This window comes from Oncorhynchus nerka, linkage group LG21 (assembly GCF_034236695.1).
Source record: "Oncorhynchus nerka isolate Pitt River linkage group LG21, Oner_Uvic_2.0, whole genome shotgun sequence".
NCBI classification, from domain to species: Eukaryota; Metazoa; Chordata; class Actinopteri; order Salmoniformes; family Salmonidae; genus Oncorhynchus; species Oncorhynchus nerka.
Window position 1 is genome coordinate 35358773 of NC_088416.1, and position 71232 is coordinate 35430004.

Below are 71232 nucleotides of genomic sequence, written 5' to 3' on the forward strand. Positions count from 1 at the left end.
AAATTGGTTACGACATGATTCCATATGTGTTATTTCATAGTTTTGATGTCTTCACTAAACAGTCGGGGCTCCACTGATTTTTTTGGATAAACCTGGGTCAATGGAAACTGGCCTAAGGTGTCTTGTGTTAGACAGTCAAAAGTGATATAGAGAACAGTCAGACAATAAACCTGTCAATCAATGCTGGTCGGTGTGTCAATCAATTAGGTAATGGGCTGGCTCCCGCCCTACCGTGTTAACCAATTAACAGTTTCCAGCCGGGTCGTCCTCTTCATTACTGCATCCAACCCCCATTCACCTCTATGCTGTCTTCCTTTCCTTCTCACCCTCTACCCCTTCCTTCTTTCCTCAGAGCTCCTGGATCCCCTCTAGGTGTCATCTGACAGCCTTTTCCTGGGGAGGGGGACTGAAGTGGAGAGGGAGGAGGGAATAAAAAGGAAAAGCAGACAGACTAACAGACAAGGAGGGAGGGAGACACAGTCAGAGGAAGAGATAGACACACTATCGCAGCTATGCCCGAAGCCAAGAAGCCAGGTAAGCAGGTCATACACATCATAAGCTTCAGTACTGCTGTATAGCTAGTGTCCTCTTTGGACTGGATACGTTGTTGTTTTTCACTTTATACCCCCATAGCGTTCACAGTAGTAATATATGAAGTTTATTGTCATATCTGTTGGGAAATGTTACGATAAGCAAGACAAAGTGATGAAATCATCTGAATTCACATAGGTTGCATTCATTATGAAGGTAGAGTGAGGTAAAGAGAAAAGTGGATGGCAGGAAAGATAGTGAGAATCTGCATGTTTTTGTGATGGTGGAGAGTCCAGACAGTGGCAAGGTAGAGGCCTATCTCGTCTCAATAGTTAGTTTGGAGCTTGTATTATTATATGCATTATGATAAGGGTTAAGGTTAGGTCTATGGTTAGAGTGGATAGTTAGTTAAAATGTTGTTGATAGATAATTGATCTACTGAACATCTACAAACCATCTATTTGACACTATCAAAAATAGCACATATCTGTTAAAATGAGGTTATAGATTATAAAAGGTTCATGTTATTATTTGCACAGATCTGTGCTCTTTTACACCACAAAGTCTTCCCATGTCTGTAATAGACCCACACTGTTGATATGGGGGAAAAGTGGTTCAAGTGTGAGGACTTATACATTGTATTCAGACAGCATTAACACCAGCAATACGTAGGTCTTTTATGCATGGAATTAGTTGTTGTGAAGACCTAGACATTGCAGCTCCGGCATCTGTTGACAAAACATTGCCATAAGTGTCAGTGAAATGTATTGCCCGTATGTAGTAATGTTTGTCTATCTGAGGGGATCTAAAATATGTCATGGTCTCTTTTCAACAGTGACCTTAAGGCACTGTAAATCACATGGCAACATGACATTTGAGAGACTCAAACAGGGAGGGAGGGAGGGAGAAAAATCATTCTTAGAAAGAAAGGTGCTGTCTAGAACGTAAAAGGGTTCTTCGGCTTTCCCCATAGGAGAACCCTTTTGGGTTCCATGTATAACACTTTCTACAGGGGGTTCTACATGGAACCCGAAAGGGTTCTCCTATGGGGAAAGCTGAAAAACCCTTTTGAAACTATTTTTTCTAAGAGTGTAGTGTGGAAGAACAGAGTAGAGCAGTAGCATAGTAAAGCATACCGATAAGATGAGGGGAGAAAGATGAACGAGATGATGTGTTGGAGGAGGTTATGCCATGTCAGGTGTGACCTCTTTTCACATCACTTCTCTGCACCTCAGAGGCTCAATCTATCTGACCCTGATTGCCTGTCTACTTCACTTACACCTCTACTGAACTCTTTCATTGGGCTAACCGATTAATGTGGCCTGTTTGTATCCTTACCATAGACTATTAACTATATACAGTAAATGTATTCAAAGGGCATACAGTATCTTGTACTGTATTTACTATATGTTTCATAACTTTTTTTACTGTACTCTGTCATCTTACCTTACACACCCTTCGTTTCACCACTCTTATTCCTGTTTATACTGCCTGCCTGGCTGGCTCAGAGTAATTACACACCAATTCCTTTATGTCTCAGCCATGTGTTTCCAATCTAGCATCATGACATCATGCAGATCGTGTTCCTGTCACCACATTAATTCCATCCTTTAGACTGCTCTCCCTTACTTTTCCACTAACCCCAAATCCTTGCCCCCCCCTTTGAACTTCAACTCAGCCCCGGAGCCTTCCCCTCCCTCATGGTGACTGTCTGGTACTCAAGAAGCCACTGGGACATGGAGAAAGCACGCTTCCCAATAAACAGCATTAAGAATAGTTCTGCAGCCTGTGTGCTTAGCCTGAGGAAGGGGATTGAGCATACCAGAGAGGGAATACCTAAGCTTGGTCAACCTAGTGTTGTGGAAAATATGAATATTTTATCAGAGATATTAATGATTAGCCATGAATGTCTTGTGTTTTGGACATACAGTATATGATTGTGAGACACATCATGGTATCAATTACACTCAGGCAATATGAGGGGTGATAACAGGTGAAGAGTTGTTTGTTGGTGCTGCTTCCCTTCATCAGGGGAGTGAAAATAACACAATTAATTATTCGCTGTAATGCAGTGAAAGATCAGCATCTTTACACCCCCCTCCCTGGAGGTCTGGAGCAGTAGACCGGTGCAGGGAAATGTCCCTAATAGAGTGTTATGATATCCCACCAACGTGTTTTGCGGTGGGGCCATTTGATTAGTGAAAGTTTAGGGTTTCATGACCCCTTCAAGTGGAGGCTCTTCAGAGGAGGAAGGGGAGGACCATCCTACTCAGTGAATTTAAATAAATAAAAAATAGTGAAACATTTCAAAGTGATCTTTTTTTAGATAAAACTGTACTAAATATATTCACGTCACCAAATAACTGATTTAATCACTCTGTGAAGGTCTACAGTAGCCTTAACAGCACTCTGCACCATGGTGTAGCCAGAGGACAGCTATTTTCCGTCCTCCTCTGGATACATTGACTTCAATACAAAACTTAGGAGGCTCATGGATCTCACCCCCTTCCATAGACTTATACAGTAATTATGACAACTTCCGGAGGACGTTCTCCCACCTATCAGAGCTCTTGCAACATGAACTGATATGTTGTCCATCCAATTAATGGATCAGAGAATTAATCTAGAACTGAAAGTATAAGCTACAGCTAGCTAGCACTGCAATGCATAACATGTGGTGAGTAATTGACTCAAAGGGAAAGACAATAGTTGAACAGTTTTGAACAAATTAATTTCTTAAAACATTAAGGAACAGTGGAAACACATTGTCTGGAATAATGAATCACACTTCACCATCTGGCAGTCGAATGGACGAATCTGGATTTGGTGGATGCCAGGAGAACGCTACCTGCCCGTATGCATAGTGCCAACTATAAAGTTTGTTGGAGGAGAAATAATGGTCTGGAGCTGTTTTCCATTGTTCGGGCTAGGTCTCTTAGTGAAGGGAAATCTTAATGCTACAGCATACAATGACATTCTAGATGATTATGTGCTTCCAACTGTGTGGCAATAGTTTGGGGAGGGCCTTTTCCTGTTTCAGCATGACCTAATCGCCCAACATCAGTGCCCAACCTCACTAATGTTCTTGTGGCTGAATGGAAGCAAGTCCCTGCAACAATGTTCCAACATCTAGGGGAAAGCCTTTCCAGAAGAGTGGAGGCTGTTATAGCAGCAAAGGGGGGACCAACTCCATATTAATGCCGATGATTTTGGAATGAGATGTTCGATGAGCAGGTGTCCACATACTTTTGGTAATGTTGTGTATGTTGACGTTACCTAATATGGTGACAACGATGCAGGCTGTGTGTAGCACTTATGGTATGAAGGTTTGGCTTGGAGAGGTTTTTTCGCCTGATCCAGACAGCTGTTGTGTTGTGCACTGAAGTCCTCAAGTGAAGGGAAAATGTGAGCGGAGGAGAGCGCGTAGATGTGATGATGCTGTTTGTATGGCTGCTATGAAAGTGAACTGTGTGATCAGGGGTGTATTCATTCCACCAATTATGTTGCAAAATGTTTCTTAAACAGAAGCAAACATTATTATTTTTTTAGTACGTGTGCGTATGTATGTATATATGTATATATGTGTGTGTGTGGGTATGTATGTATATATATATGCAAAATAAATAAATAAAATAAAAACACTTATTATTTTTCTTAATCTTTCATTTTAATTGTATTTTTTTTCAAATGTATTATTATTGTATTTTTTGACTTTATTATTATTATTTTTTTAGCCTGTCACATCTGTGAATGTGGAATGTGTTTTGTTGGTTGATTGAAAAACAAGAAAACTTCATAAAACTTTAAATTGAAAAAAAAACAAAAAACAGAAGCAAACGGAACTAAACGGGATGGACATACCTGTATTTGTCCAATAAAACATACTGTTTTTAAACTGTTTGGACTAATGATTACACTCTAGATCAGCTAGGTGCAGGCAAGAGTGTGCAATGGGGTATTGAATGTGTCCCTGTCTGTCACGTTGATTACACCAATTTGTCTCTTGACCTGTTAAACTTTGTAGGCTAGGATGTAGCAACCTCATGATAGGTATAGGACAAATTCAAGTATCATGCTGTAGTCTAAACCTATCGCTGTTACACGGAGCTTGGTGAAAGGAATATGAATGACAGTCAGTCAATATACTGTAATAGAATTAAGGCCCTTAAAAAAATGAACCGTCCTCCCTAATCTTAAATGGCACTGACTGCCACTGACCCCCTCTACCCACACCCCTTTCCACCCTTTCTTCTGGACTGGGCCCTGCTGCCTGGACAGAGTGGCAGGGAAAGACTGAAAATCTCCTGAGCCTCCTCTTCCACACCCTGCCCTCATGAAACCGAGGCAGTTGGTATAGCATTACCTCATACCAGGGCCGTCACCATACCCCCCCAGGTATGCAGCTCTGGCTTGATGGATTACAGACAGATGCAGAGTCAACAGAGAGCCAGAGGAGTTCACAATCAGAGTGTGAACCGTTAAGCCCCAATATGTCATTAACTAAGACTTTATAAACACTGTGGCCGATAGGAACACTGGCAGTAGTATTTGGTAATGTCCTCTAATGTAAAATGTTGTTTCTGCGCTTTGAGCCAGACCTATTTTAAGCACCCTCTGGTAAGGCACGGAGAGAGATGCGGAGGGAATGGTAATGAATGGAGATGAATGGAAAATATAGAAGACATTTTGGGATGATATTTATGGGGTCTCGTTTATTCCATTCTGCAGATTCTACTTCCCTAAAGAGGTGTCATTTTCCTATGTGCCAAAGTGGTTTTTGTTGAAAGCTTTCTATTTACAAGATGTTCTAAAATACTCGGTCATATTTACGACAATACCAAATAGTATTTGGTATTGTCCTCTCTCTCCGTTTACTTCTCTACCACTCCTATTACCATGTCTCATCCTCTCTCCTCCACTGTTCCACTATAGACCTTCACCCCAGACTCGTGCCAGCGGATGGGGGAGGGGTAGCGGAGAGAGACATCACTTGAGGAATGCATACAGGCTATAATTCTTATCATCATTACTGTCTGATAAAATACAGTGTGATATACTACCCTCCTAGGTTCTCTCCCCTCCCTTCCTATGTTCCCTTACAGGCTTACCTCAGTACTGTAGTACACTAGTAAATGTCCTCCCACCTCTTCCTGTTGCCATGTTGGAAAACATGGTGAAACAGGTTAAACAGGTGAAGTTCTAGTTGCCAGCCCAGTGACTTCTATAGCCCACACATGCTGTGTTAAAAGACAGCTGAAGCGATTCCACAGCACAACTACTGCACAGTGGAAACAAATACACCTGGCTGGGACCCACCACAACCTCCAAGTTACAACCACAAATAAATACTACATTAGAGTGGTATTAATGCTATTCATAGCAAGACCTGATGCCAGCGTATATGTTACGGTATTCATTCAACTTACATTACTCTCCCTCCATGCCACCTTCCCTACCCCCCTACTACTACTCCTTAGAATATGCTCCCCCCTTCTGCCTTTGTCCAGAAAACACTATGACATATACCTCTATAACTCATATCATCGGAACTGTCAAATATAACCGCCAAATGATGGAGCGATATAGAGAGCAGAGGCTTAAGTGTACTCCCATGCTGCCAAAAGCATCACTCTCTTCATCCTCATCATAAAACCATGAAACTCCATCAGTCACACTCTGCCCCCAGCATAGATGCCCGCCAAATGCCAATAATACCATTGATACTCCACCACACGCTCAGCGGTATAAATAGACCCTTTGAATATAAATCTCCCCTTGGAGTCCTAATGTGAATATGCCCGCTTGGTGCTACAGTTATATATATATATTTATGAAATGTGAAAATGCCTGCATTATACACCGGTTGACGTTGATTTTCATTAATCTTGCCCCGTATGCAGAACTGAGCTTTTTCCAGTAGATGGGCCAGCTGCAAAGTCAAAATCGTCTGTACCGTAAAAAAATTATGAAAATAAAAAATGAGCTTTTTGGTCTTCATTTAAGGTTAGGGTTAGGCATTAGGGTTAGCAGTGTGGTTAGGGTCAGGTTTTGATGACTTGTGGCTGTGCCAGCTAGTGACCACACTTCAGAACTGCATCCAGGGTAAGATTCATGACAATAAATTCCAGCCTGCGTTTTATACCATGGTGACTTTTATAGATAAACAAGCACATGCTGATGTCTAGATCAGTATGTTTATTTGTATCACATACTGTATGTACTGTAGGTTATGCACTTAGAAATATAATTACTCATTGAATTACAATACTAGATACAACTACGAACACTGAACATTTGGACTTTATTAGCCCACACAGGAGGTTAGGTTTAGGTTTAGGTCCTCATATTGAAGTTTATAGAGACCCCAGCTGATGTATAGAACAATCTTAAAATGATCTACTTTGGTTTAGAAACAAGCATCATGAAACCTCTTAACACAATAAATTAATTTGATTTGGTGAAAATCGCCTGTTTGGACCTAACTTGCTCACTTCTTTTTCCATGTGGTTTCTTTCATGAAATGATGGAAGAAACCCCTTTGGCTCAACTTAACCCACTCTCCCATACTGATATTCTGGATTTTTGGGGGTGTGCAGCATCACATGTGAGTAATGAGACGTGTACAGTGCATTCGGAAAGTATTCAGACCCTTTGACTTTTTCCACATTTTGTTACGTTACAGCTTTATTCTAAAATTGATTAAATTCATTGTTTTCCTAATCAATCGACACACAATAGCCCATAATGACAAAGCAAAAACTGTTTTTTAGAAATGTTGGCAAATGTATTACAAATAAAAAACAGATACCTTATTTACGTAAGTGTTCAGACCCTTTTCTATGAGACTCGAAACTGAGCTCAGGTGCATCCTGTTTCTATTGATCATCCTTGAGATGTTTCTTCAACTTGATTGGAGTCCACCTGTGGTCAATTCAATTGATTGGACATGATTTTGAAAAGCCTGTCTATATAAGGTCCCACAATTGACAGTGCATGTCAGAGCAAAAACCAAGCTATGAGATCGAATGAATTGTCCGTAGAGCTCCGAGACAGGATTGTGTCGAGGCAAAGATCTGGGAAAGGGTACCAAAACATTTTTGCAGCATTGAAGGTCCCCAAGAACACAGTGGCCTCCATCATTCTTAAATGGAAGTAATTTGGAACCACCAAGACTCTTCCTAGAGCTGACCGCCCGGCCAAACTGAGCAATCAAGGGGGAAGGACCTTTGTCAGGGAGGTGACCAAGAAGCCCATGGTCACTCTGACAGAGCTCCAGAGTTCCTCTGCGGAGATAGGAGAACCTTCCAGAAGGACACTAATCAGGCCTTTATGGTAGAGTGGCCAGGCGGAAGCCACTCCTCAGTAAAAGGCACGACAGCCTGCTTGGAGTTTGCCAAAAGGCACCTAAAGGACAGTCAATCCATGAGATACAAGATTGTCTGGTCTGATAAAACCAAGACTGAACTCTTTGGCCTGAATGCCAAGCTTCAGGTCTGGAGGAAACCTGGCACCTTCACTACAGTGAAGCATGGCGGTGGCAGCATCATGCTGTGGAGATGTTTTTCAGCAGCAGGGACTAGGAGACTAGTCTGGATCGAGGGAAAGATGAATGGAGCAAAGTACAGAGAGATCCTTGATTAAAACCTGCTCCAGAGCACACAGGACCTCAGACTGGGGCGAAGGTTTACCTTCCAACAGGACAACGACCCTAACCACACAGCCAAGACAACGCAGGAGTGGCTTTGGGACAAGTCTCTGAATGTCCTTGAGTGGCCCAGCCAGAGCCCGGACTTGAACCTGATCGAACATCTCCGGAGAGACCTGACAATAGCTCTATAGCGATGCTCCCCATCCAACCTGACAGAGCTTGAGAGCATCTGCAGAAAATAATGGGAGAAACTCCCAAGCTTGTAGCGTCATACCCAAGAAGACTTGAGGCTGTAATCGCTGCCAAAGGTGCTTCAACAAAATACTGAGTAAAGGGTCTGAATACTTGATATACCTGATTTTGCTTTGTCATTATGGGTTATTGTGTGTACATTGATTGGAGAAAATAACAATTGAAAACGTTTTAGAATAAGGCTGTAACCTAAACATCTTTGGAAAAGGGGTCTGAATACTTTCTGAATGCACTGTATGTCACACGTCTATATGTTGTAGATATCTCTGTGGTGTTGTGAGGGTCACCAAGCGCCATTAACACAACATGTTGCCTTTAACTCACGGTTGTAGACGTGTTAAAGTGTCATGCCTGCTCCCTATCCCCCTCCCTGGTGCTCGAAGGCACCAGGCTCCCCAGCATCACGCACACCTGCCTTCCCCTGTCATGCGCATCAGCAATTATTGGACTCACCTGGACTCAATCACCTGTGTCATTACCTCCCTTATATATGTCTGTCCCAAGCTCTGTTCCCTGGTTCAGGATTAATGTTTGTATGTCATTGTGTATCACAGATTCAACTCTTTAAGACAACTCTTGCTAATGTATATACATTGTGACCTGGGTCAGTGATGAAATTAGCGAACACTTCAAAGATGAAGCATTTGAAAGTTATGTATAAAATGAGGCCACATGTGGCAGTAGACTGTCTATGGCATCTGAGGGAGGAGAAGCACACAGAGAGAAGGAAGAGGGGGAAATGTCAAGAGAGATTAAGAACATTCCACAGAGGTTACCCTTCAAAAAGAGAGAGAGAGCGAGAGAGAGGGGGAAGTAGAGGGGGAGAGAGCTGAGAGAGTATATATATACACGAATGTTGAAAGATTCTGTATATTTTGAGAAAGAATATGATATCCTTAATCCATATCACCCTGTGAGTGAAGACGTGCACTTTCATTTACTGTATAGCATAGTTCAAAAGCCAAATTCCCCCCCCCCTTATTGAATGGTAAAGAACTTGCATTGTGATTTGTACCTGATTTTAACCTGTAAACCTCAATTGATGATGATAATATGATGGATTTTTCCCAAAAAGATGAAGCACCACTTTTCAGAGCAGTGAGGCTGAGGCATGAATACATACCGAACAAAAATATTAACGCAACAGGCAACAATTTCAAAGATGTTACAGAGATAAAGTTCATATAAGGTAATCAGTCAGTTGAAATAAATTAATTATGCCATAACCTATGGATTTCACATGACTGGGAAAACAGATATGCATCTGTTGGTCACAGATACCTTAAAAAAAGGTAGGGGCGTGGATCAGAAAACCAGAATCTGGTGTGACCACCATTTGCCTCATGCAGCGTGACACATCTCCTTCGCATAGAGTTAATCAGGCTGTTGATTGTGGCCTGTGGAATGTTGTCCCAATCCTCTCCAATGGCTGTGTGTAGTTGCTGGATATTGGCAGGAACTGGAACACGCTGTCGTACACGTCGTCCAGAGCATCCCAAACGTGCTCAATGGGTGACATGTCTGGTGAGTATGCAGGCCATGGAAGGACTGGGACATTTTCAGCTTTCAGGAAGTCTGTACAGATCCTTGCGACATAATGACACGACAATGGGCCTCAGGATCTCGTCATGGTATCTATGTGCATTCAAATTGCCGTCGATAAAACGCTATTGTTTTCATTGTCCATAGCTTATGCCTGCCCATACCATAACCCCACCACCACCACCATGGGGCACTTTGTTCACAATATTGACATCAGCAAACTGCTCGCCCACACGACGCCATACACGTCTGCGGTTGTGAGGCTAGTTGGACGTACTGCCAAATTCTCTACAATGACGTTGGATGAGGCTTATGGTAGAGAAATTAAAATTCAATTCTCTAGCAACGGCTCTGGTGGACATTCCTGCAGTCAGCATGCCAATTGCATGCTCCCTCAAAGCGAGATCTGTGGCATTGTGTTGTGTGACAACACTGCACATTTTAGAGGGGCTTTTTATTGTCCCCAGCACAAGGTGCCCCTGTGTAATGATCATGCCATTTAATCAGCTTCTTGATATGCCACACCTGTCAGGGAGATGGACCATCTTGGCTGATTTGTGCTCAAAATTGGAGATATATAATATTTTTGTGCATATGGAACACATTTCTGGGATCTTTTAACTTGTGAAACATGGGACCAACACTTTATATGTTGCATTTATATTTTTGTTCAGTATATATTTAAAGGAAGGCTTAACAGTGATGGGGCAGCTTGGGTAGAGAAATTGAGGAAATCAAACACGGGTTCATCAACTATCTCACAGGATATTTGTTAAATATACACCATGCTATCCATCTCTCCCATGACCAAATCTGATGGAGCTGACCCTCAAGCCCTCAACTGAACACTTCTCACCATATCTGACCCATGACGGCCTTTCTCATTTACCTCTCCCTCTAGCTCCTTCTCACTTTCTCTCATTTCTCACTCTCTTATTTTCTCTCGCTCATCTTTTCTCTCTGTCTGTCTATCACTCTGTCTGTCTCTCTCTCTCTCTCTCTCTCTCTCTGACTTAACGCTGTACTTAGAACTTTTGGTATGAGTATGACAGATAGACAGACAGACAGACAGACACTGAGCTGGCCTGTGATAGAGAGAGTGCTGACAGGTCGTAACCAGAGAGAAGCCTTGGCCAAACTGGGCTGAAGGAGAGAAGGGGTTGTGTATTGGTCTAACCAAAGACAATCACTTGTCAAATTCCGGCCTGTTTTTATAGTATCCTAAGGCATCTTATTTAGCAACGGAATCTAGGGATGGCCTCAACTATCAATTTCTGCTATCATACATTTTCATGGGAATCTGAACAGGGGATTTGACTGGTAACCACCGTCCTGGAACATACTGTAGTATAGGGACAGGATTTGTCATTTTGATTGCTGACTTCTACACTGTTGTCACAGAGGAGACCATGCAGTGATAGTCACTACATGTTCCATATTTCTCCTGTGCTTCACAACAGCCACTCATCCTGTGTCCTTTAACAATGTCATGATGGGTGGTTAAACAAATGCTTTGTGCCAGCTTAGTACACAAGGCTTTGTCATCGGGGCTTACCGTCTCATGCCATGTGCTCAATGGTGCATAACACCCATCCCAGTCAACAATAGTGGACTGAGCAGCAAATGGAGCATCAGAACTTCACTGACCCACTTACCCTCCATCTATGGACTGGGCCTGCTAAAAAAGGCTCAGAACCTGGGCTAAAGAAGGCTTTTAATGCCCTGTGTGTCAAAGACCCCCCGAGACCTAAGACAGTGGGTGTTGCCAGGGATAAAACTAGATGTGCTGAGAACGCTAACTTATTGCTGCCTGAAAAACAAACCTTTTCAAAAATAGACGTGTCAGCTGCTCAGTATGCCAACACTGAGAACACAGCCAGGGTCATTCAGCACAACCAGAGTGTCAAGGCCAAGGCTGACATCTCAGAATCGCAGTTCGGTATACTCATGGGACAATAGTTCTGAAAAGTCAGTTGTGATTGATCAGATGGAGATGGTTCGGGAGACTTGGTTCATGTTCTACATTCTGTGGTTGGGTAGTAATGGATTTAGCTCACTACAAATCCCAAGGCACTGAGACTATTTATGTTACCACTTTAACAGGTGCTCTGAATAAGGACACTGTCTGTACAAATTATAGCTTTGGATGGCAGATCCATGTGTCCGGCCAGAGTTTGAGCCAGAGATCATTACCATTACTGTGTGGTTCAGTTCGTTTTTCAGTAACTAAGTCTTAATCTCTACATTCATTAGGCACCCTTGTGGAGGTATTGTTTATCTCAGATATCAGTACTTTGATGGTCTTAAACCCAAGAGCATCTTAGTCTTGAGGCTGCGTTCTTTGATATTTTTCAGAAACGGACTATCCTACCGATACTTGACTTTGGCGATGTCATTTACAAAATAGCCTCCAACACTCTAATCAGCAAATTGGATGCAGTCTATCACAGTGCCATCCGTTTTGTCACCAAAGCCCCATATACTACCCACCACTGCGACCTGTATGCTCTTGTTGGCTGGCCCTCGCTTCATATTTATCGCCAAACCCATTGGCTCCAGGTCATCTATAAGTCTTTACTAGGTAAAGCCCCGCCTTATCTCAGCTCACTGGTCACCATAGCAGCACCCACCCATAGCACGCGCTCCAGCAGGTATATTTCACTGGTCACCCCCCAAAGCCAATTCCTCCTTTGGCCGCCTTTCCTTCCATTTCTCTGCTGCCAATGACTGGAACGAACTGCAAAAATCACTGAAGCTGGAGACTCATATCTCCCTCACTAACTTTAAGCACCAGCTGTCAGAGCAGCTCACAGATCACTGCACCTGTACATAGCCCATCTGTAAATAGCCCATCCAACTACCGCATCACCATACTGTTATTTATTTTATTTATTTTGCTCCTTTGCACCCCAGTATATCTACTTGCACACTCATCTTCTGCTCATCGATCACTCCAGTGTTTAATTGCAATATTGTAATTATTTCGCCACTATGGCCTATTTATTGCCTTGCCTCCCTTATCCTACCTCATTTGCACACACTGTATATAGACTTTTTCTATTGTATTATTGACTGTATGTTTGTTTATTCCATGTGTAACTCTGTGTTGTTGTTTGTGTCACACTGTTTTGCTTTATCTTGGCCAGGTCGCAGTTGTAAATGAGAACTTGTTCTCAACTAGCCTATCTGGTGAAATAAAAATAAAAATGATTTTCTCTTTAAAACTTCCCATCTCTATCAAGAACATACACACAGTAGCAACTGTTTCTATAACATGTTGATGTTTATTGGGATGAATCTTGTCCTGGAGGCATAATTGAGTGATATCCACTAGAAGGGGCCAGCTGCAAAGTCAAAATGAGCTATATATTGTAAAAATACATTTAAGGTTAGGGTTAGGCGTAAGGTTAGCAGTGTGGTTAATGTTAGGGTTAAGTATTTTATGATTTTGTGGCTGTGCCAGCTAGTGACTACACGGCAGAGCTGCCTCCAGGACATGAGTTATCCCAATGAATGCCAACCTTTTTCTATATACAGTGTACTTACATTGACTCCAATTCCAATACTCTTTCTTTGCCAGAGGCAGAGCCGGAAGGAATTGGTAAGAACTGCACAAAGCAAGGTTGAGTGAATGTGCAACTCCTCTGTGGTTACATTAGAATATGTATTTGTTTATCGTATGAACTTATGTGTTATGTGTCTACGTACCGGTATAATATTGTATGTACAATGTACATGGGAATGCATTAATGTATCAACATTCTGAATTTACACTACAGTGCTGTGTGCATGCGTGGATTATGCATATCTAGACTTCTACATAATACACATGCATTCAAATAAGTTGTGAATGTTTGTATGTATGCATGTTTGCACAGTGTGAAGTCAAATATTGGTAAATTGGCCTCCCAGGTGGCGCAGTGGTTAAGGGCGCTGTACTGCAGCGCCAGCTGTGCCACCAGAGACTCTGGGTTCGCGCCCAGGCTCTGTCGTAACCAGCCGCGACCGGGTTGCCAGTGTTTCCTCCAACACATTGGTGTGGCTGGCTTCTGGGTTGGATGCGCGCTGTGTTAAGAAGCAGTGCGGCTTGGTTGGGTTGTGTATCGGAGGATGCATGACTTTCGACCTTCCTCTCTCCCGAGCCCTTACTCGGAGTTGTAGCGATGAGACAAGATAGTAGCTACTAACAATTGGATACCACGAAAAAGGGGGTAAAATAAAAACTATATTCTAAGTTTAATGGTTCATGATGTTTTCGAGATGGTATGGTTGGAATCTAACCTTTGCTCTCTAGTTATTCATTATTGTATATGTTTGTCTTTAATTGTAGCAGCCAAGACAGATAAGGCTGCAGCAGCACCTGCTGGTGAGTCCACTCATAACAAATGGATGACAAATACGTATACATGAAATACTTCGATGAATGGTTAGGCCTGTACTACAATCAATGTCTGATTCAATTTTTCTTTTTTCTTTTTCTTTTATTTACAGATAAGGGTGGGTGAGAACAGGGCATGTGTGTGTGTGTGTGTGTGGTGTGTGTGTGTGTGTGTGTGTGTGTGTGTGTGTGTGTGTGTGTGTGTAACCTGTGTCCCTTTGTGTGTGTGTTTGTGTTAGTCAGTAGGGCATAACCATCCCCTCATCATTCCAATGTAATGTCGGTTAACAGTTTTCCCTTACTCAGCGAAGCCAGCGGAGGATCATGGTAAGGCCTCTAAGACCAATCACAGAAGTAGCTTTCTGTGGGGATGAGACAGAGAGTGGCCATGCATGATTCTCACCACGCACCATGACAGTGTTGATCAGATAGAACACCAATACACTTAACTTAGGCTTCACATGTTTATATTCACGCCTATCACAAAATCCTACTAGTTTATGCCTGACAAAGCAGACTATATTCATTTAAATGATATATTAGTCATGATTCTTCTGATTCTTACTGGGTTTTTTTATTACCTGAGATAACAGGTCACCAATCAGTTGGTAAGAACTACCTATGTTAATGCTCAGGTGATGTTTGTTATGTGGGTTATTTTGGCAAGCACTGGAGTGTGTGTTTCTGGGTGCGTGTGTATATCTGGGCGTGCGTGTGTGTATGGGGTGTGTGTGGTGTGGTCTGTGTGAGTGTGTGTTTCTGGGTGCGTGTATGTATCTGGGTGTGCGTGTGTGTGGTGTGGTCTGTGTGAGTGTGTGTTTCTGGGTGAGTGTATGTATCTGGGTGTGCGTGTGTGTGGTGTGGTCTGTGTGAGTGTGTGTTTCTGGGTGTGGGTGTATGTATGTGGGTGTGTGTGGTGTGGTCTGTGTGAGTGTGTGTTTCTGGGTGCGTGTATGTATCTGGGTGTGGGTGTATGTATGTGGGTGTGTGTGGTGTGGTCTGTGTGTGTGTGTCTATTATGTTTTATTTTGTGTGTGTGTGTGTGTACGCTGTAAAAAAAAGAATCTGTTGGATCAACGTACATTTGTAAAACAACCAGTTTGCTCAACAAACTCACAACAAAAAACAATTGTACGTTGAATCAACATCTTTTTGTTACAGTGTATACATACATGCATACGTGGAGGATTGTTCAGGAAACGTTTCGGATGTGTATTTCCTTGTACTCAGTGTGTGAGTTTGTGTGAGTGTCTGCTACTGCAGTATACCACCTTTATTACACACTTACTCCACACTGAAATCCTCTCGTTTTAGTGGCAGAGGCCCAGCCTGCTGAAGAGGGTTGGAGATATTCTGTTGTGTCATTTGTGGATGTATTGCATGTGGATGTGTGCAGGTATAGGTTTTTGTCTGTGTTGTATGTTTGTATCTGTTTTTGTGTGTGTGTGTGTGTGTGTGTGTGTGTGTGTGTGTGTGTGTGTCAGCGTGTGTATGTGCGTGTGACTGTCTGTACATAATGCTATCTCCAATATGGACTTAAGTCCAGTACCTCCTACTGAAATCCATCTGTGTGTATTAACAGAGGCCCAGCCTGCCATAGAGGGGAAAAGTTTTTGTGGCTGAATGAATTACATCAATTAGTGTATGCAGCACGAGCACATGGGTTGTTGTGTGTGTACACGGTAAGTTTGCATATATTGTGAGAGTGCTGTATGTGTACACCGTGCATCATGTCAGCTCTATTCAACAATGAAGTCCAGTCGTCCTCCCTGATAGCCTTGTTTATCTGACAGAAGGCAAACCTCCTGTAGAGGGTAAGAGCTGTTCTGGCTTAATATGGTCCTTCAATGTATAACACACACAGCATTAAGTTGAAGTCAGTGTGTTATCTACGGTTCATCAGAGAGATGGTGGAGGCATTTGCTTGTGGGTATATGAGTACTTTATGTGAGAGTGTATATGTACATGTAGGATCTTAATTTGAGCCAGATTGCTACAGCAGGAAAATAATCCTGCAGTAACTGGAAATGTGAATTATTATGTTGATTATAATTCATGGATATATTTTGTAGGGATACACTTTACGTTAAGGCAAATCAAGTCTGACGTTTTAAAGTGGAAATTACAAACTTTGGAAGCCTTTTTAAACCTTGAGTGCACAACAAGTTTGCATTTCCTACTGTGCAGGAAAATTCTGATCAACAAAAGAGGTCAAATTAGGAACTTACATCTGTATGCATACTGCATTGATGCTAGCTTTGGTACAGACAGTCTAGTTCATATCACTGAAATTCTGTCATTGTATTGACAGTGGTCGAACCTGTTACTGAGGGTAAGAGCTTTTCTGGCTAAATGTGTTAGTGTACACTATGTGTATGTGTATGGGTGAGTTCATATTACATCATGTAAGGCAGCTCTACTCAACATTTAAGTCCAGGTCCTTAAACCCTCTTATTTATAATGGGTAAGAGCTTTTCTGGCTGAATGTGATACTTACGTGAGTGTATGCAATGTATGAAGATAGCATTCTGTATGAACAGGTGTGTGTGTGTAAATCATGCCATATTTACTCAGTAATTACTCAAGTTCCTCTTCTAAAAGCCCTTAATTTTCTTGGCAGAAGACCGGTCTGCTATAGAGGGTAAGAGCTTTTCTGGCCTAACATGTCACTTGTACGGAATGTGTGTGTGTGTGTGTGTGTGTGTGTGTGTGTGTGTGTGTGTGTGTGTGTGTGTGTGTGTGTGTGTGTGTGTGTGTGTGTACGTGTGTGTGTGTGTGTGTATACGTGCGTGTGTGTGTGTGTATACGTGCGTGTGTGTGTGCATATACATGTGTGTGTATGTGTGTGTGTGTGTGTGTGTGTGTGTGTGTGTATACGTGCGTACGTGTGTGTGTGTGTATACGTGTGTGTGTATACGTGTGTGTGTGTGAATGCTTACAAGGTGCAATACTACTTATTCAGTTCATCACCCAAAACCAGCCTGCTGCAGATGGTAAGTGCTTCTCTAGCTGAATGTGTTACTTGTATGTGTGCGCATACTGTTATGTGGAAGTGTACCTGTATGTGTTTATGTATGTGTGGATGAGGTGCATCATGCTAGCTTTACAAATGGACAAAACTGTTTTTTAAATTCTATCATTTTCATTAGCAGATGGTGTTACAGATAGCGAGAGCTTTTCTGGCCTATTGTGTCACTTGTAAAATGTGTATGTGATGTGTGTGTGCTTGTGTGCAGGACCGGCTTTAGCCTGTTGGGGGCCCTGAGCGAGATTTGGTTGGCTAACAAAATCAATGGGGGTTGAGACCCCGACTGAGTTTTTAGGGTGGGGGTGGGGGAGGCTAGCGGCCTGAGGCCGTAAGTGACCGCTTTTGACACTTATGCCTGGAGCCGGCCCTGTTTGTGTGTACAAGTTGCATCATGCTAACATTAAACTCATATTTTAATTAACAGAGGCCCAACTTGCTCCAAAGGATACGTTTTTCTGTCTGGATGTGTTACTTGTACAGTGTGGGTGTGCAATGTGCATCATGCTAGCATTACTAGTCATGTTAGTGAGTGTGTGTGTGTGTGTGCCTACTATTATGTGGAAGTGTACCTGTGTGATTGTATGTTGATGTGTGTATGAGTGTCTGGCGCATCATGCTAGCATTACTAAGTTATTTCACCCCCTGCCTAATATGTTATCATTTTCTGTTATAGATGGCCTAACATGTCACTTGTACAGTGTGTGTGTGAGTGAGTGGTGTGTTTGTCTTTTTAAAATGCGTGCCCCATGCTTATCAACTCATGTTAGTTAAATGTATCCCCTAAATCCTCATGATCTTTTATTAACAGAGGCCCAGCCTGCTACTGGCTAAGATGTTTTCTGGTCTAACATGTCACTTGTGCATAATGTATGTGGGAGAGTGTGTGCGTTCGTGCGTGTGTGTTTGTCTGTGTACGTACAAGGTGCAACATGATAGCATAATCACTGTGTTCGTTCAATCATCTGCTAAAATATTGTATTATCGGACGCCCAGCCTGCATCATTAACACAGGCCCAGTCTGCAACATTAACACAGGCCCAGCCTGCATCATTAACACAGGCCCAGCCTGCATCATTAACACAGGCCCAGCCTGCATCATTAACACAGGCCCAGTCTGCAACATTAACACAGGCCCAGCCTGCATCATTAACACAGGCCCAGCCTGCATCATTAACACAGGCCCAGCCTGCAGCATTAACACAGGCCCAGCCTGCATCATTAACACAGGCCCAGCCTGCATCATTAACACAGACCCAGCCTGCCACATTAACACAGGCCCAGCCTGCATCATTAACACAGGCCCAGCCTGCATCATTAACACAGGCCCAGCCTGCATCATTAACACAGGCCCAGCCTGCATCATTAACACAGGCCCAGCCTGCATCATTAACACAGGCCCAGCCTGCATCATTAACACAGGCCCAGCCTGCAGCATTAACACAGGCCCAGCCTGCATCATTAACACAGGCCCAGCCTGCATCATTAACACAGGCCCAGCCTGCATCATTAACACAGGCCCAGCCTGCATCATTAACACAGGCCCAGCCTGCAACATTAACACAGGCCCAGCCTGCAACATTAACACAGGCCCAGCCTGCAACATTAACACAGGCCCAGCCTGCAACATTAACACAGGCCCAGCCTGTAATATTAACACAGGCCCAGCCTGCAGCATTAACACAGGCCCAGCCTGCAACATTAACACAGGCCCAGCCTGCAACATTAACACAGGCCCAGCCTGCAACATTAACACAGGCCCAGCCTGTAATATTAACACAGGCCCAGCCTGCAGCATTAACACAGGCCCAGCCTGCATCATTAACACAGGCCCAGCCTGCATCATTAACACAGGCCCAGCCTGCATCATTAACACAGGCCCAGCCTGCAACATTAACACAGGCCCAGCCTGCAACATTAACACAGGCCCAGCCTGCAACATTAACACAGGCCCAGCCTGTAATATTAACACAGGCCCAGCCTGCAGCATTAACACAGGCCCAGCCTGCAACATTAACACAGGCCCAGCCTGCAACATTAACACAGGCCCAGCCTGCAACATTAACACAGGCCCAGCCTGTAATATTAACACAGGCCCAGCCTGCAACATTAACACAGGCCCAGCCTGCATCATTAACACAGGCCCAGCCTGCAACATTAACACAGGCCCAGCCTGCAACATTAACACAGGCCCAGCCTGCAACATTAACACAGGCCCAGCCTGCAGCATTAACACAGGCCCAGCCTGTAATATTAACACAGGCCCAGCCTGCAACATTAACACAGGCCCAGCCTGCAACATTAACACAGGCCCAGCCTGCAACATTAACACAGGCCCAGCCTGCAACATTAACACAGGCCCAGCCTGTAATATTAACACAGGCCCAGCCTGCAATATTAACACAGGCCCAGCCTGCAACATTAACACAGGCCCAGCCTGCAACATTAACACAGGCCCAGCCTGTAATATTAACACATGCCCAGCCACAACAGAGGGTAGGAGCTTTTCAGTCAATGTGTTAAGCCTTAATTTACACCCTACGCTGTATACAACTACAATAAGCTAGGCAAAATGGCCATCCTCTATAGTTGCGATGCTAAAATATACAGACGTGTGCAGCCCCACAATTAGAAAGTTGATGCAAGTACGCAGGAGGATCGCCATTTTACGTAGCTAATTGCATTTGGAACTTTTTCAACATTTTGTTACGTTACAGTATTGTTCTAAAATTGATTAAATAACAATCTACACACAATACCCCATAATGACAAAGCAAAACAGGTTTTTAGAAATTGTTGCAAATTTCTTAAAAATAAAAAACAGAAATTCCTTATTTACATAAGTATTACTGTAAGACCCTTTGTATGAGACTCGGTATTGAGCTCAGCTGCATCCTGTTTCCCATTGAAAAAAATGTTTTTATCTATTTTACAATAAGGCTCTCACGTCAAAAAATATGGAAAAAGTGAAGTGGTCTGAATAGGTTCCGAATGCACTGTATATTAGCCTTGTTTGTTTGTATCTTGTATACATATTTGCGGAAGTGTCTTTTGGGTGGGTTGGTGGGTGTGGGTATTTCAGTGTGTGCTTCTGCATATATAGTACCAGTGAAAGTTTAGACACACCTTCTCATGATTTATTTATATTTTTCCTAAGCGCAAACCAGATATTTTCTACATTGTAGAATAATAGTGAATACATCAGAACTATAAAATAACACATGTGGAATCATGTAGTAACCAAAAGAGTGTTAAGCAAATCAAAATAGATAGATTTTTGTCACGTCTAATCAAGGTGGGTGGAATCAGGCGCAGAGAGCAGATAGCGATATAAAGTTTTATTCTCCGGTGAACAAAACAAACACGGTGAACCCAAACACACACAGGGTGAAATTATCCAACACAGGATAACAGACTAACCGGAGAATAAGAAACACAATAACACCGACAGACGAAATGAATGACAACATAAACAATCCCGCACAAAACAAGGGTGGGACAACCTACATTATATACAGACACTAATTAACTAAACAACACACAGGTGCAACCAATCAGACAAAACCAACAGATACACGAAAAGGGATCGGTAGTGGCTAGTAGGACGGTGACGACGACCGCCGAGCACCGCCCGAACGGGCAGGAGAGCCAACCTCGGCGGAAGTCGTGACAATTTTAGATTTTAGATTCTTCAAGGTAGCCACCATTTGCCTTGATGACAGCTTGCACACTCTTGGCATTTTCTCAACCAGCCTCATGAGGAATCATTTTCCAACTATCTGGAAGGAGTTCCCACATATGCTGAGCACTATTTGTCCGCTTTTCCTTCACTCTGTGGTCCCAAAATATCCCAATTGGGTTGAGGTCGGGTGATTGTGGAGGCCAGGACATCTGATGCAGCACTCCATCACTCTCCTTCTTGGTAAAATAGCCCTTACACAGCCTGGAGGTCTGTTTTGGGTCATTGTCCTGTTGAAAAACAAATGATAGTCCCACTAAGCGCAAACCAGATGGGATGGCATATCGCTGCAGAATGCTGTGGTAGCCATGCTGGTTAAGTGTACCTTGAATTCTAAATAAATCACAGACAGTGTCACCATTAAAGCACTCCCACACCATCACACCACCTCCTCCATGCTTCACGGTGGGAACAACACATGTGGAGATCATCTGTTCACCTACTCTGCGTCTCACAAAGACATGGCGGTTGGAACCAAACATCTAAAATTTGGTCTCATCAGACCAAAGGACAGATTTCCGCCAGTCTAATGTCCATTGCTCGTGTTTTTTGGCCCAAGCAAGTTTTTTCTTATTATTGTTCTCCTTTAGTAGTGGTTTCTTTGCAGCAATTCGACCACGAAGGCCTGATTCACATAGTCTCCGCTGAACAGTTCTTGTTGAGGTGTGTCTGTTACTTGAATTCTGTGAAGCATTTATTTGGGCTGTAATCTGAGGTGCATTTAACTCTAATGAACTTATCCTTTGCAGCAGAGGTAACTCCTTTCCTGTGGCAGTCCTCATGAGAGCCAATTTTATCATAGGGCTTTTTTTTGCTACTGTTCTTGAAGTGTTCTGCATTGACTTACCCTCATGTCTTAAAATAATGACTGTTGTTTCTCTTTGCTTATTTGAGTTGTTCTTGCCATAATATGGAGTTGGTATTTTACCAAATAGGTCTATCTTCTGTATACCACCCTTACCTTGTCACAACACAACTGATTGGCTCAAACACATTAGGAAGGAAATAAATTCCACAAATGAACTTTTAACAAGACACACCTGTTAATTTAAATGCATTCCAGGTGAATATCTCATGAAGCTGGTTGAGAGAATGCCAAGTGTCACGTTCGTCATAAGGAGTATACCTAGATGCAGCGTGGTATGTTTCCATCCTTTATTTTGGAAATGAAAACTTCAAAAAACAAAACGAACAAACGAAACATGACGCTAATAATAATGCTCACTGGCAACTATATCTAGACAAGATCCCACAAAGCACCTAAATATGATCCCCAATCAGAGACAACGATAAACAGCTGCCTCTGATTGGGAACCATATCAGGCCACCATAGAAATACAATTCCCCTAGGTAACCCACCCTAAATCACACCTCGACCCAACCAACATAGAGAATAAACAGCTCTCTATGTTCAGGGCGTGACACCAAGAGTGTGCAAAGCTGTCATCAAGGTACGGGGGGGATACTTTGAAGAATCTAAAATATAATATATCACTTTTTTTGGTTACTACATTATTCCATATGTGCTATTTCATCGTTTTGATGTCTTCACTATTATTCTGCAATTTAGAAAAAAAGTCAAAATAAAGAAAAGCCCTTGAATGAGTAGGTGTGTCCAAATTTTTGATGAGTACTGTATATATTAGCATTCTCCTCATACTTAACCATAAAACCTTTTACTTTCTTTTATCAGAGGTGAAGCACCCTGAGACAAGGAAGGGTACTGTAACAAAAAGGATTGTAGTGCAGTGACTATATGAATGCACAAATGTATCAATGCATTCTGCGCTTGTGTGTGTTTGTATAAACCAGCATGTATGCCAGTGTTTGCCAGTGTTTGTATGTCTTGTTTTTATGATCTATTATTTCATATATTCATATATCCACAATTTTTTTCTCCAGTCACAGAGGCCGTACACAGGGACAGGAAATTTGGTTGTTGTTTAACCCTTCGCTGTCCGCAGTACTAATGTCTATGTACCAATTGTTTCTTTTCATTTAGAGGGAAGTGAGTGCAGAGATGGTAAGGAAAGGAAAAAATACACAACTCCCCCTCTGTGTTTGTGTGTTCGTATGCTTCCCTGCTTCCTGTCAATCACCTGGTTAACGTGCATGTCTGTCAGTCTCAGTCACGGCACGGTGTGTCGGTGACCTGAGTGTCCGTCACGGTGGACTGACAAACGGAGACTACTGAATCCTGGGATTGCTCTGGCGATGGCCGTCAGTAATGGAAAAGATCCTGCAGGCCTATTTGATGGGTTTATGGATACTGTATCATTTATGTAGAGGTCTTTAGGAATCATCTGTTGAGGAGTTCGACCCAGAGAATCAGTCTGACAGATAGTTGTTGTGATATCAGCGCCGACTGATACTAATTACTAGAGATCAGCGGTGAGTTTCCCAAAAACAGAAAGATCATATTGGCAAAATGGCATAAAATCATCATTTTTCTATTGCTTATGAATGGATATGATATTCATGTTTTTGGCAAAAAACATCTGTTGAGATTAGACATTACATGATACAGTATCATGGTTTCGCCAAAGCATCCAAGTGAAGGAATTGTATTAAACATCAAATGACCTTGACTTGAAATTGATGCAGAGTGAAAACGTAATCTAAATTACAAATGACAAAATGATATATACTGTATATATTTACTCTGAGTATATATCGTGACCTGTGTGTATGTGTGCACTTACTAAGGTAATGGTTTAATAGAAGGATAAGTTGATGATAAGTTTTGCTGTTTTGTTGCGTTAGTTCAAATACTGTTCCTGCACAATACCATATCCCTTATCATTGATCACTGTATTGCAAAAGATGTTGATATGAAATATCAAGGTATTATCTGTTCCTGAAGTGTTACAGTAATAATGAATTAAGTGATATTTACCTACAGTAATATTTCCCATAATACGCATTATCCCCCAAAATGATCTTACTGAAGAATTGTTATGGTTTTGATGGTTGCCGGTTCTGCTGTTCCATTTGAGGTGTTTATTGCTGCACTCCCAACCTCTCACAGTTTCAAACCGCAGCGACTTTCCAATGTGAGAGTGAAATGGTGTAAAGAGCTGAAGGAAAAGTGTCCCTTGGGTGCTGGTCCAGGATCAGCTTGACCTATTCACATTCTTACTGAAATGATTTAAATCACACTAGAGAACTGAGCCTGGATCTGTGCACAGGGGTCACTTGATTCCAATCAAATTAACTGAGCCCATAAAAGCAGAGAGAGGGGCATAGGCGTGTAACTCTGAGTTTATGGAGGTGCATGGCCTCACTTGATTCTTGACCCTTGTTCCATTCTCTCGACAACCTTTTCACCCAATCGATTGGTCAATCGATATGGCTTTTTACCTGCTTCTCTATGCTTATAAACTCTCTTTTTCCATAGAGCTCTTGTCAGATTCAGAAGGTGAGAGAACAAATCAATTGTGTTCCGTTTGCACCGCTAATAATTCCCCTAAATTCTCAATAATAATAATAATAATAATAATAGTAACGATGAGTACAGTGTCACCAACTGGTTTGAATTTGACGAGTGAGGAAATAACTCATTAACCGTCTAGTTTTTACCTCCATTTTGAAAAGAAAGGAAATGTTCATCCAAGTCAGAGGGAAGAGAGAGACGTTAAGTGTGTGTGTGAGAGAGAGCACCTGCAGGTCAGGTTTTCATAGCTGCCCAGTAAACGCTCATCCTTCAGATTACAGTAAAGATACTGCAGTTAATGTGTTCCCCCGCTGTGTTTCTCTCTCTCTCTTTCTCCCTGATACAGAATTGCCCGATGATGGTAAGACAAACAAATACTTAAGCTTGTATTTGTCTATCTGCTGACACAAAACAATGCAATCCTTTTTTTGAAAAGGAGGGAGCACGCAAAGGAACAGGAGCGAGCAGTCATGCTTTGATAATATCACAACATTAAAGAGCTATATTTACTTTTGTCACAGAGGGAGAAGACTAGTGGAAAGGGATGGATAAACACGTCTTCAGATGTGTTTTTAGTTCCTTGTTCATTCCCAGGTGGGCTTACCTTACTGCTGTTAGAAGCCCTCTTCTGGCGTTGACTAGACGCTTGGATACTGACCCTCAGTTAAATACAAGACTGATGTCATTGTCATGATTTCTCACGATCATCCATTAGAATAATGGAGACATTTCAGGGAGTGGAAACACATGCCGCAGCACTTTTCTCTGTCTTTGAGTAAAGCTGTTGCTAAATGTGGATGTAAGAAGTCTCAATAAGTCACAGGGTGAACAAAGACTAGCTTCACCTCTGACCTTTGATCTTTCTGCCTAGCAGACAAAATATGAATAAATGAATGGTATTTCTAAACAAAGGTTAGGTGCTATGGTCTAATGTTTGGTTTTCTGCCTCTACTTGTCTGTTCACTGATGTTGTTGTGTCTATGACGTCTGATGAGCAGTCATCAATGACCTTATTCTAACCCCTGACCTCTGACCTCCCCCTACTTTTAGAGACTGTCCCAGGAGGGCAGTCCGAGCTGACCGGACTATTTGTAGAGAGGCCAGAGAGCACTACAGTAATCAAAGGTGAGACCCCTGCCCTCTTGCCCCTCTCTGAGACATACTGTAGCACTCTGAAGTTTGGATTGAAACTCACATACGGATCATGGATAACAATCGTAAAAACACCATTATCCAGAGGTCAGAATTTCTGATTGCTGATGTAAATTGTGGGTGTCAGGGAAGAACGTCACCTTTGTGGCTAAAGTGGACTCATCTGACCTGCTGAGGAAGCCCAACATGAAATGGCTGAAAGGGAAGTGGCTGGACCTGGGCAGCAAGGCTGGCAAGCACGTGCAGTTTAAAGAGGCCTATGACAGGAACTCCAAGGTGTGTGTGTGTCACTGTTTTCACATTCTCTCAAATCTGCACAAGTGAAAGTCTACTGTACATCTGTGTTACTATTTTGTGTGTGTGTGTGTGTGTGTGTTTACTGTGTGTGCATGTATATATTGTAAGAGTGTATGTCTTCCTCTCTCGCCGTCTCAACCAGGTCTACACATATGAGATGAGCATCATCAAAGTAGTGGAAGGAGACGCAGGTGGCTACCGTTGTGAGGTCACCTCCAAAGACAAGTGTGACAGCTGTACATTTGAAGTCACAGTGGAAGGTGGGTCCCTCCCAGGCCATCATTGTCAGCCATTTAGTCATGTATCTGTCACTTAACCTGTGGTCAGTGAGTTTGTCAGTAAGTCATTCAATATTTGATACAGAATGTATAATGATAAAGCAGGTAGTGTATATGTGTTTCAGTGTCAGTACTCAGTCCATTATTCATCCTGATTTTTCAACTGTTTGTCAGTTAGTCCAGTGTTCCTCTCACCGTTCCCTCCCTCTGTCATGTTTCAGCCGTACAAGAGGAGCAGCCCGCCAACATCCTGGATGCCTTCAAGCGATCGTGAGTGTGACTGTCAGGGTGGTTCCATTCAACATATCATCTGTCTTTCTCTCCCACATATGTTGGTTATTCTCTCTATCTTTGCCTCCGGGCATCTGTCCCACTCTGTGAGTATATCTTCCCCTGACTGTCTTTCTGGCTCCCATATCTGTGTTTGTAGGTGTCTTTGGTATATCTGTGTCAAGTCACGTTGTCTGTGTGCGTTTTGGCTTCACTGTATGTCTGTCATTGTACTATACATCTGCCTTTTCTATGTCTTTATCTGTGCATTCATGTCTATTTGTGTCTCTGTGACTTACTGGTGTGTCTGTGACTTACTAATGTCTCTCTGTGACTTACTAATGTGTCTCTGTGACTTACTGGTGTGTCTCTGTGACTTGCTAATGTGTCTCTGTGACTTACTGGTGTGTCTCTGTGACTTACTAATGTGTCTCTGTGACTTACTAATGTGTCTCTGTGACTTACTGGTGTGTCTCTGTGACTTACTGGTGTGTCTCTGTGACTTACTGGTGTGTCTCTGTGACTTACTAATGTGTCTCTGTGACTTACTAATGTGTCTCTGTGACTTACTAATGTGTCTCTGTGACTTACTAATGTGTCTCTGACTTACTGGTGTCTCTGTGACTTACTAATGTGTCTCTGTGACTTACTGGTGTGTCTCTGTGACTTACTAATGTGTCTCTGACTTACTGGTGTGTCTCTGTGACTTACTAATGTGTCTCTGTGACTTACTGGTGTGTCTCTGTGACTTACTAATGTGTCTCTGTGACTTACTAATGTGTCTCTGTGACTTACTGGTGTGTCTCTGTGACTTACTAATGTGTCTCTGTGACTTACTAATGTGTCTCTATGACTTACTGGTGTGTCTCTGTGACTTACTAATGTGTCTCTGTGACTTACTAATGTGTCTCTGTGACTTACTAATGTGTCTCTGTGACTTACTGGTGTGTCTCTGTGACTTACTGGTGTGTCTCTGTGACTTACTGGTGTGTCTCTGTGACTTACTAATGTCTCTCTGTGACTTACTGGTGTGTCTCTGTGACTTACTGGTGTGTATCTGACTTACTGGTGTGTCTCTGTGACTTACTAATGTGTCTCTGTGACTTACTAATGTGTCTCTGTGACTTACTGGTGTGTCTCTGTGACTTACTGGTGTGTATCTGACTTACTGGTGTGTCTCTGTGACTTACTAATGTGTCTCTGTGACTTACTAATGTGTCTCTGTGACTTACTGGTGTGTCTCTGTGACTTACTGGTGTGTCTCTGTGACTTACTGGTGTGTCTCTGTGACTATGTTTGTGTGTTTTTATGTTTAAGTTGTACATTTTGTCCATATGTTTCTATTTCTGTGTCTGTTCACTATGTATATCCCTGTATGTCTGTATCTCTGTATTCGTGTGTCTTCTCTTCCCTGTCTCCAAAGACTTGTGTTTCAATATGTGTGCAGCAACTCTCTCTCGCTGTGAAGCTGAAGAAAATCCCTCTGTGTTTGTGGGCATAGTGCTGCCGCCAGTCAGTTCACTCTAGTTACTGTTTTAAATATGATTTCCTCTCCTGATCAGACAAAAAGACAAAAAAGCAAGGGTAAGACAGGAAGCACAACGTGCAAAGGACCATTTCAGATTGTGTTTTTGTGTTTATTTTGTGAATTTTGGTATGAAGAAAAGAAAAAGAGAATGAAAAGATATGAAAAAATAGATGCGTTACAAGCCTGAATTAAATTGTGAAAACCCAAGATGCCAAAAAACCTTCAACACCCCAACGGTTGCTGGATGGGTTAGTGTTGACCTTGCCACAGTATGTGGTGGTCTTTGCGTTCCAACTCCCACTGTCAGTAAGTATGGAGAATCCAGTCATTGCGATTCATCCGTGTGTACCCCCATCTACCTCCTCAGCGATTCTGTGTCTGGCCTTGCTGCCTCTCTGTTATAAGGCAGCCTTGTCCTAAGCTTCTTCCAGAACCTGAATCCATTGTGTGTGTTCAGAATATATTATTTGGGATTCCCTTCCGTGTGCTTCCATATTCCCACCTTTGTAATTCTTCATCTGTCCACTGTGTGTGTTCAGATGTGAAATAGCCCGTGCTTCCCCTCATGTGTTCTTTGTCATGTGAGGCTGTTTCTGGTACTGTACGTCTGGCCCATTGACAAGGCCTCAAGTGGAACTAGTGTATATTTCCCATGGATTACATACATTAGAGATGCAATCATGAGGTGTCATATGTGTGGATCTTTATGCGAGTGTAAGAAAAGCTCTGTGTGGGTGTGTATCAGCAGTACCTGTGCGTGTACATTTACACAGTATTTACCTTGTATATATGTGTCAATGTACAGCCTTGTACAAGTACAGCGTATCTGTGTTTGCGTTACATACAGTAACAAATAGAGGTCAATACTGTGTGTGTGTGTGTGTGTGTGTGTGTGTGTGTGTGTGTGTGTGTGTGTGTGTGTGTGTGTGTGTGTGTGTGTGTGTGTGTGTGTGTGTGTGTGTGTGTGTGTGCACTAGTATGCTGTTTTTTATGTCCCATTGAATTTAGGCGGGCAAAGTGTCAGTATGCACCTTATTGATTCCCACAATGCTCTATATGCTCACTCATTACCATCCTGTTTTGTGTTATCAGAGGCATAAAAGGCGCCAAAAAAGGGTAAGACATGGCTACAGACACTGTGCGATACTGTGCAACCACAGTGTACTGTCTGTATATTTGTGTGTATATGGGAATTCCGGCCCTGTTGTTATAACTTTTATATCACTACTGTATCGTTGATGTGTCTTTACGTCAGAGAAAGTGAATTTGGGTGTGGATGTGTGTGTGTGTTCGTCTTAGCAGAGTGCAGTGTAGTATACTGTATGTCCAGTACCATTTGTTCACTTCCATATTTTTTGTAAACAAACAATGATTCACTACTATAGCATTGAAATAGCACAGATATTCATTGTTGATTTATCTTATGTAAAACCTCAATAGACAACAAGTATATTTGTATGTACTGTATACTGTATGTTATGTTTGAAATGACCGACTCCTCTAACCTGACCTAACACTGTAGGAAACCTAATTCTCCCACTCGTAACCTTTCTTGTCCCCAGGGGAGATGCAGGAGAGGATGCAGGTGACCTGGACTTCAGTGCCCTCCTCAAAAAAAGGTAGGAGTGGAGTTAACTCCATTATGAGCAATCACACATACTCTCACACACACAATCAATCTCCTCTCCCCCTCTCTTTCAGGGAAAAAAAGGCGAGGGACGAGCCCAAAGAGGATGTGGATGTGTGGGAGATCCTGAAGGATGCTAAGCCATGTGACTATGAGAAGATTGCCTTTGACTACGGCATCACAGACCTCAGGGGCCTGCTCAAGAGACTGAAGAAGATGAAGAAGGTGGAACCCAAGAAGAGTGATGGTGAGGGGAGAGAAAGGGGGGGATACTGGAGGAGGTAATAGGCAAGCTGTGGGCATTTCTACTTGAGAGTGTTTGGGACAGGGAATGTTTTATTATAGTGAATGCCTGAGGGGCTCTGAAAGGGAGGTAGTCTGGTGTAGTGTTGCTTGGGTTATTCTGGTTGTTGTGTCTGGTGTGTAAAGGCTGGAGACATAACAGTGGTTCTTTCCCTCCCTCAGCCTTCCTGAAGAAGCTAGAGCAATGTTACTCTGTGGACAAGGGCAAGAGGACCCAGATGCATGTTGAGCTCCATGACCCCAACGTTCAGGTCAAATGGCTGAAGAACGGAGTGGAGATCAAACCCTCTGCCAAGTGAGACTGACTGCTGTGTGTGTCTCTCTCTCTGTCTGTGTGTGTGTGTGTGTGTGTGTGTGTGTGTGTGTGTGTGTGTGTGTGTGTGTGTGTGTGTGTGTGTGTGTGTGTGTGTGTGTGTGTGTGTGTGTGTGTGTTTGTGTAATATGTGTGATTGTCAGTATATTTGACTATATGAGCGTGTGAGTAATTCATTTGTCGATGAGTTGAGTGAGCGACACTCGGTCACTAGTGTCTGTCTGTCCTCACTGTTTTCTGCCTGTGTCTCTCTCTGCCCCTGTCTGTCTGTCATGGCAGGTATGTGTTTGAGTGCGTGGGCAACAAACGGACACTCACCATCAACAAGTGCAACCTGTCTGACGATGCAGCCTATGAGTGTGTGGTGGGAGAGGAGAAGAGCTTCACTGAAGTCTTTGTCAAAGGTAAACACTCAGCATCTTTACATAGGGTGTTTGAGGGGAGGGAGTTGTTCCCTGCTTAGTTCAGTGTCTTTGAGTGTGTAGTGTCTGTCAATATTTACTGTGTATGCAGTACATGTCTCAATGTTTATATGTATGTGTGTATTAATGTCTATGAACAGTAAGTTTGCACAACGTTGTCGTCCTATATTTGTTGTCCAGTTTGTAGCGTGTCTTATGCGTGTTCTGTGTGTCTCGTTGATTTTGGGTAGAGGGGCAAAGATGTATTTGCTCCTCAATCATCATGCGCTTTGCTCTCTCTCTGTGCCCATTAATTTCATCCTGTTTTTGCATTTATCAGACCGTACAGCAACGGGTAAGCTTTCCCCACACAGACGCCATTCCAGTGCGACAACCACAGTATGTTGTTGTGTGTATTTAGACGTCCCTACTGCTTCTGCCAGTGTTTATATCAATGCTGTACGTGTTGATGTGTCTAACGTGAGAGAAGGTGGGCGTGTGTTTAGCGGATGGTAGCTAGTGGAAGCTAGCTTAGCATCGATCACACAGTTCATTCACCTCCTGGAGAACTGAAGTACTGTCCCCCCAAAAAAAAAACATCCAGGGTTTTTGCGGTATAGCACTTTTGGCGGATGTCTATCATCTGCTGAGGTTGCTGAGGAAAAGGAGGTCAGAGGGAGGTAGATGTAGAGGACGGCGGCTAACGGATGCTAGCTTAGCTTCACGCATTGACTCAGTGATGGTTATGTCACCTTCCCGGAGACCTGAGGTACTGTCTCCCCCATACCACAACAGCTCAGTTCTCTGTTTCTATAGCAGTATTAACGGAGACTATGGAGGACATTGTGTTGTTGTGAAACATGGTATCGAATCCTGGTGCGGACTGGTACATGTTAGGTGTTTGTGTCTTTGTGTTAGCACAGTATACAGTGTTGTGCCATGAAATCTTCAGCTTCATCATTCTTCCACTTCTTCCTTTTTATTCTTCTGCTTACTTTGGTGTTGAGTCTTTGTTGGTGAGTTTTCCTGTAAGTGTGGTTGTGTGTGTGTAACTTCCCCATGGTGTTTGTATGAGGTGTATGAGTTGTGTTGACGGCTGTGTCTATCCACAGAGCCCCCGGTCACCATCACCAAGCTGCTGGACGATGTGCATGTAGTGGTGGGAGAGAAGGTGGAGTTTGAGTGTGAGGTGTCAGAGGAAGGAGCCAACGTCAAATGGTGAGGGACTCATTCTAATACCCTTTTTAATCAAATGACTAAGTAACTAAATCAATCAATTTCTGTTACAGCTGTGGCATTTGTGTGTGTACAGTGGGGAGAACAAGTATTTGATACACTGCCGATTTTGCAGGTTTTCCTACTTACAAAGCATGTAGAGGTCTGTAATTTTTTATCATAGGCACACTTCAACTGTGAGAGACGGAATCTAAAACAAAAATCCAGAAAATCACATTGTATGATTTTTAAGTAATTAATTTGCATTTTATTGCATGACATATGTATTTGATACATCAGAAAAGCAGAACTTAATATTTGGTACAGAAACCTTTGTTTGCAATTACAGAGATCATACATTTCCTGTAGTTCTTGACCAGGTGTGCACACACTGCAGCAGGGATTTTGGCCCACTCCTCCATACAGACCTTCTCCAGATCCTTCAGGTTTCGGGGCTGTCGCTGGGCAATACGGACTTTCAGCTCCCTCCGAAGATTTTCTATTGGGTTCAGGTCTGGAGACTGGCTAGGCCACTCCAGGACCTTGAGATGCTTCTTACGGAGCCACTCCTTAGTTGCCCTGGCTGTGTGTTTCGGGTCGTTGTCATGCTGGAAGACCCAGCCACGACCCATCTTCAATGCTCTTACTGAGGGAAGCAAACTTCCGGCACCGACAGAGATGGCCACCTCGCTTCGCGTTCCTAGGAAACTATGCAGTTTTTAGTTTTTTTACGTGTTCATTTCTTACATTGGTACCCCAGGTCATCTTAGGTTTCATTACATACAGTCGAGAAGAACTACTGAACATAAGAGCAGCATCAACTCACCATCAGTACGACCAAGAATATGACTTTCGCGAAGCGGATCCTGTGTTCTGCCTTTCACCCAGGACAATGGAATGGATCCCAGCCGGCGACTCAAAAAAACGACTTCGTAAAAGGGGGGAACGGAGCGGTCTTCTGGTCAGACTCCGGAGACGGGCACATCGTGCACCACTCCCTACCATTCTTCTCGCCAATGTCCAGTCTCTTGACAACAAGGTTGATGAAATCCGAGCAAGGGTAGCATTCCAGAGGGACATCAGAGACTGTAACGTTCTTTGCTTCATGGAAACATGGCTCACTGGAGAGACGCTATCGGAGTCGGTGCAGCCAGCTGGTTTCTCCACGCATCGCGCCGACAGAAACAAACATCTTTCTGGTAAGAAGAGGGACGGGGGTGTATGCTTCATGGTTAACGTGACGTGGTGTGGCCACAACAACATACAGGAACTCAAGTCCTTCTGTTCACCTGATTTAGAATTCCTCACAATCAAATGTCGACCGCATTATCTACCAAGGGAATTCTCTTCGATTATAATCACAGCCGTATATATTCCCCCCCAAGCAGACACATCAATGGCTCTGAACTAACTTTATTTGACTCTTTGCAAACTGGAATCCATATATCCGGAGGCTGCATTCATTGTAGCTGGGGATTTTAACAAGACTAATCTGAAAACAAGACTCCCTAAATTTTATCAGCATATCGATTGCGCAACCAGGGCTGGAAAAACCTTGGATCATTGCTATTCTAACTTCCGCAACGCATATAAGGCCCTGCCCCGCTCTCCTTTCGGAAAAGCTGACCACGACTCCATTTTGTTGATCCCTGCCTACAGACAGAAACTAAAACAAGAAGCTCCCGTGCTGAGGTCTGTTCAACGCTGGTCCGACCAATCTGATTCCACACTCCAAGACTGCTTCCATCACGTGGACTGGGATATGTTTCGTATTGCGTCAGACAACAACATTGACGAATACGCTGATTCGGTGAGCAAGTTCATTAGAACGTGCGTTGAAGATGTCGTTCCCATAGCAACGATTAAAACATTCCCAAACCAGAAACTGTGGATTGATGGCAGCATTCGCGTGAAACTGAAAGCGCGAACCACTGCTTTTAATCAGGGCAAGGTGACCGGAAACATGACCGAATACAAACAGTGTAACTATTCCCTCCGCAAGGCAATCAAACAAGCTAGGCATCAGTATAGAGACAAAGTAGAATCTCAATTCAACGGCTCAGACACAAGAGGTATGTGGCAGGGTCTACAGTCAATCACAGTTTACAAAAAGACCCACTCCAATTTGCTTACCGCCCAAATAGGTCCACAGACGATGCAATCTCAACCACACTGCACACTGCCCTAACCCATCTGGACAAGAGGAATACCTATGTGAGAATGCTGTTCATCGACTACAGCTCGGCATTTAACACCATAGTGCCCTCCAAGCTCGTCATCAAGCTCGAGACCCTGGGTCTCGACCCCGCCCTGTGCAACTGGGTACTGGACTTCCTGACGGGCCGCCCCAGGTGGTGAGGGTAGGCAACAACATCTCCACCCCGCTGATCCTCAACACTGGGGCCCCACAAGGGTGCGTTCTGAGCCCTCTCCTGTACTCCCTGTTCACCCACGACTGCGTGGCCACGCACGCCTACAACTCAATCATCAAGTTTGCGGACAACACAACAGTGGTAGGCTTGATTACCAACAACGACGAGACGGCCTACAGAGAGGAGGTGAGGGCCCTCGGAGTGTGGTGTCAGGAAAATAACCTCACACTCAACGTCAACAAAACTAAGGAGATGATTGTGGACTTCAGGAAACAGCACGGGGAACACCCCCCTATCCACATCGATGGAACAGTAGTGGAGAGGGTAGTAAGTTTTAAGTTCCTCGGCGTACACATCACAGACAAACTGAATTGGTCCACCCACACAGACAGCATTGTGAAGAAGGCGCAGCAGCGCCTCTTCAACCCCAGGAGGCTGAAGAAATTTGGCTTGTCACCAAAAGCACTCACAAACTTCTACAGATGCACAATCGAGAGCATCCTGTCGGGCTGTATAACCGCCTGGTACGGCAACTGCTCCGCCCACAACCGTAAGGCTCTCCAGAGGGTAGTGAGGTCTGCTCAACGCATCACCGGGGGCAAACTACCTGCCCTCCAGGACACCTACACCATCCGATGTCACAGGAAGGCCATAAAGATCATCAAGGACAACAACCACCCGAGCCACTGCCTGTTCACCCCGCTATCATCCAGAAGGCGAGGTCAGTACAGGTGCATCAAAGCTGGGACCGAGAGACTGAAAAACAGCTTCTATCTCAAGGCCATCAGACTGTTAAACAGCCACCACTAACATTGAGTGGCTGCTGCCAACACACTGACTCAACTCCAGCCACTTTAATAATGGGAATTGATGGGAAATGATGTAAAATATATCACTAGCCACTTTAAACAATGCTACCTAATATAATGTTAACATACCCTACATTATTCATCTCATATGTATACATATATACTGTACTCTATCATCGACTGCATCTTTATGTAATACATGTATCACTAGCCACTTTAACTATGCCACTTTGTTTACATACTCATCTCATATGTATATACTGCACTCAATACCATCTACTGTATCTTGCCCATGCCACTCTACCATCACCCATTCATATATCTTTATGTACATATTCTTTATCCCCTTACACTTGTGTCTATAAGGTAGTCGTTTTGGAATTGTTAGCTAGATTACTTGTTGGTTATTACTGCATTGTCGGAACTAGAAGCACAAGCATTTCGCTACACTCGCATTAACATCTGCTAAACATGTGTATGTGACAAATCAAATTTGATTTGATTTGAGGTTGTTGCCCAAGATCTCGCGATACATGGCCCCATCCGTCCTCCCCTCAATACGGTGCAGTCGTCCTGTCCCCTTTGCAGAAATGCATCCCCAAAGAATGATGTTTCCACCTCCATGCTTCACGGTTGGGATGGTGTTCTTGGGGTTGTACTCATCCTTCTTCTTCCTCCAAACACAGCGAGTGGAGTTTAGACCAAAAAAGCTCTATTTTTGTCTCATCAGACCACATGACCTTCTCCCATTCCTCCTCTGGATCATCCAGATGGTCATTGGCAAACTTCAGACGGGCCTGGACATGCGCTGGCTTGAGCAGGGGGACCTTACGTGCGCCATGACGGCGTAGTATGTTACTAATGGTTTCCTTTGAGACTGTGGCCCCAGCTCTCTTCAGGTCATTGACCAGGGACTGCCGTGTAGTTCTGGGCTGATCCCTTACCTTCCTCATGATCATTGATGCCCCACGAGGTGAGATCTTGCATGGAGCCCCAGACCGAGGGTGATTGACCTTCATCTTGAACTTCTTCCATTTTCTAATAATTGCGCCAACAGTTGTTGCCTTCTCACCAAGCTGCTTACCTATTGTCCTGTAGCCCATCCCAGCCTTGTGCAGGTCTACAAATGTATCCCTGATGTCCGTACACAGCTCTCTGGTCTTGGCCATTGTGGAGAGGTTGGAGTCTGTTTGATTGAGTGTGTGGACAGGTGTCTTTTATACAGGAAACGAGTTCAGGTGCAGTTAATACAGGTAATGAGTGGAGAACAGGAGGGCTTCTTAAAGAAAAACTAACAGGTCTGTGAGAGCCGGAATTCTTACTGGTTGGTAGGTGATCAAATACTTATGTCATGCAATAAAATGCAAATGAATTACTTAAAAATCATACAATGTGATTTTCTGGATTTTTGTTTTAGATTCCGTCTCTCACAGTTGAAGTGTACCTATGATAAAAATTACAGACCTCTACATGCTTTGTAAGTAGGAAAACCTGCAAAATCGGCAATGTATCAAATACTTGTTCTCCCCACTGTATGTGTCTCTCACTGCAGTTAAACACTATTTCTATGTCTGTGTGTGTCTCACCCGGGCTCAGGATGAAAGATGGAGTTGAGCTGACCAAGGATGGGAAGTACAGGATAAAGAAGGATGGGAAGAAACACACTCTGGTCATCAATGAAGCAACCATAGAGGACATCGGAATGTACTATGTTTACACTAATGGGGGAGAATCCAAAGGAGAACTGGAAGTGGAAGGTACCACTTCCGGATATCATACAGTACACTAAATAAGGAAATGTTTTATTAACTTCATTTTTGGAAGAGTCTGAAATGCTGTCTCTTTCTGTTTTCTCTTTCTCTCTCCTTCCCTTCATCTCTACCCCTGGTGCTCAGCCAAGGAGCTGGAGGTTCTGCAGAGTATAGCTGACCTGTCGGTGAAGGCGTGTGAACAGGCCATGTTCAAGTGTGAGGTGTCTGATGAGAAGGTGGTGGGCAAGTGGTTCAAGGACGGTGTGGAGGTCAAACCCGGCAACCGCATCAAGATGTCACACATCGGAAGGTATGGCATCACATTGCTGGGGGAGGGGGGGGTCCTCATTGAGTTGCAGTAACTTCAGACAGGCCTGAACATCCTCAAATTCTCCTTCTCCATGGGATCTTGTCAGTACAGTACATATTCTCACTAGCTAGACCCACCTATGGCAGTTGTTTTTTGCCATGGCAACACTGGTCATGCAGGGAAGGAGCTTTCCCATGTGTTTTTTAACTTGATATTGCATAATGAAGCATGTTGCCAGGGTAACTGTGCTTTGCATAATTGTGGGTCACTGCGAGTGTCTGTTGTCTCCTTGATAACATTGGGTTGCCGTTGGTTCTCCAGGATCCACAAGCTGACGATTGATGATGTGAAGCCGCAGGACGAAGGAAACTACACCTTTGTCCCTGAAGGATACGCACTCTCCCTCTCCGCTAAGCTCAACTTCATTGGTGAGTGAGAGAGTGAGTGAGAGAGAGCAAGAAAGAGAGAGAGACTCCTCTAAGCTTTACTGAGTACAATGAAGCAGAGCCTGCATTTTAAATGATACTGATTCATGTGTTTTCCCTGTTAATCTCAGAAATCAAGATCGAATATGTTCCACGCCAAGGTAGGTGTGGCTATTGTCACCTACCATCCGTTGGCATTACCTATTTATTACAGTGTATTTAATACTGTGATAATCACCCAGGACCCCCTGTCCCTCTCTGACATTCCTCCGCCCCTCACAGACCCTCCCAAAATCCACCTGGACACCAGTAGCACGGGCAGCAAGAACACCATTGTTGTGGTGGCTGGCAACAAGCTCCGCCTTGATGTGGAGATCACAGGAGAGCCTGTCCCCACTGTGTGCTGGATGAAAGGAGACACTGTGAGGATCTAGTCTTTCTGTTACATCCTCCTCACACACACACCAAACCCCTGCCCCAGCATGCCTCTCTAAGGAAGGCAAGGTGTCACTCACATTAACCAACCATTAGGCCATCCAGGTTACACCCAGTAGCTGAAACACCAGACAGTGTCAGTCCAGTTGTCTAAGTGCCCTCCCTGTTCCTGTCTCTAGGTGATATCGGAGGCGGAGGGCAGAGTGAGGGTGGAAACCAGGACCACTCTGAGCAGCTTTGTCATTGAGGGGGCAGAGCGGCCAGACGAAGGCCAGTACTCCATCATAGTGACCAACCCAGCCGGAGAGGACAGGGCTGAGCTCACCATCAAGATTGTTGGTCAGTGGTATTCTCTCTCTCCTTCTCTCTCTCCTCTCTCTTTCCAGTTGTCTACTCTCTCTCTACACTCCTCTCCTCTTTCCCCCACATCTCCCTGCTCTCTCCCTTTTCTCTCTCTGTGTCTTGTTCTCCCGTCTTATGCAATATATATGTAAACAGGAATGTAAAAACAATTCACAAAGAGAGATTCAATAATAGATGTGACATTAAGTTAGAACCCATTCTGAGCTGGTGAGAACACCTCTATGTTTTGTCCTGACTGTTCCCCCTGTCCACTCCAGATGTGCCTAACCCTCCAGAGAACGTCAGATGTATGGGAGTTGGCGAGGACACAGCCACCATTACATGGGATCCCCCCAAATTTGACGGGGGAGCGCCCATCAAAGGTGCACCTTTCCTATTTTTATATCTATCTGTTGAGCTATCAGACTCTCTTTCCTCTGGGTTAACAGGCATCTGTTAACCTCTCTCATTACATTGGTAAGATCTAATGATGTCTCTCTGTGAAGATGTCGCTCTGTGAAGATGTCTCTCTGTGATGATGTCGCTTTGTGATGATGTAATGTCGCTATGTGATGACGTCACTCGCAGGCTACCTGATGGAGAGGAAGAAGCAGGGTTCCTCCAGGTGGACCAAGCTGAACTTTGAGGTGTTTGAGTCAACCACGTACGAGGCTAAGAAGATGATTGAGGGTGTTTTTTATGAGATGAGAGTGTTTGCTGTCAACGGGATCGGGATCTCCCAGCCCAGCGGCAACTCAAAGCCCTTCATGCCCATAGGTGGGTAGACACTTATTACTAGAGCAGTGGAGAGAAGCCTTTCAATCTCCTGATACTCTACTTATACAGCTTACCTCGGTCTTCCTCTCCTCTTAACTATTCTCTTTCTCTCTCAGCCCCTACCAGTGAGCCCACTCGTCTGACGGTGGAGGATGTGACAGACAGCACCTGTGCCCTGAAGTGGCGTCCTCCAGAGAGGGTTGGAGCAGGGGGCGTTGACGGGTACATAATCGAGTGGTGCAAAGAAGGAGGTGAAGGAGGATTTGGGGATTGTTCAATAACATTATTATTCCTTCTAATTCACTAATCGCTCCTATAGAATTCCTATATAGAATTCCTATAAAACCCTACAGATGAACCATCTCATTTCCAAGTGGATGACAATGAATACTCTTCTGCTATTGGTCCATCCCTCAGAGGATAACTGGGTAGAAGCCAATAAGGAGCCAGTGGACAAGAACACGTACCGTGTGAAGGGGCTGCCAACAGGAGAGAAGCTCTTGTTCAGAGTGGTGGCTATGAACATCGCTGGACGCAGCCCCCCCTGCACCATGAAACAGTCTGTTATCATCAGAGAGATCATGGGTCAGACTCACACGCATGCATGGACGCACACACACACACACACACACACACACACACACACACACACACACACACACACACACACACACACACACACACACACACTTCTCCATAGACCTCTGACACACACGGTATACACAGCCACATCCATTACTTCTGTGTTGACATTCCTCTCTGTCTCCCTCTCCATGTCTCAGAGTACCCAAAGATCCGCCTGCCTCGCCAGCTAAGAACCAAGTTCATCAGGAAAGTGGGCGAGAAGATCAACCTGGTCATCCCCTTCCAGGTCTGAGAACACCTAGCACCACACAGTAGTAATCTTCCCCAGGCTAGAGGCAGGGCTGACTTCATGTTAGCTGGGTCTCAGTGTGTGAAAAGAAGAGCAATCATTGTCCTGTAATGCAAAAATAAACCAATCAGAAAATGGGATATTCTTGCCAGTCTACACCTTTCTCACTTTAGGGTGTTTCTCCTGCACTTCTCCTGTAGCAGCATCTCACTCTTTAATTCAGTAAATGTCCTTTTCATTCACTGACCATATCACCCCTCTGTTTCCCCAGGGGAAGCCTCGCCCCGTGGTCAACTGGCTGAAAGATGGTGAGCCCCTGGAGAATAAGTCGGTGGGCATCCGCACCAGTGACTTTGACACCATCCTGTTCATCCGCTCAGCAGAAAGGGACCACTCTGGGACGTACACCCTGTCTGTCCAGATAGACAACATGCAGGACAAGGCTGACATACACATCCAGATCGTAGGTCAGTCACTGGCACCAACATCATTAGGGGCTCTGGTGAAAAGTAGTGCACTATATAGGCAATAGGGTTTCCATTTGGGATGGAGGCCATATGTACAGTGGCAAGAAAAAGTATGTGAACCCTTCGGATGTATCTGGATTTCTGCATCAGTTGGTCATATAATTAGATCTGATCTTCATCCAAGTCACAACAATAGACAAACACAATGTGCTTTAACTAATAACACAAAGTATTGTATTTTTCTTGTCTATATTGAGTAGATAATTTAAACATTCGCCTTGTAGGTTGGGAAAGGTACGTGAACCCCTAGGCTAATGACTTCTCCAAAAGCTAATTGGAGTCAGGAGTCAGCTAACCTGGAATACAATCATTGAGATGAGATTGGAGATGTTGGTAAGAGCTGGCCTGCCCTATAAAAAACACTCACAAAATTTGAGTGTGCTGTTCACAAGAAGCATTGCCTGATGTGAACCATGCCTTGAACAAAAGAGATCTCAGAAGACCCAAGATTAAGAATTGTTGACTTGCATAAAGCTGGAAAGGGTTACAAAAGTATCTCTAAAAGCCTTGATGTTCATCAGTCCACAGTAAGACAAATTGTCTATACATGGAGAAAGTTCATCACTGCTGATACTCTCCCTAGGAGTGGCTGTCCTGCAAAGATGACTGCAAGAGCACAGTGCAGAATGCTCAATGTGGTTAAGAAGAATCCTAGAGTGTCAGCTAAAGACTTACAGAAATCTCTGGAACATGCTAACATCTCTGTTGACGAGTCTACGATACGTAAAACACTGTTCATGGGAGGACACCACAGAAGAAGCAACTGCTGTCCAAAAAAAACATTGCTGCACGTCTGAAGTTCGCAACAGAGCATCTGGATGTTCCACAGTGCTACTGGCAAAATATCCTGTGGACAGATTAAACTAAAGTTGAGTTGTTTGGAAGGAACACATGTGTGGAGAAAAAAGGCACAGCACATCAACATCAAAACCTCATCCCAACTGTAAAGTATGGTGAAAGGAGCATCATGGTTTGGAGCTGCTTTGCTGCCTCAGGGCCTGGACAGCTTGCTATCATTGACACAAAAATTAATTCCCAGGTTTATCAAGACATTTTGCAGGAGAATGTAAGGCTATCTATCCGCCATTTGAAGCTCAACAGAAGTTGGGGGATGCCACAGGACAACGACCCAAAACACAGAAGTAAATACACCTTCTGGAGTGGCCCAGTCAGAGTCCTGACCTCAACCCGATTGAGATGCTGTGGCATGACCTCAAGTGAGCGGTTCACACCAGGCATCCCAAGAATATTGCTGAACTGAAACAGTTTTGTAAAGAGGAATGGTCCAAAATTCATCCTGACCGTTGTGCAGGTCTGATCCGCAACTACAGAAAACATTTGGTTGAGGTTATTGCTGCCAAAGGAGGGTCAACCAGTTATTAAATCCAAGGGTTCACATACTTTTCCCACCCTGCATTGTGAATGTTTACACGGCATGTTCAATAAAGACGAAAACGTATAATTGTTTGTGTGTTATTAGTTTAAGCAGACTGTTTGTGTGTTGTTGTGACTTAGATGAAGATCAGATCAAATTGTATGACCAGTTTAAGCAGAAGTCCAGGTCATTCCAAAGGGTTCACATACTTTTCCTTGCCACTGTAACTGTATGTCCCCACTCACCCTTCAGTCACTATACCAAGTATGTTTTACTACTTATTACAGTCAAATATGGAGCCACCATGTATGTCCCCACTCACCCTTCAGTCACTATACCAAGTATGTTTTACTACTTATTACAGTCAAATATGGAGCCACCATGTATGTCCCCACTCACCCTTCAGTCACTATACCGAGTATGTTTTACTACTTATTACAGTCAAATATGGAGCCACCATGTATGTCCCCACTCACCCTTCAGTCACTATACCAAGTATGTTTTACTACTTATTACAGTCAAATATGGAGCCACCATGTATGTCCCCACTCACCCTTCAGTCACTATACCTAGTATGTTTTACTACTTATTACAGTCAAATATGGAGCCACCATGTATGTCCCCACTCACCCTTCAGTCACTATACCTAGTATGTTTTATTACTTATTACAGTCAAATATGGAGCCACCATGTATGTCCCCACTCACCCTTCAGTCACTATACCTAGTATGTTTTACTACTTATTACAGTCAAATATGGAGCCACCATGTATGTCCCCACTCACCCTTCAGTCACTATACCTAGTATGTTTTACTACTTATTACAGTCAAATATGGAGCCACCATGTATGTCCCCACTCACCCTTCAGTCACTATACCAAGTATGTTTTACTACTTATTACAGTCAAATATGGAGCCACCATGTATGTCCCCACTCACCCTTCAGTCACTATACCTAGTATGTTTTACTACTTATTACAGTCAAATATGGAGCCACCATGTATGTCCCCACTCACCCTTCAGTCACTATACCTAGTATGTTTTATTACTTATTACAGTCAAATATGGAGCCACCATGTATGTCCCCACTCACCCTTCAGTCACTATACCTAGTATGTTTTACTACTTATTACAGTCAAATATGGAGCCACCATGTATGTCCCCACTCACCCTTCAGTCACTATACCTAGTATGTTTTATTACTTATTACAGTCAAATATGGAGCCACCATGTATGTCCCCACTCACCCTTCAGTCACTATACCTAGTATGTTTTACTACTTATTACAGTCAAATATGGAGCCACCATGTATGTCCCCACTCACCCTTCAGTCACTATACCTAGTATGTTTTATTACTTATTACAGTCAAATATGGAGCCACCATGTATGTCCCCACTCACCCTTCAGTCACTATACCTAGTATGTTTTACTACTTATTACAGTCAAATATGGAGCCACCATGTATGTCCCCACTCACCCTTCAGTCATACCTAGTATGTTTTATTACTTATTACAGTCAAATATGGAGCCACCATGTATGTCCCCACTCACCCTTCAGTCACTATACCTAGTATGTTTTACTACTTATTACAGTCAAATATGGAGCCACCATGTATGTCCCCACTCACCCTTCAGTCACTATACCTAGTATGTTTTATTACTTATTACAGTCAAATATGGAGCCACCATGTATGTCCCCACTCACCCTTCAGTCACTATACCTAGTATGTTTTATTACTTATTACAGTCAAATATGGAGCCACCATGTATGTCCCCACTCACCCTTCAGTCACTATACCGAGTATGTTTTATTACTTATTACAGTCAAATATGGAGCCACCATGATGCAATGACTTAAATCTAGGATGACACCCCAGAGTTTAATGTGATGATAATTCCTCATTTAATCCTCGGAGGGAATCATCAAAGAGGCTGATTCCAGTCTTCCTCTCCTCTCTTCTTAATCCTTCCCTCCTGCCCTGACTGCCACCGTACCACCGCTTGGCTCCCTCCCTCCCCTCTTTCCCTCCTTCCTGCTCCCTTTAGCACCCGTGTGAGGGTCAGGGTGCTGTATAGCTGGGTGGGTGTATTATGCAGTGGGGTTCCATTGGCATTATTGGTGTGTAGACTGGGATTAGGGTGGGATTAGGGGCCTTTGTCTCCTTTCCCCTGCTGGGAGGTGAGCTAATGAGAGGGCCCAGCCTCCTCAGATCAGGCCCCACACATGTTTAGTCACAGCAGCAGCAGCACGGCAGAGGCCAGGATTAATGACAAACATACTGGAGTACTGACGTACATGAGACACACTCCACATGCTCCATTTCCGCTGTCTGTTTGTCTGTTAAAAGATATCTCTTTCTCACTGACACACAGATGTACCTTTCCCCCCCCCCCACACACACACAGACAAGCCAGGTCCTCCTATAAATGTGATGGTAACAGATGTGTGGGGTTTCAATGCTGCTCTGGAGTGGAAGCCCCCCAAAGACACAGGCAACACTGATATCACCGGCTACACCATCCAGAAGGCTGACAAGAAGACCCAGGTCTCCAACTCCCTCCTCATCTCTCTATAGCTCTCTCTTTCTTTACTGTGTATCCACCTCACCTCTCCTTCTCTGCCCTCTCTACCCTCATCCTCTGTTCTCAAACATCTGCCTCTATATATCCACATATCATCCCCTTTTCTTTCAACCTCTCTAGTTCTCTGTAAACATATTTCTCTCTCCCTCTCTCTCTCTCTCTCCCTCTCCCTCTCTCTCTCTCTCTCCCTCTCTCTCCCTCTCCCTCTCCCTCTCTCTCTCTCTCTCTCTCTCTCTCTCCCTCTCCCTCTCCTCCTCTCTCTGGTCAGGGTTGGTTCACAGTGTATGAGCACAACCGCCGGCCCAACTGCACAGCGTCTGACCTGGTCATGGGGAACGAGTACTCCTTCCGTGTGTTCAGTGAGAACATCTGTGGCTTGAGCGATGAGGTGGCCTTCAGCAAGAACACTGCCATCATAGGAAAAACAGGTAACACACTACAATACTACACCATACTATACCCCCCTGCACGCTCACGCAAACACGCACACACCATCGCTGCGCAAATGTAGCCTGTCATTACAGCCATAAACAGTGATGCACTTTCAAAAGGCAAGATCTAGATCTGTTTTACACCAGCATTTTGAGATTAAAGTCATTCATAGCTATTAGCAGCCAATATCAACTAGGGATATCATGTCACTTCTCTGGAGTCCAGAGCAAGCCGGTCATATGGTCTACCTGTATGTATCGGAGGATGGAAACCATGGTTAGGGTAAGTATGTCAATCTACTATCCCCCATAGTACAAAAGTTGACCTATTCTATTCTGTGTGAGAAATAAATATTCCAAACATAGTCTGGGACAGTTGTGGGATGCGATAGATCCAATATCAATACAACCACTAGCATCAACAAAAACTTTTAAAGGCATTGAGGCTGATGCAACAGATCAGAACGTTTAGCAGGTGATTTCTTAACATTATAAGCGCAGCAAACACCATTCAAAAAAGTAACCACAAATGAGATTATGCATGTAATGCTTTATTATAAAGGTGCATTTTTATGGTGAAAATGATCTTCCCCAAACTTGAAACTCACATGCCGCCTATGTATGCCAGTTAGGCTCTACACCGGTTGTAAAGAGGATTCATGTACTTCATTTTAAGAAGTTATTTGGCCACTTTAGTTGTGTGATACAAACCTTATCAAAACATTTAGGGCTTTGGGCCAGGCTACATGAGCTGTGCGACTATTATTTGAAAAAGTCGCAAAAAAAAGGCACACGCTGTTTCTTGCCTTACTGCACACAAGCTGGGCATCATTCACAAGTGATAACGCATCATTCACAAGGGATAACACATCACTCACAAGTGATAACGCATCACTCACAAGTGACAACACATCATTCACAAGTGATAACGCATCATTCACAAGTGATAACGCATCATTCACAAGTGATAACACATCATTCACAAGTGATAACGCATCATTCACAAGTGATAACGCACCATTCACAAGTGATAACGCATTACTCACAAGTGATAACGCATCATTCACAAGTGATAACGCATCACTCACAAGTGATAACGCATCATTCACAAGTGATAACGCATCACTCACAAGTGATAACGCATCATTCACAAGTGATAACGCATCATTCACAAGTGATAACACATCATTCACAAGTGATTACGCACCATTCACAAGTGATAACGCACCATTCACAAGTGATAACGCATCACTCACAAGTGATAACGCATCATTCACAAGTGATAACGCATCACTCACAAGTGATAACGCATCATTCACAAGTGATAACACATCATTCACAAGGGATAACGCATCATTCACAAGTGATAACGCATCATTCACAAGTGATAACACATCATTCACAAGTGATAACGCATCATTCACAAGTGATAACGCACCATTCACAAGTGATAACGCATCATTCACAAGTGATAACGCATCATTCACAAGTGATAACACATCACTCACAAGTGATAACGCATCATTCACAAGTGATAACGCACCATTCACAAGTGATAACGCATCATTCACAAGTGATAACGCATCATTCACAAGTGATAACACATCACTCACAAGTGATAACGCATCATTCACAAGTGATAACGCATCATTCACAAGTGATAACGCATCATTCACAAGTGATAACGCACCATTCACAAGTGATAACGCATCATTCACAAGTGATAACGCATCATTCACAAGTGATAGACTAATATTATCACCCATCAGACTATTCTTGATTTAATCTTGTCTTTTCAGATACTAAATAATATATGTATGAAATTAGTTTTGATTTAGAATGTACCATTATCATTCACCTGTCAGAACGGGCAGGGGGAGAAAATACATGTCATCTATGCACTTAAATAGCAAATAGAGGACGACTTTCACGTGGTTCATTTTCTTGCCAGCCAGGTCGGCTATATTCCCTTTGTAAAGAGAAGCAATGTGCTTAATATTATGAAAGTTGAGAAATAAATATAGTAGGCCTAGCCCATAGAAAGCTGACGGGATCCTCCTCTTTTTAAAAGAGGCCGTGAAAACTCTGTTTTCTCATGCATGGGCTTTTCTCATGGGCTCTCATGAAGGGTTTTGATTTGATTTTCGATTACATTTGCATTGATGTCAGAGTGATTAGAAGGACAATAGAGTGTTGAGTACCAGGCAGTTAGCAAGTTTTGTAGGCTACTAATGACCATCAGCAGCATCAGAGCTTGGAGAAGCCTAGTTACTGTGACTAAACTGTCACATGGAATTTGACTGTGGTCATGACTCGTGACCGCCGGCGTGGCCGTAATACAGTCACCGTAACAGCCTAACCATGGTCTGTCTGTAGTCTTTTTCTTCCTCACAAATCTCGCAATAAATTCACCAGAATATGTTTCATCTTCACCCCATAAATCAAAAAAGACTGTTACAGTGTTACAGCTATCTTTAGAAATATAACCAGTACTAGCCACCCAAACCTTCTAAAATGTGAAAATAATCAATGAAATTGTTCTGGCAAAGATGTGTTCGTAGCAGATTGCTAAACTTTATGTAGCTGATTTAAAATATGTGTGAAATAATTTTCACATTCCATTTCAAACTTGCAACCCCCCCCCCCCCCCCCCCAAAAAAACTTTATTGCGAACCCCAGTTTGAGAACCACTACACTACACCATACTATACTAAACCAAATGTAGTATGTAGATATAGTAGACAACATGTGGTCCTCTGTAGCTCAGTTGGTAAAGCTAAAGCATGCCCCTTGTAATGCCAGGATAGTGGGTTTGATTCCCGGGACAGCCATACGTAAAATGTATGCACGCATGACTGTCAGTCCCTTTGGATAGAAGCACCTGCTAAATGGCATTTATTAATATTATTATTATATAGCTTAATAAAAACAGCTATCACAGTCCCCATCTATATCCCTCCCTCAGATCTGGAGTACAACAAACCAGCCTTCAAAGAGAAGGACATGAGCAGCTCCCCCAAGTTTACAGCTCCCCTAGTGGACAGGGTTGTTGTTGCAGGCTACAGTACTGCCATCAGCTGTGCTGTCCGGGCCTACCCTAAGGTGAGGGTGTGTGTGTGGGGAGGGGGGGCAGTACTGTAATTAAGTGTGAGTGTGTGTTGAGAGAGCGAGAACAAGAAGCTGTTTGAAGGTGCGTTTGTGTGCCACTGGGAAACTTGCACTCCTGTAGATCTGAAATAGTTGGATGGTGAAACTTGCATCCACCAGAAAAGCAAGGCGCAGCAATTCTTGATTTATTTATTTTATTTAACCTTTATTTAACTAGGAAAGTCAGTTAAGAACAAATTCTTATTTACAATGACATCCTACCCCGGCCAAACCCTAACCCGGACGACGCTGTGCCATTTGTGTGCCGCCCTTTGGGACTTCCAATCACAGCCGGTTGTGATACAGCCTGGAATTGAACCAGGGTCTGTAGTGACGCCTCTAGCACTGCGATGCAGTGCCACTCGGGAGCCCAAATTCAGGCATTCCTGAAAGTCAGGACAATCCATGTACTGCAAAGAAACATTATTTTTGTACACTGAACAAAAATATAAAGTCAACATGCAACAATTTAAGATTTGACTGAGTTAGTTCATATAAGGAAATCAATCAAATTGAAATGAATTCAGGCCCTAATCTATGGATTTCACATGACTAGGAATACAGATATGCATCTGTTGGTCACATATACCTTTTTTTTTAAGTAGGGGCGTGGATCAGAAAATCAGCCACTATCTGGTGTGACCACCATTTGCCTCATGCAGTTCGACACATCTCCTTCACATAGAGTTTATCAGAATGTTTGTGGAATGTTGTCCCACTCCTCTTCAATGGCTGTGTGAAGTTACTGGTTATTGTTGGGAACTGGAACACACTGTCATACACGTCGATCCAGAGCATCCCAAATATGTTCAATGTGTGACATGTCATAACTTCCAGGAATTGTGTACAGATCCTTGTGACATGGCCGTGGCCGTGTATTATCATGCTGAAACATGAGGTGATGGCGGCGGATGAATGGCACGGCAATGGGCCTCAGGATCTCGTCACGGTGTCTCTGTGCATTGAAATTGCCATCGATAAAATGCAGTTGTGTTTGTTGTCCATAGCTTATCCGTGTCCACAGGGGCGCAACTTTCATTGGGGCGCAACTTTCCACAGGTGCGCAACTTTCATTTTTGTCCCCCACAGTTTGATCATTGGAATGTGATACAAAACTAGGAAACTGCTTTAGGACCTTGCGGACATCTCCGAGCGGTCAGTTAGGCTGTCTGGAGTATTATTCCAACTGGATAAAAACCAAAGTTGCTCCCCTGCCTGCCTGGCCATACCATAACCCAACCACCACCACGGGGCACTCTGTTCACAACGTTGACATCAGCAAACCGCTCGCCCACACGACACCATACACGCTGTCTGCCATCTGCCCAGTACAGTTGAAACCGGGATTCATCCGTGACGAGCACACTTCTCCAGCGTGCCAGTGGCCATCGAAGGTGAGCATTTGCCCACTGAAGTCGATTACGACGCCGAACTGCAGTCAAGTCAAGACCCTGGGGAAAACGGGGACGCAGGTGAGCTTCCCTGAGACGGTTTCTGACAGTTTGTGGGAAAATGATTTGATTGTGCAAACCCACAGTTTCATCAGCTCCCGGGTGGCTGGTGTCAGACAAACCCACTGCAAAGACCTGATGCCGGAGATGAGAAGCAGGTACTGGGAGTCAAACATTTATTCAGGAACAGATATAGAACACGACAGGAACAGCATCAGCCCACGGGTAAACAAGGACGTATGACAAACACAATACAGAATAATGCGGACACAGGGAACACAACCAAGGAACAGACAGATATACATGGGGTAATCAACAAAGTGAAGGAGTCCAGGTGAGTCCAATGAGCGCAGCATGTTGGTAACAGGTGTGTAGGATGACGGGTAGCCTGGCGCCCTCGAGAGCCAGGGAGGGGGAGCGGGAGCAGGCGTGACACCCACAAGTGAAGAAGCCGGATATGGAGGTCCTGGGCTGGTCTAAAATGACTTTGGAGGCGGCTTATGGTAGAGAAATGAACATGAAATTCTCTGGCAACAGCTCTGGTGGACACTCCTGCAGTCAGCATGCTAATTGCACACACAACTTGAGACATCTGTGGCCATTGTGTTGTGACAAAACTGTACATTTTAGAGTGGCCTTTTATTGTCCTCAGCAAAAGTTGCACCTGTATAAGGATCATGCTGTTTAATCAGCTTCTTGATATGCCACACCTGTCAGGTGGATGGATTATCTTGGCAAAGGAGAAATGCTCACTAGCAGGGACGTAAACAAATCTGTGCACAAAATTGGAGTTTTATTTCAGATCATGAAACATGGGATGAACACTTTACATGTTGCTTTTATATTTTTGTTCAGTGTAGTTGGAAAAATGTTTATTGTAAGCATAGAATTAAATGTGGAGTGGAGCTTTATAGTTACTCGGTGAAATCACGTGCCCTGGGTACCTTAAATGATTAGGCAATCATAATTTATTCTGAAAAACATAATTTCCATCTTTTTTTCACAAATAAAGAAAAATGACTAAAATCCACCCCTGTTGAATGGATAGAAATGTTATTGTTCTTCAGAAAATGTCTCCTATATCTGCCTTTCCATTACACATGTTACAATGATATTGCTTTTGTCGAATAAACCGGGGTCAATGGAAAATTGCCTAGTGAGTTTGTGATTTATATTTATTCTCTTAACCCCCCCCCTCTCGTGTCCTCTCCTCACTTCAGGCTAAGATAGTGTGGATGAAGAACAAGATGATCATTGGGGAGGATCCTAAATTCTTGATGCAGAACAACCAGGGGGTGTTGACCCTGAACATCAGGAAGCCCGGCCAGTTTGACGGGGGCAAGTACTCCTGTAAGGCCATCAACGACCTGGGGGAGGACGAGGTGGAGTGCAGGCTGGAAGTCCGAGGTACTGGCACACACACACAGTGTCATGCATTCACACATAGACATGCACAAACACACACACACACTACAACTCCTATCATACTCAGCATGAGACAGACTTTTATTGGCAGTCAATAGTTGTCTAACTAATCATCAGTTATCATCCGTTAAACCCATTATTACAAAGCTGGTCATGGATTCACAATCTATGACTTATGATTATCGCTTGTTGGGAACACTCTGATAGTATGTAATTTTCCCTAACAAGATTAAATGTAGAGATTGTGAGTGTATGATTCAGGCAGTTGTACAGAATACAAATCATCATATTATACTGAACAAAAATATAAGCAACGATCTACGAAGTTATACTTCATAGAAGGAAATCAGTCAATTTAAATAAATTCATAAGGCCCTAATCTATGGATTTCACATGATTGGGCAGGGGCACAGCCATGGGTGGGACTGGAACGGCATAGGCCCACCCACTTGGGAGCCAGGTTTTTCCCCACAAAAGGGCTTGTTACAGAAATGCTCACTAACAGGGATGTAAACAAATTTGTGCATAACATTTAAGAGTAATAACAGAAATGCTCACTAACAGGGATGTAAACAAATTTGTGCACAACATTTAAGAGTAATAACAGAAATGCTCACTAACAGGGATGTAAACAAATTTGTGCACAACATTTAAGAGTAATAACAGAAATGCTCACTAACAGGGATGTAAACAAATTTGTGCACAACATTTAAGAGTAATAACAGAAAAACACTTTGTTGCTTTTATATTTTTGTTCAGTATGTATGTATGAATGTGTGTGTATATATATATATATATATATATATATGGAGGGAGGGAGGGAGGTTAAAGTAGGATAATCCCCCTCTAGCCTCTCTTTCATGGTGAGTTTCTCTCTCTGCCCTCCCCAGTCTTAAAGGAGAAGAAAGAAGGAGACGAGGAGAAGAAATGAGTTACAGTGACCGATAGAAACACCAGAGGATACAGTTCTGCAGGAATCATAATGGATTATGTATAACAGGATAGACGTGAATAAATATGATTAGAATAAAAAACTGGTGATGTTTTCTAAATATGCTCTCCCTATCTCCCCCTTTCTCTCTTTCTTCCTCTCTCTATCCCTCTCTCTCTTTCTTCCTCTCTCTATCTCCCCCTTTCTATCTCCCTCTCTCTATCTCCCCCTTTCTCTCTTTCTCCCTCTCTCTATCTCCCTCTCTCTCTCTTTCTTCCTCTCTCTATCCCTCTCTCTCTCTTTCTTCCTCTCTCTCTCTTTCTTCCTCTCTCTATCCCTCTCTCTCTCTTTCTTCCTCTCTCTATCTCTCTCTCTCTTTCTCCCTCTCTCTCTCTTTCTTCCTCTCTCTATCACTCTCTCTCTCTTTCTTCCTCTCTCTATCCCTCTCGTTCTCACATCCTCACCAGTGGCATGTCAAATACCATATCGGTAATAACTGAATGAATTATGATAATAACAGACCACTACATTGAGACAAGCTAATTGAGAGTAGTAATATATTACCTTAATAATGGCTGAATATTACAGCTCAGAGATGGATTCTTCTTATCTGTGACATGAACCTGTCAGTGCAACACACATAAAACAGTCATTTACCAAAGCATTGTCAGTGTTGTGTGTGAGGTCCCGGGCGGCTTTATCATGGCTGGTGGAATGTATGATTGTAATTCTGTTAGTGAAAGCATTGGTGTGTGTGTACACCTACCTACCATCATATTGGTTGCATTAGGTATGGGGAGTGGGGGGTAGGTAATAGGTGTGGTGAGTGGAGGTTAGATAATGGGTATGGGGAGTGGAGGGTAGGGTAGGGTAGGTAATGGGTATGGGGAGTGTAGGGTAGGTAATAGTTGTGGTGAGTGGAGGTTAGATAATGGGTATGGGGAGTGGAGGGTAGGGTAGGTAATGGGTATGGGGAGTGGAGGGTAGGTAATAGTTGTGGTGAGTGGAGGTTAGATAATGGGTATGGGGAGTGGAGGGTAGGGTAGGTAATGGGTATGGGGAGTGGAGGGTAGGTAATAGGTGTGGTGAGTGGAGGTTAGATAATGGGTATGGGGAGTGGAGGGTAGGGTAGGTAATGGGTATGGGGAGTGTAGGGTAGGTAATAGTTGTGATGAGTGCAGGTTAGATAATGGGTATGGGGAGTGGAGGGTAGGTAATAGGTATGTGGAGGGTAGGGTAGGTAATAGGTGTGGGGACTGGAGGGTAGGTAGGTATGGGGAGGGTAGGTAATAGGTATGGTGAGTGGAGGGTAGGGTAGGGTAGGTAATAGGTACGGTGAGTGGAGGGTAGATAATAGGTATGTGGAGGGTAGGTAGGGTTGGGTGAGAGGAATAGGTGTCGGAGTGGAGGGTAGCTAATAGGTATGTGGAGGAGGGTAGGTAATGGGTATGTGGAGTGGAAGGTAGGTAATAGGTATGGTGAGTGGAGGGTAGGGTAGGTAATGGGTATGGGGAGTGGAGGGTAGGTAACAGGTATGGGAAGTGGAGGGTAGGGTAGGTAATGGGTATGGGGAGTGGAGGGTAGGTAACAGGTATGGGAAGTGGAGGGTAGGGTAGGTAATAGGTGTGGTGAGTGGAGGTTAGATAATGGGTATGGGGAGTGGAGGGTAGGGTAGGTAATGGGTATGGGGAGTGGAGGGTAGGTAATAGTTGTGGTGAGTGGAGGTTAGATAATGGGTATGGGGAGTGGAGGGTAGGGTAGGTAATGGGTATGGGGAGTGGAGGGTAGGTAATAGGTGTGGTGAGTGGAGGTTAGATAATGGGTATGGGGAGTGGAGGGTAGGGTAGGTAATGGGTATGGGGAGTGTAGGGTAGGTAATAGTTGTGATGAGTGCAGGTTAGATAATGGGTATGGGGAGTGGAGGGTAGGTAATAGGTATGTGGAGGGTAGGGTAGGTAATAGGTGTGGGGACTGGAGGGTAGGTAGGTATGGGGAGGGTAGGTAATAGGTATGGTGAGTGGAGGGTAGGGTAGGGTAGGTAATAGGTACGGTGAGTGGAGGGTAGATAATAGGTATGTGGAGGGTAGGTAGGGTTGGGTGAGGAATAGGTGTCGGAGTGGAGGGTAGCTAATAGGTATGTGGAGGGGAGGGTAGGTAATGGGTATGTGGAGTGGAAGGTAGGTAATAGGTATGGTGAGTGGAGGGTAGGGTAGGTAATGGGTATGGGGAGTGGAGGGTAGGTAACAGGTATGGGAAGTGGAGGGTAGGGTAGGTAATGGGTATGGGGAGTGGAGGGTAGGTAACAGGTATGGGAAGTGGAGGGTAGGGTAGGTAATGGGTGTGGGAGTGGAGGGTAGCTAATAGGTATGTGGAGTTGGAGTGGAAGGTAGGTAATAGGTATGGGGAATGGAGGGTAGGCAATAGGTATGGGGAGGGGAGGGGAGGGTAGGTAATGGTGTGGGGAGGGTAGGTAATGTGTATGGGGAGTGGAGGGTAGGGTAGAGTGGGTATGGGGAGTGGAGGGTAGGGTAGGGAATGGTGAGTGGAGGGTAGGTAATAGGTATGTGGAGGGTAGGGTAGGTAATAGGTGTGGGGACTGGAGGGTAGGTAGGTATGGGGAGGGTAGGTAATAGGTATGGTGAGTGGAGGGTAGGGTAGGGTAGGTAATAGGTACGGTGAGTGGAGGTTAGGTAATGGGTATGGGGAGTGGAGGGTAGGTAATAGGTATGGGTAGTGTAGGGTAGGTAATAGGTATGGGGAGTGGAGGGTAGGGTCGGTAATGGGTATGGGGAGTGGAGGGTAGGTAATAGTTGTGGTGAGTGGAGGTTAGATAATGGTATGGGGAGTGGAGGGTAGGGTAGGTAATGGGTATGGGGAGTGGAGGGTAGGTAATAGGTGTGGTGAGTGGAGGTTAGATAATGGGTATGGGGAGTGGAGGGTAGGGTAGGAATGGGTATGGGGAGTGGAGGGTAGGGTAGGTAATGGGTATGGGGAGTGTAGGGTAGGTAATAGTTGTGGTGAGTGGAGGTTAGATAATGGGTATGGGGAGTGGAGGGTAGGTAATAGGTGTGGTGAGTGGAGGTTAGGTAATGGGTATGGGGAGTGGAGGGTAGGTAATGGGTATGGGGAGTGTAGGGTAGGTAATAGTTGTGGTGAGTGGAGGTTAGATAATGGGTATGGGGAGTGGAGGGTAGGTAATAGGTGTGGTGAGTGGAGGTTAGATAATGGGTATGGGGAGTGGAGTGTAGGGTAGGTAATGGGTATGGGGAGTGTAGGGTAGGGTAGGTAATAGTTGTGGTGAGTGGAGGTTAGATAATGGGTATGGGGAGTGCAGGGTAGGGTAGGTAATGGGTATGGGGAGTGGAGGGTAGGTAATAGGTGTGGTGAGTGGAGGTTAGGTAATGGGTATGGGGAGTGGGAGTGGAGGGTAGGTAATGGGTATGGGGAGTGGAGGGTAGGTAATGGGTATGGGGAGTGTAGTGTAGGTAATAGTTGTGGTGAGTGGAGGTTAGGTACTGGGTATGGGGAGTGGAGGGTAGGTGATGGGTATGGGGAGTGTAGGGTAGGTAATAGGTATGGGTAGTGTAGGGTAGGTAATAGGTATGGGGAGTGGAGGGTAGGGTAGGTAATGGTATGGGGAGTGGAGTGGAGTGGAGTGGAGGGTAGGGTAGGTAATAGGTATGGGGAGGGTAGGTAATGTGTATGGGGAGTGGAGGGTAGGGTAGAGTGGGTATGGGGAGTGGAGGGTAGGGAATGGGGAGTGGAGGGTAGGTAATGGGTATGTGGAGGGTAGGGTAGGTAATAGGTGTGGGGACTGGAGGGTAGGTAGGTATGGGGAGGGTAGGTAATAGGTATGGTGAGTGGAGGGTAGGGTAGGGTAGGTAATAGGTACGGTGAGTGGAGGGTAGATAATAGGTATGTGGAGGGTAGGTAGGGTTGGGTGAGGAATAGGTGTCGGAGTGGAGGGTAGCTAATAGGTATGTTGAGTTGGAGTGTAATAGGTATGTGGAGGGGAGGGGAGGTAATGGGTATGTGGAGTGGAAGGTAGGTAGGTAATAGGTATGGTGAGTGGAGGGTAGGGTAGGTAATGGGTATGGGGAGTGGAGGGTATGTAACAGGTATGGGAAGTGGAGGGTAGGGTAGGTAATGGGTATGGGGAGTGGAGGGTAGGTAACAGGTATGGGAAGTGGAGGGTAGGGTAGGTAATGGGTGTGGGAGTGGAGGGTAGCTAATAGGTATGTGGAGTTGGAGTGGAGGGTAGGTAATAGGTATGGGGAATGGAGGGTAGGCAATAGGTATGGGGAGGGGAGGGGAGGGTAGGTAATGGGTGTGGAGGGTAGCTAATAGGTATGTGGAGTTGGAGTGGAGGGTAGGTAATAGGTATGGGGAATGGAGGGTAGGCAATAGGTATGGGGAGGGGAGGGAGGGTAGGTAATGGGTGTGGAGGGTAGCTAATAGGTATGTGGAGTTGGAGTGGAGGGTAGGTAATAGGTATGGGGAATGGAGGGTAGGCAATAGGTATGGGGAGGGGAGGGGAGGGTAGGTAATGGGTATGGGGAGTGGAGGTTAGGTAATAGGTATGTGGAGGGGGGGGAGGGTTGGTAATGGGTATGGGGAGTGTAGGGTAGGATAGGATAGGTATGGGGAGTGGGAGTGGAGGGTAGGGTAGGTAATAGGTATGGGGAGGTTAGGGTAGGTAATAGGTATGGGGAGTGGAGGTTAGGTAATAGGTTTGTGGAGGGGAGGGGAGGATAGGTAATAGGTATGGGGAGTGGAGGGTAGGATAGGATAGGTATGGGGAGTGGGAGTGGAGGGTAGGGTAGGTAATAGGTATGGGGAGGTTAGGTTAGGTAATGGGTATGGGGAGTGGAGGTTAGGTAATAGGTATGTGGAGGGGGGAGGTTAGGTAATAGGTATGGGGAGTGGAGGGTAGGATAGGATAGGTATGGGGAGTGGGAGTGGAGGGTAGGGTAGGTAATAGGTATGGGGAGGTTAGGGTAGGTAATAGGTATGGGAAGCGGAGGGTAGTTAATAGGTATGGAGAGCGGAGGGTAGTTAATAGGTGTGGGGAGTGGAGGGTAGGTAATAGGTGTGGGGAGTGGAGGGTAGGTAATGGGTATTGTGAGTGGAGGGTAGGTAATGGTTATGGTGAGTGGAGGGTAGGTAATAGGTATGTGGAGTGGAGGGTAGGTAATAGGTGTGGGGAGTGGAGGGTAGGTAATGGTTATGGTGAGTGGAGGGTAGGTAATAGGTGAGGGGAGTGGAGGGTAGGTAATGGATATTGTGAATGGAGGGTAGGTAATGGTTATGGTGAGTGGAGGGTAGGTAATAGGTATGTGGAGTGGAGGGTAGGTAATAGGTGTGGGGAGTGGAGGGTAGGTAATGGGTATGGTGAGTGGAGGGTAGGGTAGGTCATGGTTATTGTGAGTGGAGGGTAGGTAATGGGTATGGTGAGTGGAGGGTAGGGTAGGTAATGGGTATGGTGAGTGGAGGGTAGGGTGGGTAATGGGTATTGTGAGTAGAGGGTAGGTAATGGGTATGGTGAGTGGAGGGTAGGTAATAGGTATGTGGAGGGTAGGTAATGGGTATGGTGAGTGTAGGGTAGGGTAGGTAATGGGTATGGTGAGTGGAGGGTAGGTAATGGGTATGGTGAGTGGAGGGTAGGTAATAGATATGTGGAGGGTAGGTAATGAGTATGGGGAGTGGAGGGTAGGTAATGGGTATGGGGAGTGGAGTGGAGGGTAGGGTAGGTAATGGGTATGGGGAGTGGAGGGTAGGGTAGGTAATGGGGAGTGGAGGGTAGGGTGGGGAATAGGTATGTGGAGGGTAGGTAATGGGTATGGAGAGTGGAGTGGAGGGTAGGTAATGGGTTTGGGGAGGGAGAGTAGGTAATGGGTATGGGGAGTGGAGGGTAGGTTTGGGGAGTGGAGGGGAGTTAATGGGTATGGGGAGTGGAGGGTATGGTAGGGTAGGTAATGGGGAGTGGAGGGTAGGTAATAGGTATGTGAACTGGGAGTGTAGGGTAGGTAATAGGTATGGGGAGTGGAGGGTAGGTAATAGGTATGTGAACTGGGAGTGTAGGGTAGGTAATAGGTGTGGTGAGTGGAGGGTAGGTAATAGGTATGGGGAGTGGAGGGTAGGTAATAGGTATGGGGAGTGGAGGGTAGGTAATAGGTGTGGGAGTGGAGGGTAGGTAATAGGTATGGGGAGTGGGAGTGGACGGTAGGGTAGGCATTGTGAGTGGAGGGTAGGGTAGGTAATTGGTTTGGGGAGTGGGGGGTAGGATAGATATGGAGAGTGGGAGTGGAGGTTAGGGTAGGGTAGGTAATAGGTATGTGGAGGGTAGGATAGGATAGGTATGGGGATTGGGAGTGGAGGGTAGGATAGGTATGGAGAGTGGGAGTGGAGGGTAGGGTAGGTAATAGGTATGTGGAGGGTAGGATAGGATAGGTATGGGGATTGGAAGTGGAGGGTAGTGTAGGTGTGTGGAGGGTAGGTAATAGGTATGGGGAGTGGAGGGAAGAGGCTCTCAGACCAAAGCACTTAGCTGGATACACAGGCTGCGTGAAGGAGATCACTACTCCAGCATCATATATCTTAAGAATTACTACTTACTTACAACCAAACTCACACTCACACATATACACACCCATGCATACACACACACGAATTAGGGTCTCATTAGCATAACACACTGGAGACTAATTAAAGCACCCATCAACATTGCCCTAATTAGTTCTCCCACGTCATTATGGGGAGTGGAGGGTAGGTAGTAGGTATGGGGAGTGGAGGGTAGGGTAGGTAATAGGTATGTGGAGTGGGAGTGGAGGGTAGGTAATAGGTATGGGGAGTGGAGGGTAGGTAATAGGTATGTGGAGTGGGAGTGGAGGGTAGGTAATAGGTATGGGGAGTGGAGGGTAGGATAGGTATGGAGAGTGGGAGTTGAGGGTAGGGTAGGTAATAGGTATGTGGAGGGTAGGATAGGATAGGTATGGGGATTGGAAGTGGAGGGTAGTGTAGGTGTGTGGAGGGTAGGTAATAGGTATGGGGAGTGGAGGGAAGAGCCTCTCAGACCAAAGCCTCTTAGCACTTAGCTGGATACACAGGCTGTGTGAAGGAGATCACTACTCAGCCATGCGTGTCCAGCATCATATATCTTAAGAATTACTACTTACTTACAACCAAACTCACACTCACACATATACACACCCATGCATACACACACACGAATTAGGGTCTCATTAGCATAACACACTGGAGACTAATTAAAGCACCCATCAACACTGCCCTAATTAGTTCTCCCACGTCATTACTGAGCAAACGAATTACCGCTAATTTACACACCCGCAAAACAAACACAGCACCGTCTCCGTTGGGAAAGACCGCCGCGCGCCTTGCACACTAAATGAAAGCCTTGTACAGTGCGCTGTAGCCCCAACCAACCAGGCCCCTGGTGGAGCCCGCTATTCATCGGTCTGACAACACAAGATTTACAAAAGATTAAAGTGGAGAGAGCACTGAGAGAGTTTTATCAAGTGGGCTGAGTTGTGAGGACTAGGACTATCCATGTCTCTGGGCCTCCTTATGTTTAATATGCTTTCGCTGCGACTTCAGGGCTTAGTTGGCCATTGGACTGACTGACTGACTGTAGCCATGAGTTACCTCTAGAGGGAGTGAGAGTATAGTGGCTCAACCACTGAGGGACCCTAACACTGACCAGCCCATTCAGGATCCTTAGATTGACAGGTCATTAACCATAGCATCAGGCCAAGCTTCCATAGACTCCTTATAGCAATCTATTTTTTCTAAAGAAGATACAGTACATTATTGACGGCCTACACTTTATATAGACCGCTGTACTTAGGTATGGCCGACATAAGGGTCCATATTGAAAGTGAAAGAACTCAAATGTTTTGCCATTGGTTTCATGTTGGTTACAAGTGAAAATAATGAAGTTTGCACAAGTCATTAGTTGAACTTGTAAAGGCAGAGGGAAACCCTGTGGCTTTGTTAAGTAGGACACGGTTGATTTGTAGTAGCTTGGCTTAACAGTAGAGCAAAAAACATTTAACTTTAGAACTAGCTCCACTGTATGCTCCATCGAAGTGCATTGTGTGATTCTAAATAGCTCTCCTTTGTTTTTTAAATGTTTCTATTTTATGAAATCAGCGTTTTAAGTGTTTCTGAATTAAAGCACAGAGCAGCTATGATAATGTGATCTGAAAAGTTTAGGGAAACAATTCCTTGTGAACACTACAAACAAAGGAGATGGAACCAATGCTCCATCTGAGCTTTCTCACCATTTCACACTCTCTGATGTCACTTTCTGTTGCTAAGCAATCAAACTAATTGTACCTGCTGGGACGACATTTGCTTTCACATATTTTCACTATTTTTTTAATTTTTTTTTTAATACATGGGGAACCCACACCCCCATCCCTCCTCTCTCTCTCTCTCTCTCACACACACACACACACACACACACACACACACACACACACACACACACACACACACACACACACACACACACACACACACACACACACACACACACACACACACACACACACACACACACACTCTCTGTGGTTTTTTGGGAGTTTGGGAAGAAAAAGTGGCTTTGAAGAGAAATAATGCATTTTGTTTTGCTTCTCACAGTGACACACCTCAAGGCTTTTAAAGTTTGAGATTCCTGAATTAATAATGAATAATTAATGATGAAACCAGGCCACTGCAGCCCAGGAGTAGACCAGAATCTCTATCATCATCCCAATATTAGCACAGATCCTTCTCACACAGCTAGAGACAGAGAGACATCTTCAGAGAGAGTGACAGACAGACTAACCCAGGGAGAGAGAGAGCGAGACGGGAGGGGGGTGAAACAGAGAGGTGTTCAGAAGAGACAGAGACAGAGCTCCTGAAACAGTGAGATGGAGAGAATTATAATTATGCCACTAATTATACATGCAATCACAGAATTGGAGGGAGAGAGAGAGAGCGAGAGAGAGGGGAGGGGAGGGGGAGAAGAAGCAGGGGAGGGAGCGAGTCTCCACCGTGTAATTACAGTATAAGAACCAAATGAGACACAGAGGAGGAAACACAGGAACATCATACAGTACAGCTCATCCACTTATACATAGTCCACTCTCTCTTACCAACTCACTGCATAGATGTCTCATTACAGCATAGATACTCTAACACAATCCATGTTCAGTTACTAAAACATACACACACACACGTGTGCACATATAGTACCAGTCAAAAGTTTGGACACCTACTCATTCAAGGGTTTTTCTTTATTTTGACTATTTTCTACATTGTAGAATAATAGTGAAGACATCAACACTATGAAATAACACACATGGAATCATGTAGTAACCAAAAAAGTGTTAAACAAATCAAAATATATTTTATATTTGAAATTCTTCAAGGTAGCCACCCTTTGCCTTGATGACAGCTTTACACACTCTTGGCATTCTCTCAACTAGCTTCACCTGGAATGCTTTTCCAACAGTCTTCAAGGAGTTACCCCATATGCTGAGCACTTGTTGGCTCCTTTTTCTTCGCTCTGCGGTCCAACTCATCCCAAACTATCTCAATTGGGTTGAGGTCGGGAGATTGTGGAGGCCAGGTCATCTGATATAGCACTCCTTCACTCTCCTTCTTGGTCAAGTAGCCTGGAGATGTGTTGGGTCATTGTCCTGTTGAAAAACAAATGATTGTCCCACTGAGCGCAAACCAGATGGGATGGCATATCACTGCAGAATGCTATGGTAGCCATGCTGGTTAAGTTTGCCTTGAATTCTAAATATGGCCCCCCAATGGTGGAACAAACTCCCTCACGACGCCAGGACAGCGGAGTCAATCACCACCTTCCAGAGACACCTGAAACCCCACCTCTTTAAGGAATACCTAGGATAGGATAAAGTAATCCTTCTCACCCACCCCCCCCTTAAAAGATTTAGATGCACTATTGTAAAGTGGCTGTTCCACTGGATGTCTTAAGGTGAACGCACCAATTTGTAAGTCGCTCTGGATAAGAGCGTCTGCTAAATGACTTAAATGTAAATGTAAATGTAAATAAATCACAGACAGTGTCACCAGCAAAGCACCCCCACACCATCATACCTCCTCCATGCCTCATGGTGGGAACCACACATGCAGAGATCATCTGTTCTCCTAATCTGCATCTCACAGACACGGCGGTTGGAACCACAAATCTCAAATTTGGACTCATCAGATGAAAGGACAGATTTCCACCGGTCTAATGTCCATTGCTTGTGTTTCTTGGCCCAAGCAAGTCTCTTCTTATTGGTGTGCTTCAGTAGTGGTTTCTTTGCAGCAATTTCAACCATGAAGGCTTGATTCACCCAGTCTCCTCTGAACAATTGATGTTGAGATGTGTCTGTTACTTGACCTCTGTGAAGCATTTATTTGGGCTCTAATTTCTGAGGATGCTGACTTTAATTAACTTATCCTCTGCAGCAGAGGTATCTCTGGGTCTTCCTTTCCTGTGGCGCTCCTCATGAGAGCCAGTTTCATCACAGTGTTTGATGGTGCGACTGCACTTGAAGAAACTTTCAAAGTTCTTTAAATATTCCAGACTGACTGACCTTCATGTCTTAAAGTAATGATGGACTGTCATTTCTCTTTGCTTATTTAAACTGTTCTTGCCATAATATGGACTTGGTCTTTTACCAAATAGGGCTATATTCTGTGTACCACCCTTACCTTGTCACAACACAACTGATTGGCTCAAATGCATTAAGAAGGAAATAAATTCCACAAATTAACAAGGCACACCTGTTAATTGAAATGCATTCCAGGTGACTACCTCATGAAGCTGGTTGAGAGAATGCCAAGAGTGTGCAAAGCTGTCATCAAGGCAAAGGGTGGCTACTTTGAAGAAACTCAAATATAAAATATATTTTAATTTATTTAACACTTCTTTTGGTTAATACATTATTACATATGTGTTATTTCATAGTGTTGATGTTTTCACTATTATTCTACAATGTAGAAAATAGTACAAATAAAGAAAAACCCTTGAATGAGTAGGTGTATCCAAACATTTGACTTGTACAGTACATGTGAGTTCCCACGAGCACACAAGCATACATTCATAACCAATAGCTCAAAACAAGATGCAAGACTGAAAAATAAACAGCCAGGTTGTAGCTCTATCTATGTCCTGAGGACATCGGGAAATGCCGTCAAAGCCGGGCCACTAGCGGTAACAGTGAGCGCTATTACCATCAAGTAATCTTGGGTCAGAAGGTTGCGTGTTCGATCCCAGTCGTGGACACTAGCTTTTTATTTGACGTTTTAACCTATCCCTAATCTTAACCCTTACCTTAACAATGCGGAATGAGTGTCTAAACTTAACTTCAAAATGAGATGTTTGGGGAAATGGAACATACAGTGAAGCAACAAAAACACTTTGAAATGTGATGTTTGGTGCAACTTCAAAGTTTGGAGAATGTTGTTTGGAGACCATCTAATTCTGCAGTGAGACTGAGAGCTTTTTTAAAAACTTTTATTTAACTAGGCAGGTCAGTCAAGAACAAATTCTTATTTTCAATGACAGTCTAGGAACAGTGGGTTAACTGCCTTGTTCAGGGGCAGAACGACAGATTTTCACCATGTCATCTCAGGGGTTCGATCTTGCAACCTTTCGGTTACTAGACCAACGCTCTTACCACTAGGCTACCTGCCTCCCTGTTGTTGAAATAGAATTTAAAACACACTCATCCTCCAACACAGTCTCATGTTTCTTTTGTTGTTGTTGCAGTATGATCCACTGAATATCAGTGTGACTTATTCCATTTCAGTGTGACTTATTCCATTTCAGTGTGACTTATTCCCTGTGTCATTGTGTTCATTGGTTAAAGAGAGAGAGCAGAGAGAAGGATAGATCACAATAACTACATCACGCTGGTGTGACTGGAAAGGACAACTTTGTGTTTATACTTGGACAAGTTGGAGAATGTAGAATTTTTCAAACAACTGACACAGCAATCTAGAGCCATAGTCATTATGCCTAATTCTATGTAAAAAAGAAAAAGGTATATTTTTCTGCATAGGTAATCGAAACATTCCTCTTTCCCTATTCAATTGTAATTTTAATTAATGATGCACATTGATTCTTTAAGAACTTTCATGCCTTAGGAGTTGCCACACTGGTCCAGTGCCTTCAGAATGCATTCATACCCCCTGACATATTCCACATTGCGTTGTGTTACAGGCTGAATTCAAAATTGATTAAATATTTTTTTTCCCCCACAATGTACACATCATAATGACAAAGTGACAAATGTTAGAAATGTTTGCAAATGTATTGAAATACAGAAATATCTCAGTTCCGTAAGTATTTACACCCCTGAGCCAATACTTTGTAGAAGCACCTTTGGCAGCGATTACAGCTGTAAGTCTCGAAATGCTTTCCACATCTAGATTGTGTAACATTTTCCCGTGATTCTTTTCACAATTCTTCAAGCTGTGTCAAATTGGTTGTTGATCATTGCTAGACAACCATTTTCAGGTCTTGGCATAGATTTTCAAGTATATTTAATTCAAAACTGAAACCCGTCCACTCAGGAACATTCCCTGTCTTCTTGATAAGCAACTCCAGTGTAGATTTATCCTTGTGTTTTAGGTTATTGTCCTGCTGACAGGTGAATTAATCTCTCAGTGTCTGGTGGAAAGCAGACTGAACCAGGTTTTCTAGGATTTGCCTGTGCTTAGCTCCAATCCGTTTTATTTATCATGAAAAACTCCCCTGTCCTTAATGATTACAAGCATACCTATAACATGATGCAGCCAACACTATGCTTGAAATGATGATAAAATGTGGACTTACGTTTAGTAATGAATTTAGCGTTAACCAGTGATAGCAGACACCCACATAGAGGATGTTTGGCGGTGTCGGAACTACGTTGGAGCCGACAAATCAGTGACCTTGCAGGGGTCCAGAGGAACTGCATTACGCCAGTGAGCCACACCCGCCCCACTAGCATTAGAAGTTCTGAATGAGAAAGTGTAGGCTATATAGAAATTTACCCTCAAATTGAAAAAAATTATACAAAATAATGAGGATTTCTATCTTAATCGAGGTGTAAATTACATCTCACATTTCAGTGTTCAAACTTGTAAACAGGGCTGCATGGGATTTCTGTTAATGCAACTCTGTGCGGCCAATGGCAATGTCCGTTTTAGGTATAATTCCAGGAGCCACTTGTGGATTTGACAGTTCTAACGCAGCTCCACCTCTGACACTACCAGAACAACCACTGTGGATGTCGGCTAAAGCGGATCTGACTGAATAGAGCCATTAAACCTGAAAATGTTTCAAACAGGACAAATCTGAGGGGGCACATGCCTTTGTGCCTCCTATGGACATGAAGCCACTGCATGTGTGTGTCCCTGTCTGTCTGTGTGTATTTGTTGTGCATCTGTGTGTGTCTCTGTGAACGTGAGTTTCCTCATGATATCATCCCCCGTTCTTCTCTATCCCAAAACGGCTCCTCCTCATAAAGTCCCTGCCTGACTTCCAGATCCTTGAATGTAAAACTCAGTCTCTTCATGTCCGTGGTTGTGCTTCAGCCTGTATCAATCATCTCTCTCATTACTGCGGCCCAACCCACTCACTCCCCTCCCCAGAGTCCAGGGAGCTGGTTGAACCACCTACTAATCTCTGCACTTTGGGAGATAGGGCTTGTTCTCATGGGCCCCACAGCACTAGAAAACCACTGTGTGCTCAATTCCATTTGCTTACTCTCTACCCATCTTCAAAGACCCAGATAACTGAATATACCTTTTATTCATTTCAAGGCTTGGTAATTATTTTTTTCTCTCTCTCACCGTATAAATCCTGAGCAGGTCTTTGGGGAATTGACTTGTGAATAAAGTGCTTTCATCTGCAGTATGTTTATTACTGTGTTATGTTATATGTAGTATTACTGGGGTACTTTAATAATGATTCGTATTCTCACTACATTTCTATTCATGTTATTTGATGAACAGTAAAAACTGATGTGCTTTTTATTCTGTTTCTGATTGGCGTTTTTTCTTGGGGACACTTGCGTTTTAGGTGAGTGAACTCATCTGCTATCACAGACTGGCAGAAGGAAAAGGCCTTTTCATTAAAACAATTACGCTAATTACACTTTACTGGCTGTAGGGGAATGGCACAGGGATATTCCCCCTCTATTTCTCTCTCCCTTCTCTCTTTCTCCCCCCTTCCCCCCACTTCTCTTCCTCTCAAATTATTACATGTTTTTTATCTGTACATTTTAGACTGTGAGTAAAGAGAGTGATGTCATTAGTAGTGTTATTAGGTTCCCCATGTGTGTATAATCAGGGTCTTACAATCAGATCCAGGAGATAAAATCACAGCCTGCGAAAGCGTCTTAGCAGCAGTAAGATATCCATTATATCCAACGAATCTGAAGTAGGCCAGATTAGATTTCACACTTTTGACAGCTGTTTTTTTGGGGGGGGGGGCTTTTGAAGTCAAGTCACAGAGAGCATTGTCTGTATCTGTGTTCTTCTTCTGTAGGAGACATCTTTTACATTGCTAGTTTCACCGTCACAATCAAAGCCCTAATATGAAAGAAACTCCTCTTACATCAACCAAACCGAAAAAAAAACAACTCTTTGATGGTTGCTAGACGCTAACTCTGCAGCGGTAGTCATGGGATCAAGCTATGCAGAGACTTACTCAGGATTGCATGGTTTTAGAAACTCCAAAGTATTACTGTTGAAGAGCCTCCTCGAAGCAATTAGCCATATGTAACCATGATGTGCTGGCTGTATCCTGGCCCTGGCCATCCATTCCCAGTGCTACACTATCCCACCTCCCATCTATTAGGCCCAGTAAATGAGGTACTAAATATGTTTGACTGGATGATGTCCGTTGTGTGCTCTGTGGCAATCCCACCTGTAGCCAGGAGAGGGCTGCTCAGGCAGGCAGGTCTGGATGGATCCACGTTGCTCAGCTTCACATAGTAAGTGCAGAAACAGCACTGTTCACGGTCACGTGATCGAGAGAGAGAGACTGCATGCTATAAGCCAGGGTGAGAGGCAGGAGCCCAGGGGGAGGAGTTAGACAGACAGACAGGTCAGTATGTTCTTGCGTAACACTTGAGAAGAGTCAAGGTGCAGGGAGAAAGGAGGGGAGGATTGGGAACACAAACATAATCATGCTTAGCTCACATGGCAGGTAGACAGCAGAAGGCATATACTCTCACACTTATGCAAACCGGCTTACACTCTGGAGACATTTGCACATGCTCACCAACACACAACCGTCACTTGACGATTTCTTGCACACGCTTACACAAACACACACACACAAACACAAACACTAGTTGACTGGATGAAATAGCAACACAGTGCCGATATGGAGGGAGCGAGAGAGTGGGGGAGGGAGAGAGGATGGGAGAAAAGGAGGTAGAGAGAGGGGGATGAATGCAGCAGTTTTGAAAGAGCGTTTGGCTCAATTCAAATAGTTGCCATGGTTTCAAGATGTTTCCATGGAAACACAAGCTTCCAATAAAATGAATTTGAACTGAATCTTTGCAGGGAGATGGCAGGAAGGTGAGAGACGGGTAGGGGAGAGGATGGCAACAAGGGGGAAAGAGAGAGGGGTACTTCAGACCCTCAGACAGACTGAGCCCCTATGAATACAACAGTCACTTCACCGGGTTGAGGGTGTGGGCGTAGGGGCAAGGGCGGAGGTGGGGTGGGAGTTTCAGGTAACAAGGAGGAAGAGAAAAACAAAAACAAGGCACGCTATGGAAGCAAAGGGGGTTAGAGTGGACTATTTTAGGCCACAGGTTGTCATAGTAACAGTGGCTTCACAGCAGAGGTGTGTGTAAGATGTGAGGGTGTGTGTGTGTGTGATGTGAGGGTGTACAATCATGATGTTCCATGCTTTAACAGCTCCTCTAAGTACAGAACAAGGCCTTTAATGTCTACTCAGTCAGTCAGCACGTCTGCTTTCGTTCCCCATGCTCTTTGCATCTTCCTCCCTCCCTCACTCTCTCTCTCTTTTCTCTGTCTCACTATACCTCTCCCTGCTTCCACTTCTTTCTCTCTCTCACTGTCTCTCTACCTCTCCTTCTCTCTGAAGGACAGAGGTATTCCCACATATTCTCGGTCGCCATGGTAACGCTGCAGCAAGCAAGAAAGAGAGGAAGGGGAGGGGAGACGAGGCTGGGGATGTGTGAACAATGCTAATGCTACTTCACTGATCATTGATTGTGTACCCCCTTCTCTCTCTCTCTCTCTCTCTCTCTCTCTCTCTCTCCTTCCTCGCTCCTTCTTTCCACCTCTTTGTATCCTCATTACTCTCTTCATCTCACTGTGTCCCTCTCCCTGTGGTTTTAAAAGCCAATCTTTAAATAGTCCTGTCATTGTTATTATTATCATTATTGGGTCATTTAGCAGACGTCTGTATCCAGGGCAATGTGGAGAAGTGACATTGGTTCCTTGGTTAATACAAATATAGACAGAATCCATCAACATCCCTAGGAGTCATTATCAGTCTGATGGTGAAACTGTCCCATCCCACTATACATAACGCCATCTCATTAAACCACCAGTCCAGGTATAAATAGGCCTGTGTGTGTGACCTCAGGGGGCGTAAACAGTGATGCTAATGCTAGCAGGGCAAGCATAGCATATCACACACCAGTAGCAGCAGAGGCCCCTGGGCCTGCGGGAGCAGACAGCCAGGCAGGCAGGTATACAGGCAGTCAGGTATACAGGCAACCAGCCAGGCAGGCAGGTATACAGGCAGCCAGCCAGGCAGTCACACAGGCAGGTATACAGGTAGGGAGCCAGCCAGGCAGGTATACAGGCAGCCAGTCAAGCAGGCAAGTAAACAGGCAGGCAGGTATACAGGTAGGGAGCCAGCCAGGCAGGTATACAGGCAGGCAGCCAGTCAAGCAGGCAAGTAAACAGGCAGGCAGGTATACAGGTAGGGAGCCAGGCAGGTATGTATGCAGGCAGCCAGGCAGGCAGGTGTACAGACAGCCAGGTTTACAGGCAGGCAGGTTTACAGGCAGCCAGGTTTACAGGCACACAGCTAGGAAGGCAGGTATACAGGCAGCCAGCTGCAGCAGAGCCTGTCTAAGAGGGCTGAGGCTGACTCAATACACCAGGTAGTGGAGTGAAGTAAATAAGCGCCAGTCTCTCAGGATGCTTCACACAGGTGTCCACCGCTGCAGGCTCCACTAGTGGCTTTACGTCCTGTAGTTAGTTAGCCTACCTGCTGTTCTCTCACACACACGTGCGGACATATGGACACACACACACACACACACACACACACACACACACACACACACACACACACACACACACACACACACACACACACACACACACACACACACACACACACACACACACACACACACACACACACACACACACACACACACACACACACACACACACACACACACACAGTCTTCCAGGACCACATTGTCTGCTGCCTGTCATTACTCTACAGCTAATCGATGGATTGAAGGTATTGATTAGAGGTTCACCTCTCTCCGTCACCATGGCTCCACAGCCCCAAGTCACTCACTGGTGCCACACTTTCAACCAGTTGACACTGAACCTTTTGATCTGCTGTGTACAGAGAGATTGCCTACCCTCAGTACATACAGTATATAATGCAGCCCAGCCACACTGTATACTGCAGCGGGGTGGCAGCGTAACCTAGTGGTTAGAGCGTTGGACTAGTAACCGAAAGGTTGCATGATCGAATCCCCGAGCTGACAAGGTACAAAATCTGTCATTCTGCCCCTGAACAAGGCAGTTAACCCACTGTTCCTTGGCTGTCATTGAAAATAAGAATTTGTTCTTAACTGACTTGCCAAGTTAAATAAAGGTAAAATTAAAATAAAAATACTGTACCTGCATGTCAATCACCACAGTAAATTACACTGTGTGCAGTAATCCACAATTCACCATTTCTGTGTTTGTTTGTGCTGTATCTACGTTGATCTAGCCAATAAGTCGTCTCATCCATGTCAATCACTAATGTATAGGAAATCTGTGTGCGCCGGTACCCATAATTCTACAGGGCGTGCGACAAGCCGTTTGTCGATTGCCTGTCTAGTGTAGATATTAAAGTGTTCATAGCCGGGTGTGTGTGTTCGGATGTTTACCAGTTGTTCTCTGTTCTAGTCTGGAATGCTGAATATGAGAGATAATTATCCTATCACACAGATAACAACAGTGTCAAATCCTCTGTCTGCAACACTCCTCCGTGGTCTCCTCAGTCAGAGCCCTGCCTGTCACACGGCTTCAGGATTTGGGGAGCCATGGAAACAGACGTGTGGATGAGTAGCTGTCAGTGTCACTGGGGTCTGTGCTGAAGCCATGTGTTCTGTCATACTGTGATGAAAGTCAACAGTCCGTACAACTCTTCCTGCCACCTACTTTCAAGGGCTCTTTACCATGTAGTCACAGTCACACACGCGTTGGCTGGTAGTGTTGTGTTATGTTGACTCTGGCTGTGTGGCGTGGAGTGTAAACTGTGAACATATGTCTGCCATAGTTGTGAGTGAAATATGGTCCCTTGATAAACTCCTATAGATATTGCATGTCATGTGTTCTCTTTTCTACATTTACTGTATACGTTCTGTCACAATGATATTTATAATATATGAACCTATCGGAGCTGCATGTGGGTAGAAAACATGCAGCTTGTTGAGATCTGAATATATGAATGTTTGTACACTCTTAAAAAAAAGGGTTCTACATGTGAAAAGGGTTCTCCTTTTCTAGGAGTGTGTGTGTGTGTGGGGGGGTGTTATATACTGTCCTGTATGTCCAGTCATCAGATATTGTGCTTGTACATTGTATGTGTCATGTGCTTGGTGTGTCATATTGTCCCCTCTCTCTCTCCCTCTCACTAACTTTCTCCTCTCACTCTCTCCTGTTCCATGCTTTCTAATCAATAAGTCCTCTCTCGACGTCGATTACCCTCTTCCCCCACAGGAAAACAAACGTCCTTCCACAGGACAAACAGAGGAAAGTGAAAAGAGAGGGAGGAAAGGGAGAGAGGATAATTTTGCAAAAATACTGTAAACCTGATAAAATACCTAAACAGCTGTCCGTGCCACCTCGGAGGAAGGGAGGAGAGCAGGAGAGAGGTGAGAAAGAGGGGGACATTGAAAGGGTAGTTATGGGATGGATGATTACCTCCTGTCTCCAAGGTTACGCTTTACAACTGTATCACTGCAGAGCGAGCAGGGAGGGGAGGGAGGAGGGAGGGAGTGACATGGACAGTCCATCACAGGGGACTGAATTAAA

At 44.3% G+C, this 71232-nt stretch overlaps 1 protein-coding gene across 8 annotated transcripts; it reads left to right on the forward strand.

Annotated features, from left to right (window-relative positions):
* The first annotated feature begins 439 nt into the window (after positions 1 to 439).
* Positions 440 to 52558, forward strand: LOC115118541 (myosin-binding protein C, fast-type-like). 8 transcript variants are annotated; one of them, XM_065006680.1, is made up of 31 exons: positions 498 to 534; positions 23118 to 23138; positions 24513 to 24533; positions 24895 to 24909; positions 25599 to 25673; positions 25828 to 25976; positions 26140 to 26257; positions 26497 to 26545; positions 29166 to 29189; positions 29636 to 29692; positions 29775 to 29947; positions 30166 to 30298; positions 30596 to 30720; positions 31830 to 31935; positions 36710 to 36870; positions 37009 to 37174; positions 37496 to 37602; positions 37731 to 37760; positions 37882 to 38021; positions 38214 to 38373; positions 38655 to 38759; positions 38965 to 39153; positions 39270 to 39404; positions 39571 to 39738; positions 39936 to 40024; positions 40299 to 40494; positions 44336 to 44475; positions 44781 to 44940; positions 47909 to 48045; positions 50762 to 50948; positions 51857 to 52558. In XM_065006680.1, exons 1-31 carry the CDS (start codon positions 513 to 515, stop codon positions 51895 to 51897), a joined length of 3399 nt encoding a protein of 1132 aa, XP_064862752.1. In that variant the 5' UTR covers positions 498 to 512; the 3' UTR covers positions 51898 to 52558. The 8 variants fall into 8 exon arrangements, with proteins under 8 accessions (XP_064862755.1, XP_064862752.1, XP_064862753.1 ...); XM_065006681.1 differs by lacking the exon at positions 24513 to 24533; XM_065006682.1 differs by lacking the exons at positions 24513 to 24533; positions 24895 to 24909.
* The last annotated feature ends 18674 nt before the right edge of the window (positions 52559 to 71232 follow it).

Bases quoted from the DNA above. Each gene is read 5' to 3' on its own strand.
- LOC115118541 (XM_065006676.1), top strand. From the start codon at position 24,717: ATGTTCATCCAAGTCAGAGGGAAGAGAGAGACGTTAAGTGTGTGTGTG. The intron at 39,405-39,570 runs GTGAAGGAGGAT...TCCATCCCTCAG, and splicing joins CGAGTGGTGCAAAGAAGGAG to AGGATAACTGGGTAGAAGCC. The intron at 48,046-50,761 runs GTGAGGGTGTGT...TCCTCACTTCAG, and splicing joins CTGTCCGGGCCTACCCTAAG to GCTAAGATAGTGTGGATGAA.